This window comes from Apium graveolens, chromosome 6 (assembly GCF_009905375.1).
Source record: "Apium graveolens cultivar Ventura chromosome 6, ASM990537v1, whole genome shotgun sequence".
Classification (NCBI taxonomy): domain Eukaryota; kingdom Viridiplantae; phylum Streptophyta; class Magnoliopsida; order Apiales; family Apiaceae; genus Apium; species Apium graveolens.
In genome coordinates this window covers 44,329,826-44,401,914 of record NC_133652.1, presented here as the reverse complement: position 1 = coordinate 44,401,914, position 72,089 = coordinate 44,329,826, and the positions used below count along the sequence as shown (strand labels likewise).

The window sequence follows — 72,089 nt, the reverse complement described above, 5'->3', positions numbered from 1 at the left end:
GCAAATAAAGGAAGCATGTTTGTTGCAGACTAAAACTCAGCAAACAAGGATAGAATATGTTGCTTCTACACCAAGGCGTCCATTGAGCAAAGCAAGTTATGGAACAAGAAACTCTCTCACCTAAATTATAAAGCAATTAATACCTTGGTAAAAAAGGAATTAGTGAGAGACATGCCAAATCTGGAATTTGATCAAGATGAAGTTTGTGAGGCTTGTCAGAAAGGAAAAATGAAGAGGTCCAGTCACAAGAGCAAGACAGTAAATTCAATAAGTTCACCATTACAGCTTATTCACATGGACCTGTTTGGACCAGTTAATGTATTACCTATCTCAAGAAAGAAGTATGCATTGGTGATGGTGGATGACTACTCAAGATACACTTGGGTGGAATTTATGCATTCAAAAAATGAATCTCCACACATCATTATTGAATACATAAAGAGTTGAGAAGCAGGCTGAGGATCAAAATTGTGTCAAAAGATTGAGAAGTGATAATGACATGGAATTCAGGAATGCAGCTTTAAGTGAATTCTGCAAAGACAAGGGCATTGTTCAAGAGTTTTTAGCTGTAAGAACACCCAGCAAAATGGTGTGGTTTAAAGGACAAATAAAACTCTAGTTGAAGCTGCAAGATGCCAATTTGACCACTAGTTTTTGGTAAGAAGCTGTCAATACTGCATGCTAAACTTAAAACAGATATTTAATCAACAAAAACCTTGGCAAATCACCCTACTCAATTTTTTCAAAAAGGAAGCCTACTGTGAAACATCTGCATGTGTTTGGAAGCAAATGATTTGTGCTCAAATATAACTCTGAATATGTTGGAAAATTTGACTCTAAATTTTTTAAAGCTATTTTTCTGGGATATTTATTGGAAAGAACTTCCTACAGATTTTATGTGCTTGAGCAAAAGAAAATTTTGGAAAGCACTGATGTGGCCTTTGACGATGACAAGTGTCCAGGCTTGGAATGCCTTGATAAAAATGAAGATGAAGCCCTAAAATTTGAAAATCTAAACATTGATAGTGATTCTGAAGATGAAGCTGAGATTAACACAATCAACAGAATGGAGGAAGAAGAAAATGAACCATTGAACCATGGAAATGAGGACTCTTCTCAAACTAGGAGCTCGCCTGAATTTGATGGCACAAACTCAAGGGGAGAAAGAGATGACAGTTCTGCAAGTCATGCCAATAATGAAGAAAATGCAGGAAACTCTAGTCAACAAGATCATAACAGAAAATGGGATATGAGTCACACAAGAGATGTAATAATTGGTGATCCAAATGATGGAGTGAGGACTAGAAGTGCAACTGTTAATGAATGTTTGTATGCATGCTTTTTTTAAAAAAATGAGCCTAAGAAAACTGAGGAAACTCTACTTAATCCTGATTAGATAACTGTCATGCAGGAAGAGCTAAATCAATTTGAAAGAAATAAAGTTTGGGAATTGGTTCCTGCACCAAAGAATAGAAGTATCATTGGAACAAAGTTTGGGCATCGTGATTGGTCTTTGTTCTTGGTAAGCCTGTCACAAAATCCATGGCTATATGCTCTCATTTCCATTCCGGAATTTCTAGGGGCCGTAATAGTCCACTAGGTTGCTGATGTTTAGCCTTCACTCTCTGGAATGTCAAGCACTTGGTGACCCACTCTGCTACTTCTCTCTTCATGTTAGGCCACCAAATATTTCTTAAGGTCACGATACATTTTTGTACTTCCTGGGTGGATTGAATATCTAGAGGTGTGCCCTTCGTGCATCAGCTCATCCTTTAACTCTTGCACATTTGGAATCCAAATTTGGGACGCATACCTCAGGATCCTTTTCTCATCCTTCTCGCATCTCACTTCTTCACCGGTCAAGGTTCCTCTTTCCTCACTCATCTTCTTTTCCTGACATACTCGTATCTTTTCAGTCAGCTCCGGCACTAGCTTAATCTCAAATAATCCTTCCGTTCCCTTATCGGTCATCCTCACGTCAATTTCCATCTTATCAAATTCTTTAATTAACTCCTCTAATGTCATTATCATCTTGAGTCTTTCCTTCCTACTAAGGGCGTTAGCCACCATATTGGCTTTACCCGGGTGATACAAAATTTCACAGTCGTAGTCTTTTATCAACTCTAACCACCTCCTTTGTCTCATGTTCAGTTCCTTTTGAGTGAAAATATATCTGAGGCTTTTATGGTCAGTGTAGATCTCACATTTCCCACCGTATAGGCAATGTCTCCAAATTTTCAGGGCAAACACTATGGCTGTTAATTCTAGATCATGCGTAGGGTATCTGCTCTTATATTCCTTCAATTGCCGAGAGGCATACGCTATAACCTTGCCGTGCTGCATCAGTACACATCCTAATCCTTTAAGCGATGCGTCGCTGTATATCACAAACTCCCTCTTTCCATCGGGAAGAGCGAGCACTGGTGCTGACACCAGCCTCCCTTTCAGTTCTTGAAAACTTTCCTCACATTTCTCTGTCCATACAAACTTTTCTGTCTTCCGGGTAAGTCTAGTCAATGGACCGGCTATCTTAGCAAAATCTTGCACGAATCTTCGATAATATCCTGCTAAACCCACAAAACTCCTAACCTCTGTTTGGGTAGTTGGTCTTTCCCAATTGGATACGGCCTCTATCTTGGCAGGGTCAACTAAAACTCCTTTGCTACTCACCACATGTCCTAAAAACTGAACTTCTCTCAACCAAAACTTGCACTTCGAGAACTTGGCATACAATTTCTCATTCCTCAAGATTTCTAAGACTATCCTCAAATATTCTGCATGTTCTTGCTCTGTCTTTGAGTAGATCAGAATATCGTCTATAAAAACTATCACACATATATCCAGGTACTTTTTGAACACTCTGTTCATCAAATCCATAAAGGCTGCGGGTGCATTGGTTAACCCAAACGACATAACTAAGAACTCATAGTGTCCATACCTAGTGCGAAAAGCAGTCTTCGGTATATCTTCCGGTTTGATTTGCAACTGGTGATATCCTGTTCTCAAATCTATTTTGGAAAAATGTACAGCTCCCTTGAGTTGGTCGAATAGGTCATCAATCCTGGGGAGAGGGTACCTATGCTTAATAGTCAGCTTATTCAGCTCTCGATAGTCTATGCATAATCTCATACTGCCATCCTTTTTCTTTACGAATAGTACTAGTGCTCCCCATGGCGACACACTGGGTCTTATCATTCCATTATCTAATAATTCTTGCAGTTGAGAAGCTAGTTCCTTCATCTCAACTGGGGCTAGCCTATATGGGGCCTTGGATACTGGTGTCGTTTCTGGTGCTAATTCTATAGCAAACTCTATTTCTCGGTCAGGTGGCAATCCTGGTAAGTTCTCTGGAAATACATCCTCGAATTCATTTACTACGGGTATGTCCTGTATATTAGGGACTTCCTTCTTGGTATCTACAACATAAGCCAAATAGGTCTCGTTACCTTTCCTTAACAATCTTTTTGCTTGTAGCATGGTTAGAAATTTCTGGTTCTGTCGTTGACCTTTAAACACTACTTCTTTTTCATTATGCACTCTTATCTTTACTTTCTTCCGTTCACAATCTATTTGCGCTCCGTTACTGGATAACCAATCCATTCCTAAGATTACATCAAATTCTCCTAACGCGAATGAGATTAGGTCAACCTCGAAGATCTTCCCTTCTAATTTCAACTTGCACTTAGGGTGTACTTGATTTACAGGATATCTCTTTGTTTGTTATTTCCACTCGTATATTTCACGTAAGGGTATGGCATTAAGTTTTAACTTTTTAGCAAAATCTTGAGATATGAAAGACTTGGTTGCTCCAGAATCAAATAGGACATTTGCATGTTCGGAATTTAACAAAAGGGTACCTGCTATCACGTCGGTGTTTCGGACAGCATCCTGAACAGTCTTGTTGAAGGTCCTAACAGCTAGGGGTCGGTTGGAGGCAGCTTTGCTCATCCCTGAGGCTGGGGGCTTCAACGTTGGGCAATCCTTTTTCATGTGCCCTATCTTCCCACATTGGAAACACGTTACATTGGGTCGGGTGCAGTTGTTGGCAAGGTGTCCGATTTGGTCACACCGGTAACATCTTAGAGGGGCTCTTGTCTGGGTACACACTCCAAGGTGTCTCTTCTTACAGGTTTGACACTCTGGTATTGGGGCACGGGTTTGGCTATGAAATGTGGCCCTAGATTGTCCGCCGCCCTGGCCCACACTCTCACTCGGGGCCTTTCTGAATCCGGGGCCTCGTGCAGGTTGGGATAGCGCTCCCCTGACGAACCTGCTCGGAAGGCTCCTGTTCCCGGTTCCTATTCCTTGGCTTCCTATCTTCCTCTTCCTATTTTCCTTTTCCTTCACACTCTGCTCACTGCCAGCTTCAACAATCGAGGGTTTCCGTACTAAGGTGGCATAGTCTGTCAGCTCTAACACTGCCACTCGGTTTTGTATCCACTGTTTCAGACCAAGCTGAAACCTTCACGCTTTCTTCTCTTCGGTGTTCACAAATTCAGGCACAAATCTCGACAACTCGGTAAATTTGGCCTCATATTCTGCTACAGTCATCTTATCCTGTTTCAACTCCAGAAACTTAATCTCTATCTGGGTCTCCATAAACCTAGGGAAATACTTGTTTAAGAACAGTCGGGTAAATCTAGCCCATGGGATCACAGCATCAGTCTCTAGGTTTTGTTTGGACTCCCACCAGTAGTTAGCTTCTCCTTTCAGCATGTAAAAAGCGAAAATAGTCTTGTGTCGTTCCTCAACACCTAGTATCTCGAAGGACTTTTCTATTTCTTTGAGCCAGGCTCGTGCTTCAACGGGGTCGGCCGATCCTAGAAACTCTGAGGGTTTTAGAGATTTGAAGGCCCTAAAGGCAGTAGCTGCAGTCTGTTGGGCAGCATGTGGCTGTGGTGGAATAGTCTGTTGGTTCGGATTTGCTCTTAACAGTTCCATAAATTCATTCATGGGGTTCCCTCCCTGATGGGTATCCTCAGCCTCTTCTTCTACATATTCTTCCTCATCATATTCATTATAGTCTAGGTCTTCTTCACTTTCCTCATTTACTACAGGGTTAGGTTCACTCCGTTGTTGGTTAACAGATTCTGCGGGCTGTGCCCTGGTTCCTCTTCTACGGGGTGGTATTATTCAGATAATGAAAATTGGTCAACATAGTTGTAATTATAACAGTTGGATTATTTTATTCATATGTAAGCATGTTATTTATTACCTAGCAGGTTTTTATTAAGTGCAATAATATAGACATCAATTTCTTAATAACTGCTTAGATATATATTAATAAGATCTCCCATTTATATCTTAGGGGATGAAATAACTAGCTGAGTTCATACATGCCTGATTACAATACATCACTACTAGTCCTGAATACTGAAATGAAAATACATAAGCCGTGTACCCTGAAGGGCTAGAAACGCTATCTACTACTAGCTATCCTATCAAAATTGGTGACAAGTCACCCAGCCTTCTTCAAGGTCCATATCTAGTCACTAGTCTCTCAGTCACTATCACTGCGCGTGAGGTCACGCACCCTCCTCATCGCTCCTGCCAACATCAACTCTGCATCAACTACTGGGATGTATCCTCCAACCGCTGTCATCCTCATCTGAACCCTGGTACGGAGCTCGATCCCATCGATCTCTCTGCGGGCTATGGCTGGGGAAGCAGCTCTAAAATCCCCTGGGTATCCTAGTCGGGTGGCTCTCTCAGCTGTCAGTGCCCGGAGTAACTCCACAATGCGAGCAGATGCCACAGTGATCTCAGCGTTAAGCTGACCCACTATCCAGTCGTGTACGGCTACATGCATGGTCGCCGGTGGTGGTAGAGGTGAATCTGGGTCGCTAGAGGATATGTCATAAACCTCGTGGATTTGTGCACGTATCACCCCCTCCTCATCATCATCAGTATAGGGCAAAGGGCTCTGAATCCCTGGGGGTGGTGTAGGAGAACGAATAGTCGGGTGAGGGTACATCTCTACATGCCTCCAAACTATGCCATTAGCTATGGGGACAGGAAGGTTAGTCTCCTCCTCTAGGACATCCTCAGTAAGGTCATCATCTGAATCATCCATGGGTGGGCTCTCTGGCTCGGGAATAGGGTCATGCTCAGGGATCATGACATCATCAACAGGATCAATCTCCCTCCTAGGCTCCACTGGTACCTGACACAATAGGCAAGGTGTTACTAACTTAGAGTTGGAATTCCCTTGAGGGTAAAACTGTCAAGACCACCCGTGTAGCCTGACGACGAACTCGACTTGAACTCTAATTGATTATTTTATTATTCCTATATCTACGTATTTTATGTCCTATCGATTCCAAGATTTGATAACCTAAGGCTCTGATACCATTTCTGTGGCGCTCCAAAACCCGGGGTCAGGAATCTCGGAGGCCACGCCATCTAAACTATTACAACCACACAACTCACACTACAATATATAAATACTCACGCTTCACGACCCCACACTTATCACACACACACACACACTTACAGATTATTGTCTTGGAAACAAACCATCATATCTAGAGTACTTTCAACCATCAAGTGATAATTATTACAACCCAAAAGTAATTTAGTCTTACCAGGGAGTAACCTTTAAGTAAAGCTAGTCCTCCGGCCAAATATACGTTTCTTGTTTATTATCTCACATAGGTCATACTTATAAATAAGCCGAACTAAAAATAACTGAAAACTAATCCAGCTTATTCAGACTACCTGTGGTACAACACCAAACAATCTACGGAACAACTGGCCATTTCCTACCCGTTTTCTGGTTGTGGTTCTCATGGCAATCATTCTGATTCACTATTGTGTTGTGTCAATTTAAGAAAACAAGTGTGAGCTATAATGCCCAGCATAATAATGTACAGTATGAAAATGACTGTATGATAACATCATATATGATAATTATGTTTTATTCGAAAATAGTTTTCCTTGGTGATACACACCTTCTTATGAAAACAATCCTTTAAGGGATTTTAATATCTGTGAATACCTTAATAGTAATCCCAACACCTAGGCTTGGGTTACGGTATTGCATCTCAATTCCAATTGGAAGAATTAGGACACTCGTTGGAGCCACCGTATACGATGATCAGTCGTAATACGATAATAGTAACCTTTTCTACTAGTAGAAGGACGACACCTTCGTATCCCAGTTATCACCCTTGCCGCATTCGGGCTACGTGTCCCATTTTTGGGTATACACATACTTCACAAGTTCCTGAGTACACAGAGTACCTTCGCCTGCAGTACCTTTGGTAGTCCATCTAGCACACATAGTACTAGAGTCTACCCCTTTGTTGTCCTTTAACAGAATTCTATCATATCTTGAGAACTCGAACCACATCGAAGTTCCCCAAGCGTTTTGCTTGTTGATAGAACAGCTTATTTCACTAAGATATAAGTGTATATATGTATATACGTACTTCCGAGATTTTCGGAGGAAGTACTAAGGATGTGAGTTGACCGTTGTCAACGGATAATTAAATAAGGGGGAAAAGTTTCTCCTTTAAACTATATTCAAAATATTAAATAAGTCGGGATAATATTCACCGACGATCTGAACTTATTCGAATGATATTCTGAAATCAGGAAGTATATTTTAAATCAGGATCTATGATTTTTAAATCAATAATAAACCCTTTAAGAATAATAAATAATTAAATAATAGTTGATAAATAATTAAACCTCGAATGAGTTTACTCTCTAAAAGAATATTTAAAATAATATTCCTCAACTAGTTTGTGTCTACATAATTAATAATCTATAATGATTAATCGGGTTTGAAATAAATATTCGTTGGAGTATACTACTCCCATAATAAAGGAATAAGTATATAGTATTTATTATTCGAACCATAAAATATAGTTGAGGTAATATGATCATTGGGAAATCGTTTTAATAAAAGTTCGATGTATTTTAATGTTTCGTAAGTGGACGATGAGTCCCTTTAAAACGTACTACTATAGACTTATAATCGCCCTATAATATCACCGGAATGATTCCCGGGTTTTATCTTAAATCTCGAATGACTCTCGGTCTTATATAATATGTCACGCTTATAGCAGAATAAACATTTCACGATATATACTTATCGTACAACATCGCTACATTATGCGAAAATTCAACAACTACGTATCATGGCAAACATGGTATTTATGCAATGATAATGAAACAATCCGTTCACAACACAACAGTAAATAGAGTTGGGTTCGTAAACTTGCCTGGGTATCTCGAGGTGGAGGATGCTCTAGGTTCCGCTCAGAAATCTATAACCATAAACACAATTCACTTCGTTAGGTCCCGTTCTAATTTACGGTGACTCGCACTTATGTGGTACTTATTATGCACCCTCTCAACTTATACTAACCTTATTATTCCTTTAAGTCATTATTCACATTATGGTCACTTCATTTTTCTAAGTATCTTAGGTTCATTCTCATTATCGTCGTCGGCTCCGCTTATGGATTCTTACGGTTTCTACTCGCACGGTCTCGGCTCCGGTATTTTTATAAAATTGAGCAATCATTAGTTTCACTTGAAATTTTTATGGCAGTTAGGAAACTCAATAATTTACTCTCTTAAAACATTTAATAATTTATGAACACTTTTAATTCGATCCTTTATATTTTCAAAGTTCGTAATTCGTAGCAGTTTTTGTCGCGTAAATCACTTTTAGGAAAACGACGATAACTTTTGATCCGTAAATCGGAATCAAGCGATTCAAGCGCCTAAACGATCCTTATAACATTTATCATAATCAAGGGTTATTTTTCAAGAAACTACAGTTTACAACTTTGGGACTTTCTGCAGTATCTTAAAGTTACGATTTGTTGGTTTTAACGGAGTTACGTTTACGATCGGGGTTTCGTTTATACCCTAACTCTTAACACAACCACCAACAATCATCATTCCATCATCAACACACAAACTCCTCTCAATAACATCATGTTCTTGAAGCAACAACAATAAACCTTAAATCTACTTAACTTAAACACCAAGATTTCATCAATACCACTCATTGAACCAGGTTTACTACCACATACTAAATGGATCTTAAAATGAATCTTAAATAAAGTTGGGCCAAAGATTTTTACCTTTCTTGAAAGCTTGAGATGTGTTCTTGAGGATGGTGGAGGCTTGGAAGTGCTTTATATGATTTTTGGAACCTAAAACCACCATTGAAATCAAGAAACCAAAGAGAGGTTACTATTCATACTATTCACTAGTGACTTTCTTGATTTTATTTCACCCATCAAACCTTGATAAAAAGAGATGAAAGAATTTTTTTACCTTAGTTTAATTGCTAGGAAGCTTGAGAATTAATGGGATGATTTTACCATGGCTAGATTTTGAGTTTTGAAATTGAATTCCTCCTTTTTTTCTTCAAGGGCCGAATGGAAGCAAGGTGAAAGGGGGGTATTTATACTTGCTTCTCTTGGTTGCTTCTCTTGGTTGCTTCTCTAGGTTGCTTCTAGGAAATGGGGTGTGATATCTTCCACTTGATTTTTATTCTCCTAGGTTGAATCCTAGGTTTATTCTTGTTGCAAATCTTGGGGACAAAATCTAAGTAGCTTGCTAGGTTACAAGCTAACTACATGGGTTAGCTTCCTTAGCACACTATTTTGCTAGCTAGCTTGATCATCCTATGGTTAGCTCACTATTTGATGAAGTAACCATGGTTACTTTCTTACCATGGTTTAGTTAGTGCGTTACGTTTTATTTAATCATTTACGCGTTCGTTCGTTTGCTTAAACGTTTTCATAATACTTACTCGTAAATGGTTCGCGACGTAATTTCTTTCGTATTTATTCCTTATATTTTAAATTATCATACTTGAATATAAATCCGTAGGGTTTTATTCTTGTAATTATATTGTGATTCCCGTAATCCTCGATGAGTCGTAAATACGGTCGTTTTTCAAAGTTCGTTTTCTTCAAAAACTAATAGCGTTTACATACACTCATTTAGTACGTATAATCGTAATATCAACTCCGAAACTCATTTCCTCATGCACTACATAGTGTGGGCTCAAAAGTTTTTCCCGTCTGTCGAGGTTACTATTCATTAAACGTTTTACAAGGTCTCAAAAATTCGAGTTATTACAAAGATGCGCACGATATAATCAACAACCATTATCAAAGCAAAGCACACAACACATTCTATAATCCACATAATCAAAATTCTTAATCAATCCAGAAATCTTAATAACAAATTCTTATCTTTAGTCCCACAGTCCTAAATCATACCTTATGCCACACTTTTCTAGTGACCGGCATCTTATACTTTATGTCACACTTCCCAAGTGACCGGGTTCTAATTCTTATTCGATGGGGGGCTAGTTTACGTCCCTCGTCAAGTGAAACTGAAGCTTGACAAGATATCGATGTATTCCAGAACGTGCGCAAACTAGTTCTAAGTTCTAAGTATCACACTGTCCAGTGATCGATATCTTATTCTTATACATGACTAAGACTGGGGATTTCTTTGAATTCGTTTCTTATCAATCACATATCAATATCATACTTACGATTATCAAAATAAATATTCGAGCACATGAACCAAACAATATAAGATACGTTACACAACAAAAACGGAGCAACAAATAGTTACTTACAAAACATGTAGGAAAACAAATAATACAGAGCAATGGAAAGTTACTTGCCTCAATCACGCAAACAGATAATTCACATTAGAACACACAATCAATCCTTAGCAACCCATCAAATACAGCACATCTAATATCTCGATCTTCTCCGCGATTCCAATTCTGATCAGATCCTTATTTAGCCTATTTGACCCTCTAAACGATGTTATCTTGGACAATACGAAACACGAAAGTTGTAGAGAACGAAAAGACCTTTCTGAAAAGTCCAGAATCACTGAATTCCGACTAACGATGAATGTTTTACGAATTTTACAAGACTGCTGATTTTTGAGAGAAAAAGCCCATACAAATTTTAATAAATAAAAACGAGGAAGACGAAAGGGGTGTATTATAACGATACAAAACCCTATGTCTTAACCTACACGTTATCCATATTAGATCTGATCCAAATTTTAGGCCCATAAATCTAATTCAATTTTAAATCCTACTCCTTATCTAATTTTAATCCTTTTATTCAATTATTCAATTATTAATCTAATTCTAAAAATTACGGGATATTACATAAGACTATCAAGCTATTCTACTCTTATACAAGGAGGATGTTGAGGAGCAACATGAGAAGATTGCAGATGGTAATGTGGATGCATGGCTTTCAAAAGACTCCAAAACCACAATGGATGAGGTCTTAGCAGTTTAGAAAGGAGTATGTGACCATTTTTGGAAGCAGTGCTAAGGTCCTCATTCCTCAAGAAGTCTATGATGCTGTGATAGAGGTGTATAAAGCTCAGTTGAAGGCGTTTCATTACATTTGAAGAGCTATGAAACACACCCTAGACAAACATCAACTTGCTGTGAAGAAATTGATCAATGACAGAATTGATGAACTGATGCCCACATTCACAGATATCAAATCCAAGTTCAACAAGTTTTCTGACAAGCTTCGGGCTCTCTCTCACACTAGTGGAAGAAAATGTATCTAAGTTGAGAGATTCTTTCATAGCCTTGCATGAGGTGATCCAGAAGCAGATAACTCAAAACAATGACTCAAAGGTCAAGTTGGATTAGTTGTACAAGGCTAGGTTTGAACCTTCAGCTTTAGTTATGGAGGAGATCAAGAATGCCATGCGGAATTCTTCTGGCACTTTAGCTGCATCCAGTTCACAACCTATGTCTACATCCACAAACCTTCAAATCCAAAACCTAAAAGCTCAAGTCTCTACTCTACAATCTTTAAATGACTCTTTTTCAGCCCAAGTCTCTCAGTTGACCTCACCGGTACAAAGTCAGCAACATGATATAAGTCCCTAGTAGACTCCCACAAAGATCTACAGATGTAGAATTCAGTATCTTTGGGAGCTATTATGGGAGCTCTAAAAGTACCTCTTCCAGAATCACCACAGTCAGTTAAGACCCAAATCCTTCTACCTACAATCACTGTGCTTGCTACCAAGACTAATGGGAAGATGGGGTCACAACTAGAACTAAAATCATCAAGCCAAGCCACCACTCAAATTCAAAAGAAGAATGATGTTGGAATGGACAGATTTTTGAAAGCAGCTGAAGGACCTTGCCTTGACAAGGAATTTGATGAACTCCTTAAAGCTCTCAGAATCTCTCTTAACAACAATCAATATCTAACAATAAATGTTAAGCAAAATAAGAATATTAAATAATAAGTTTAGTTTTGTACAAATAAGTCAAACCATCAAACTTTTATTATTTCTCGTTATTTTTATTCTTCCATTTCATTCTTCACAACCAAACACGACATTAAACTTTATCATTGGACGAGATGTTTGGTGTTTTCCCTGATGCCTTTACTTTTCCTTTAGTTATCAGGACTTGTGTTGTTTTGGCCGTTGAGAATATTTCAGGAATGTATATTCTCATGTTGTTCACTTGGGGTTTTGAAATCATCTTCATATTTGTAATGAATTGTTGCATATGTATGAAAAGATTGGGGGGATTGACGTCGCCACTAAAGTTTTTGACAGAATGATTGTTGGGATACATATATCTTGGAATACTATGGTTTCTGGATTTTCACTTAACTTTGATTGTGATGCGGCTTTTAAGATTTCTAGGAGAATGAAGCTTCAAGGATTTGAACCTAATACTGTAACTTTGACTTTTTTGTTATTGAATTATAATAGGTGTAGGCGTTTTGACCAAGCATCGAAATTGTATGGTGAGATGAGAAGGGACAATATTGATTCTGCTGCTGAAGCTCTTGCTTTAATAATATAAGTATGCGCCAAATCCAATGCTCCTCGTATGGGCCACGTGCAAGGGTGTTCATCCAAGTTTAATTCTTTGAAAATGAGGATGTTGCGTTGGATTTGTGGCCGAACCATATGTTAGATAGATTGTCGATTGACTTTCTCAGAAGGCAATTACGAGTTGCATCTATTATAAAAAAAGTAAGGGATGATAGACTGCGATGGTTTGAACATGTACGGAGGAGACGTATATCGGCTCCAGTGCGGAGAATGAAATGTTCAGTGTTGTCAGGTGTGAGAAGGAAAGGAAGACCAAGAAGAACTTGAGATATCCTACTTTCACTAAATTTGCATTTTTTAAACCTTCGGGGAGATATGGTCTTAGATTGAAGGTCTGGGAGGCGTCAAATTAAAGTGTTTGATTGACTTATGGGAGTGATGGATCTTATATCTTGAGGTGTTGGTTAGTTTATTTTTTTTCATTTTTTAATTGTGCTTAATTCTGTTATTATTTTATTATGGGGTTCATATATTACCGGCACGTATCCTTTTTTGGTAGATCGGATGTTTAGTCTTTGACTTTTTCTGGCAGAAAGCCATTTAATTTACAAAACAGAAGTTTTATAAGTGTCCTTAAGAGCAACTCCAAAAAATTCTCTATTTATTATCCCAAGGTGTAATTTAAGGAATAATACTAAAAAAATATACTCCAACATAATCTTAGTGAGTTCTTATTCCACTAAGATCCTTCCTCTATTACCTATAAATAACTAACCTAGCCATTCTTGTTAGTAAGCGCTAACTTTCATTTAATAATATATTAGTATAACACTTTCTTTCTCTATCTATTTTTATCTATTATGTAGTGTATGAAAAGTACTTTTAATAATATAATATCAAATAAAAATCAATATAAAGAACATTGTTGGAACTCAAAATCCTTATCAATGTTCTAAATTACTAAAATTCAATATTTTATATCTAATATAAGGAATGATTTAGCATTTTATTGGGGTTGATCTAAGCAAGATTGAGTTCAAAATATCATAAGTGCTTTTATGTGGAATAAAAGTGATTTCAAACGGTCATTATTCGATATTGTGTATTATATCTTATTTATAATTATTTTGTATTTACACATGTTCACACACAAGTTGAGGATATTTCGGGAAATAGACTTTCATTTGAATGAGGGAAAACTGTGTGCATAATATCCGAGACCCTACTTTAATATGATATATTTGGTACATTTAATAATATTTGTTTTTTTTAAAAAGCCACTAAAATCAAAAACTCGGCCGATTTAAGGAGGTGTTTGGATGCACAATGTGAATGGGTATCGGGAATGAGAATGAAAGGTATGAGAACGAGGGTTAATTGGAATAAGAATGAAATGGAAACACAAAGGGTATGGTGAGTTTGATTTACCCACCAAGAGGGAATGAAGTTCCCATTCCACACCACTAAATTGGTAATCCAAGCACTATTACTTGGATTTAAGGTTCCGATTTTTGTTAATCGGGCACATTAACCATCAACCAAACGCCCCAGCCCGTAAGTGTTTAACCTGACGTCGTTAATAAAGTCATTTAGGGAAAACTGTGACCTCAGAAACACAAAACAAACAAACACAACTTAATACTTAACAGTTACTCAAATAGGGCAATTGTATCAGCCCCCATCAATTCCAACCCGAAACGCATACCCAATTATCCACCCCAACCCGATTAAAATGCCCAGCCCAGCCGCCGTTACTAATCAATCCGATTCCGACCATCAATCCCTAAATGACGACGAGGAGTACGAGGAAATCGAAGTTGAGGAAGAGACAGAAGTAGAGGAAGACGAAACTGAAGCTGAAGATGATAATGACGATGATTTCGGAGAAGATTTATCTCCTGTTAATCAAGATCAGACTCATGGTTAGTATTTGATTAACTTAAAACTGCCTTATTTTTTATATATCATGTGTTATATTATATTTTGATTTATGTTACTATTGTTTTAGTTTGTGATTTATCGTATTGGTTTTGTGTATTTTTCATGTGTACAATCATCGTATGAATTTAATGTTGATGCATGTTGAACTGTTGTGTTTTATGTAATTGTTTGTGTTTATGGATTTTCTGTACATTTAGAATAAAATGTCAACTATACTTAAATAGTATACACTTAATTTTGGGTGTTAATTTGTATCATATTATCAAATGAAATACATGTAAATATGTTATCAATGGACCTTGCTCTTTTTATATATCACGTGACCTTCTTTTTTATTTTTATATGGGGTTATGTGAGGTGAAATGTTTTAGTCACTAGAAGAATCCCCTCATGTCTCATACCCACACCCATGTCATGTTCCGTGGACATGGGTGCGAGGACAAAAATGGACAGTGTGGATAACTGAGCTAATAGGTACTAATGTAGTATTATAGTATTATAGTATTATAGTATTACCTATGAAATAACTTTGTCAGCGGTCTTAGACTTCCGCGTAGTTGTAGTTGTCGATCTTCACCCAAGCCTTAAGTTGACTAGTGATGGGTTGGCTTCTAGTTTGGGTAGACGATTTCTTGGATTGAAGGTGATGTAGGATTGTGGTGTGAAGGGGCCAACATACAAATAGGAGCAACATAAAAGCCTTTGGAAACCCATTAGTTAGGTTTTGTTATTTTAGAATTAGTTGATATATCATTAGTTAGGTTTGAAAACATTTTTTTTACATATGGATTGGATTGGGTATGAGGACAAGAAAACAAAGAAAACGGGATAAGCTAGCAGGTCTCAGTAGCTCAGTAGCAGGATAAAATGATTGGCAAATCCTTTTGGTCTAAAGACTAATTATACATTGGTCAAAATTGTGCCAAAAAGAGAAGTTCCATTTGGAACACTACCTCATTTCAAGTTAAGTTATATTAATTTTGAATTGAAATTAAGAGGAACAAGAGTCCTTGAATCGTTACAGGGTTGTAAGCTCGTGGAGAACCAATTGGGAGTCTAATCATTTATGATGAAGAACCAGGGAAGGGCTAGGAGTGTTGGCCTGTGCATGAATTCATCTTAAGCATCACCAAGAGGAGATACTTGGATAATTCAAACTCACTCTTTACAGTCTGTTCATTGCACAAGTGAAATAATAGAGGTAGATATGAGAAAAAGGTACTTGAAGATGGTGTCTAGCCAAATTTTGTTGATTATAAAGGTGAAGTTAAACAAGGTGTTCGGATTCAAATATTCATTATCCTTTTCCTTCACCAAAACAAGAGAATTGACTGAGGATGTCCCTTGCAGAGGTAGACCAACAGTCTCAAATTCTTCTAGTTTTAAAAAGAAGTCTAGCCATCTTGATAAGAAGATCCAAGTAGTCAAGTAAAAAGATTATTTTTAATTGCGTCAATATGATGTTCAAAGACATGATGAGGATTAACGAAGTGAAGTTACAAAAGTTGGACTAAAAAACTAGGCTTGTTGCCAACATGGACAGTCGCCCGTGAGATTAGTTTGCAGCTCTTCGCAAGGGAGAAGTTGTTGAAGGAGCATCCCGAGGTTTAAAAATTGAGTTGTAATGAGAAATGAGTCCATTCTGGACTAAGGAAAAGGGAAATTGTCGCCTTTTATGATCGAGGAAGGTATCTAAGTTGTTTATAAGAGGGCTAACTCTGCTGGAAGATTAGATGGACTAGGTGCAATCAATATCTACCTACTACGAGGACATGGTTATATTTCTAAGGGGTAAGGATTATTTGAAACTGAAATATAGTACTTTTAGTGGGTATTTGTGTATTTTTACCGAAAAGTAGTTATATATCTTCTTGTTCGTGGTATCCTGTATGAGCTTTGCGATATTACGGGAAGAGACACATAATTAAGCCTTAGCAATTCACTTTCATATTGGATCCATGCAAATTTGATTATGCAAGATTATACGAGAAGTTAAAATATTATGATGATTTAATTGCACATCTAAAATAATGAGCATGAAACACCATTGTTAGAGCCGATGTTGAAGTTTGCAAAGGACACTAGTGCTCAATTGGAAAAAATGGAGCAAACTTGTGATTGTATTGTTTATTCAAGGCATTGTGGAAAAACACCTATGTTACTCGGACTCGGCTAGAAGCGTTCGACATGGATACATGTCAAAGTATCGGACTTAAAGTATCAAACTCAGCAACATTTTGAAAATATACATGTTTTTGGCATAAGTACTCGAAGGTAAAATAAAGAGTCCGAGTAACATAGAAAAGCACGACCTTGGAGTAAAGTCATTTATTTAAGGGCATATTAAAGTTGTAAAGGATGTGAAAATGAGCCATCGAAGTAGCATGTTGAATTTTTTGGTGGAGTCGAAAAGAATACTGAAATTAATGTGAAACAAAGCATGATGAGTTTGTTCATGGAAAAGAAATTTAAGATAAAGTGGATTTGGTTAAGCGTATTGATTTTGTTACTCCAAAATGGTTTTATGAAGTTAAATGTAATTATATACCTCAATGGCTTCCTCATAGGCTTCCTCATATCTGTGTCCAATTCATATTCCGTTCGAGGCTTCCTCATATTATGTCCAATTCATATCCCGTAGATTATGCTTCTTATATTGTGGAGATTTTATTTTTTTATTCAGGAACAAAATTACTAAGGAACTTAGTTATGTTATATATTTAGGAACATTCTAGATTTTAGAGTAGAGTAGTAGAATAAAATAAGGGACGAATCTAGTTTTGAGGAAAATACTTGGCTTCCAAGTTATAGTTATCTATATATATATTTTGTAATTTGTCATTATGGAATATAATTGAAATATATTAATTGATACTGCGGATTTATTGTGTCTTTTGTCTATTCTTTGCGAAGATAGGCGTTTATCAACTTTACCATTTCCCACCATTTTTAATGATATAAAACCCATCTTGTGTAATACATTCAAATACTATTTTACTATTTTAATGCACAACTATGATATGTACAAACTCACATATATGTTGTGTGCACTTGATTGCATTTACAAGTAAACAAACTAAACATACCAAGAGTAGATTATATGCAAATCTTCCATGACGACCCTCGACTTTGGTACGATGAATGCATGATGTCTTTTTAATCTCTTGGATGTTAAATATTGTTTGTATCTTAAATATAAATAATTTTTATATTAACATATTAATTGTCGTACCTATATACCCTAAAATCTAAAATTGTTTCTCGTCCCGTTGCCCATTATATATGTTCACACGTACCCGTCTTTGTGCAATATAGGGTTTTACTATCACACCTTGTAAATTTCAAGGATCATAAGTTCTAGAATTTCGCCACTTTCATCTCTTATAACTTTGATAAAAGGTAATATTAATATTGGGTGAGATGTTAGGTTCCTTTGTGGTTTGTCTCTTTTGCTTGCTCACTTAGATGCCTTTATACTTTAATTAAGCAAGCATTCTCTACACTACCTAGTCCGTTTTTCTGGGATTCACCAATTGATGCGGTTTGTTTGTAAGCGTGGCACCACCTTGATGTAAATAGTAGTGGCTCTTAAATTTTTTTCGAAGTTTTTATTTAACATGGTAAACTGTGTCCATTTTCCCACTTCCAACTTTTGCACTCACACTTACACATTATAGTTGGATTGGACGTTACGGCCCGTCTATATTGAAACATGTGAAGCAAAAAATGTAAGTTAAAGTCCAAATACTAAGTGCAATAACAAGATATGATTATTTAAGACTTCCGATTGCCCTTTGGCTATAATTTGGCTAGTGGACTCTTTGGTATTTGGATTGAGTTACTTACGGCCCGTCCATATTGAAACGTGTGAAGCACAAAATGTAAGTTAAAGTCCGAATACTAAGTGAATTAACAAGATATGATTATTTAGGACTTCCAATTACCCTTTGGTTCTAATTAGGCTAATCGACTCTTTGGTATCTGTACTGAGTTAATCGAATTCTAATCTTTGGCTCATGATGCTACCTTTGTTATAAATGGTATCAGAGCTCAAACCTTCCACCTTTTGAAAGTGTTTCGGAGTACCATCGTGTTTGTTTGATTTTTTAGCGGGCTAAATGAGACCATTGGAGGTGTATGCGACATATTCTAGTGCCAAAGCGAAACATAACGTGAGACACTTTGTTCAACATATTAGCTCAAGTCCAACCGTGCAGTGTGGTCTTGTGGTAGGATTGTGGACTACTCGAGTTGGTTGCATTTGGACAAGTTGGACTATATAGCATTCACATTCAAGAGACAAATTTTCGATTTGCTTCCAAGATTTTACCCCGGATTTTACATGCCTTAGATTTAGTTGTTTAGTTTCGAAACGGAGATATGCATCGAGGTTTTTTTATAAAGTGGAAGTACAACGTCGAGTCGAATTTAGGGGCTATTAAACTTGTAAAGGAGTTGAAATTTAGCCTATTTTTAATACTAAGTATGAATATTATGAGGAGAAACTTCATCTGTAGGTGTAGCACGAGGAGCTTGTTTGGAATAAAGTTGCATTATTTTTCAAGAAAGAACACCAACCAGATGACATTTTGTTAGTTTTGAGGATGCCGTTTATCTTTATATATATTGAAAGAATGAAAGTTATAGCTTTGCCATTTCGGAAGCTTAACCTTATGGACGAAACATGTGTCCACAAACTTTTGCAGATAACCATGTCTTTACATGGTTGGATTTTGCTCTTAGCTTATGTTTTTTGATTCTGGGGAGTTAGGAATTAGGAAATTACGTAGTTATCAGAAATCAGTATGTCGAGAGAAGTTGATTTTAGTATTCAGTGGCTCAAAAGTGAAAAGATGATGTATACATCTTTCTTGCCTATTAGTTATTAGGAGTAGTTTTCTTTTGGTTGATATGAAGCTAGATAGAATATTTCCTGTTTATTCTTGAGTTCAAAAGCATGGAATATGAATATCGCGACCTTTCATGCTGAGGGAAGAATTGATTCAAGTGTTTATGTCCATCGGAAATTTGCTTTTTATTCTACAGAAGAATAACAGGTAGGTTGGTATAATTCTGACCAAGTATTCTCGTATTCTTAAGCCCGTCCCTGCTATGTTTAGAGAAGTTTTTTGCTGTGACTTTTTCTTGACTTAAAATGTTTCTTTCATGTAGATGCTTCCCTTGACAATATAATCACGGGGCATGAAGATCAATCCCATTCAGTTTCAGTTATAAAAGAAAATGCTGTAAAAGTAATAACAACAGAGGGTGATAAAGGTGTGCATATTTCTGATCAAATGGATGTATCAGAAGGAAAGGACAAAGACAACAACTACATGAATCTTCCGTGTTCAGAGATGGGGAAAGATGTGATTGCTACTAGGGATCACAAGTTTAAAGAATCCGAACCCCTTTCAGGAACAAGAACACCTAAAGATATTGTTGAACATAAAAACACAGTACGTCCAAACGGCCATAAAATATTAACTGTCCAGACCACTGAGTCTGCCAGTAGTGCTGAATTCGCTGCTGCTGTTTTAGTGAAAGATAATTCAAGTGGGAAAACTACTGGTCTTTATTATTCCGAGGAAGAAAGGAAGCATCACCGCTTGCAGACTGAAGAATTTAAGCTCAATGAACCAAGGTGCGGTGAACTGGTTTCATATGCATGCTTACACGTATTTTAAACTGGCATATTGGAATTTTAAGTGTAGCTCTCTTTTAGTATTTTTCGTTTATATCTCTTGATATTCATTAACTAGAATCCCTTGCTGACATCTTTTAGGTTTTCCAGATTGGATTTTCCCATGGTAAAGCCAAGTAGCTTGTCCCCTGGTGTGGGGTTTAAGGATGGGACTGATAAACCAGCTGTCATCTGTGATTTTTTTGCTAAAGGATGGTGCATTAAGGGAAAATCTTGTAGATTCCTTCATGCAAGCAATGTTACCACCCAACAGCATGCAGGAGCTGATCCTAGTAACAAGACTGAGCGGCAAAATAGTGAAGGTGAACATTGGTTTTACAGACTTATAGTAGTGAAGAAGCATCTCTACCATACTGATTAGCTTAATTACCTTTTTCCTTGTCAGGATCGGATTGCTCCTCTAAAAAGCCACGATTGGTTACTTCTCCTAATGAAGAAGCTTCTGCAGTTGGCACCTCATCTCTCTTGGACAGAGTTCTGTCGCATGAACTTGGTCAAAGTTCCAAATGGAAGAATGAACCAGAAAAAGTGAGTCCATATAAAGACAACTCCAGCAGTGCTGGAAGAGAATATTTAAGAGGAGAAATTTGGCACAGGAACAATCATGGAAAGCATGGTTCAGAAGAAATGGCTGCTAAGAGAAGCCAATTCTTGCTTGATGAGCGCATGCCCCCCTTTCGCCACTCACGGGAAAGAGAACATGGTACTTCAAGCTGGACCAGGTCATCGTTGCCATTTGGTTCTACTTGGAATTCAGATCCACTTAGGTCCCAGAACTGCTTAGACGTTGAAAGAGATTATGGTACTTCTAAATCTGCTTCCCTGCAGAAGACTTCTTCTCCATTCTCTGGATCTGAATCAAATAATCCATCTAGAATGCCCGTGTCCGGAGATTCACGGTATTTAGTTGAAAGTATAAAAGAAATGTCCTTGTACAAGTGGGAGCTATCTGCACCTTTTCAGCCATCTTATGCTCTTACACAGAGATTGCTGTCTTCAGTAATCGAATATGATCCTATCCGTGATAGCATTGAACAATCCAAGTCGGCAGATGTATATTTTAGATTTTCTGGTGCTGGTCGAGAGAGTTTTGGCCCAGGTTATAATTATCTTGAACAATATCTTGGTGGGCATCACAACATCCTTGACAAAAATTTGAACAAGAAAAATTATGAAAATGATTTGTTTTCAGCTGAAACAGAAACTCCTTTGAGTGCTACCGCTGAGATGCAAAGTAGAATTGCTGCACCACATGAAGAGAAGCTCTTGGGATCCTCACCTCTTCATGATATTAAGAAAAGAGATGCACCAAATACTGAAAATGATAATGCAACTCAGACTGATAGGCCAAGACAGAAGTTAAAATCAGGAGACAAGGCTGGACAAGTTAATGAAATGGAGGTTGATGTTAAGTTAAGTGAAGATATGAACAAGGAAATGAAAGCCCTAAAACACTTCCGCGCTGCCCTTATAGATTTTGTCAAAGAATTGGTCAAACCAACTTGGCGCGAGGGTAACCTGAGCAAGAATGCTCACAATATTATAGTCAAAAGATCTGTTGAGAGAGTCCTTAGCACAGTACCAACACATCAAATTCCTTCTACTTCAGAATCAGTTGACCTGTACCTTTCTTCATCCGAGTCGAAAATTTCAAAGCTTGTTGAGGTGAGTTGGTGATTATGATATGTTAGAAAACCGAGGTTGTTTAGATGGTAATAGGGTGATGTTCTCGTGGTCAGTAACTTTAGTAATTAGTTTTTTATGTGATTAATAACATTAACTTCATTTTGGCAGGGTTATATTGACAAATACGGAAAACCTTGACCTGCATGAAATTGGTAAGTTTTACAACTTAAAGCGGTGAAAGTACTTTCAGGCACAACTTGTGGAGAAGAAACAAATGAGTGATATATGTGTTATGCATCTAGTTTTGAGATTTCTTGTTTTAAGGATATATCACTTTCTTTAGGAACCATGTATCTCAAAATTAGCATTATGTTTAGTGTTGAATATATTCACTTTTGTGTTTGCTCGTTTTTGTCTTGTTTTGTAGAGACTATCTTCCTCAAATCACCTTAGAAGTTGAAAAATCTTGTTTAATATCTATGTAGTTCTTGACAGTTTAGCAGAATCTTTATTAGTTTTTCTTCCCTAGTCGGTCAATTATAGTATTGAGATCTTGGAGGCGAGGTGTAGCAATTTATTGTGAGGTGAATTTAACGTTACACTTTTATGGCAATAATAAATTGTTTCGGACTTGCAACTTTTTTGGAAAAAAATGGAGTCCTTTGATACTGTGTTGTCTTAAATATATTAGAACCCTCACTTAAGGCGGAGAAAAAAAATAGACAATACAAAGACAACCAGGAAGGACCACACAAAAATCACAATGCCAACACAGAATTAGAAGTACCAAGCCTGTTTGAATTATAAAGATTTTCAAGGATAACCACTGAAATTAGCAAAGTTAGAAAGGTATGGCCATCGAAACCTTTAGATATTTATACTTAGATCTCAGAAAACGTGATCCGTTGAAAGTTAAAACATTTAGGTATCTACACCCAGCCTACAGAAAACTTAATTACACTACTCACTAAAATTGAAGTATGTAAAATACTCTGCAAGAAGGCATATTAGTTTTTCTCATCCCGAATCTTATTATTCTTGATTAGTGGTTTTTTGCGGTTCATATACCGAACTTTTTTTTTTGTTTAATTTCTTTTCATAAATAGGATTTGGGATTTCTGGTGATATGCTACAATGTTGTTAAAGGTGCGATTAATGGCGTGAATAACGGTGCTTCACACTTGGGCACAAGATATGCAATTCGATTCGAAAATATGCGATTTAGCGCGATTTAGAAATCGTGTAAAAGGCAATCATGGAGCTTTTTAAGTGCAAAAAGCGCTCATAAGAATAATAAAGAGTACTACAAAGAGTAAAGGAAAAATTACCATAAAGTGTTTCACACAACACTTAGCCTCCATCTTAAATCTCTTGACGGTCTCTACATCTTAGCCTCCGTCTAAAATATTTGAGCTAGATAGCACTGAAGCTTTTGAATTAGAGAATCTTTTCGTTCAAGCCTTCATTATTCACATTATTAGCGTATTATTAGCGTGTTATTTATGCTCTCTGTTATGTTTGTTTTTTAAGATCAAGTATTAGTTTCTTGTAAAATTTGTGATTTATTTATTTTGGTAAAAAGGCGCGCGATTGAAGGGGCTTTGCGTTTTTTGCTTCAAATTTTGTTCTTGCGCCTTCTATATAATCCGTCCCTTATTCTTGCTTCAAATTTTGGTCTTGCGCTTTCTATTTTGACATTCAAAATTTAAAACTCCTTCCTAAATGAAACGACCATAACCATTTTTCTTTGAAAACTCTTGTTGTTACTCTCCAAATATTTCGATCCCCCGGGCCATTGTGAACACAAGACTCACAAATCCTTGTTTTAGAAAATATCTTTTGCATCTTGATGATCCTAACTTCCAAAGAAATCTTGCATAATCTTTTTACTCCCTCCGTCTTACCCAGTTGTTAACATTTGTGAGAGAGTGTCATACACGTATTTTAAATTGAACATGAAATATAGTTTTGTTACTTTTAAAATTTTATTTTTCTGAATAAAAATTGAATGTTTAAATTATTATTCAGATAATGATTTTTTTAAAGTTATAGCACTATACCTTATATTCATCTTAAAATGTGTGCCGGAGACTCTCACAAATGTTAACAATTGGATGGGACGGAGTGAGTAATAAATTTCAAATTACTGTAGTGGCCCGAAACAACAAATAATACACCTAAATAGAGAAGCCTTTGATTAAAACTTGCCCTTATCCAACAATTTGTCCAAGACATTGAACTCCTGGTTAAACCAAAAACGGGACAGCATTTCTTCGTAGAATTCTTCAAACCTTAAATTTTTTTTGAAATTTACAAATGCTTAGGCCTCGTTTGGTATTGCTGTCTGAAAAGCAAAAGTATCTCTTGTGAAAGTTCTAATGGCCAAGATGCCGTTAAATAAGGTTGTTTAGGTTTCACTAAACTTCCCCAAAAATATTACTTCCCCGTCCCACCCAATTTTTTACATCAGGGTTAGGCACGAAGAAAAAGTGTAAATTAGTGGTGAAAAGTAAGAAAAGCTAGGAAGCACCGACACTGATACGGCGACACGGGACATCGGAAACGGGGATTCGTCAATTATCAAAGTGTACTGGATACAGGACACAGCAAAAAAAAGTTAGAAAAATTTAAAAAATATTTTTATGTGTTATATATATAGATGTATGTATATATTTGATTGTATATATAAGGTTATAAAAGATGAAGAGGGGAGGTTATAAAAGACAGAGAGATACAAAGTTACGGTTAATATAAGATGGTTTGGGCTTTTAAAAAAAGATTTTGGGCTTTTTAAAGATGATTTTGGACTTTTTTATATGGGCCGAGTCAGTGGGCCGTGTCGGTCGCGTGTCGAACCCATGTCGGTCGTGTGTCGAACCCGTGTCAATGGCGTATCGGTTGCCTTTTTCTGTCGACACGCCACATGGCGTGTCGGACACGTACTCAGCCATGTCGGTGCCGTGTCGTCGTGTCCGACACGCATACGACATCCTTTTTGAGTGTGTGCTTTCTAGAAGAAAAGTGAGTAAACTAGTGTAGTTGAGCAATATTTAAAGAATAAAGTGAGTGTAAAGTGAGTGTAGTGGAGGAAAATAGTGGATGTAGTTGATTTTCATATTATGATACTTTACTACTTTCAGAAACTTTTGAAACATAAAAATTTGGGAGGGACATCCAAAAAAGGAAAGTGTAACGAAATGAATGGGACGAATGGAGTATCTTTTATATTATACCTCAAGAAATGCAAATATTAAAAAATATTATCAAACCACACTTTTTTTAACACCATTTTTCTTACGACACAACAATTTGTAAGGACTCGGTGCAAAAGAAGTGAAGGATAGCTCTCCATCACGCAGTCCCCGTATCCCTCCCAAGTACTTGCCCCTTATCCCTCCTAAGTGAATACTGCATAAGAAAGAATGCCTAACATGATTTTTGGAGTACCATTAATAAATCTGCAAGCTGAGAAAAATATTTTGAAAGTTTGTAATAGATTAATATCTCGATATGAACAAAAGTTGAAGCAATTGTCATACCAAATTACATGCAGTGACCAATCACAATGCTACGAAATTGTCATACCAATGGTGCGGCAATGACATGGTTGTAGTCTGAGAATCATGCACTGCTTTGATCGCAATCAAAACCATGTCCATGATTTAACTACCCTTTACAAGTAAATGAAGGGTAACTCTCCATTATATAGTCCAATACTCCCACGTACCTAAATACATGCCAGAAGAATACGACATGATCTAAATGATGGTATGGTTAAGAGCAAGGTTATAAACAGAAACAAGACAAATTTTTGGATAGATTTTAATAAAACGATAATCTCAAAATAAGTATGGCTGAAGTAACAAGGGATTAAGATAAATCTCGTATCAAGCACATATCATTGGGTGTTTAATGCATGCAACTAGGGTCGTCAATGGAGCGGAAATCCGATCCGAAGTCTAATGGAGCGGATATGGATCAGTAAAAAATAAATTTGATCCAAATAAAATTCGATCCGAGAAAAATCCGATCTGATAAGTAGTGGATATGGATTTGATACGATCCGATTTTTTAATAATCCGATCCGGATATACATAGTAAAATAATATATTTAAAAATATACTTCATATTAAATTAAAAATGAAATTACAGTTGGCGGTACTTGGTCACCGTTAATGTATAGGTTCATGCATTTTAGATTTTGGAACCCATGCACACAACTTCTTAAATTTACACAGCTAATTTTAAACAATTTTACAAACCATGGTGACAGCCCTACATGCAACCTTTGTTTGTAAAATTTGGTGATTAATCAGGATTAATCTATAGAAGGTGTCTAATCGATTCAATTATGTAAAAATCTGGTTAAAAATCGGTTTAATTCCTCAAAAACCAGATTAATTGGCCAAATTGATAAAATTAGTAAAAATATTTTTAAAAATTAAGAAGGTAGGAATTTTTGAGTAAAAAATAAGGAAAAAACACTAATCTCGTAAATTTAATAACTATTTTACACAGTTAAATCACAAAGTCTTTTAATTTTTTCTTAAATTGACACCTAATTCCGAATATTGATCTTGAAAATTTTATTATTTAAATTCAAATGGTTTATATATATATATTTATGTATATATATGATAATTATTATGTATAACTACATATATATATATATCTAACAAATATAAATATAAATAATTATCAAATTATTGTAAATTAATGGTCCGATTAATCATTTTGATTAATCTTTATTATTCGATTAATCCCTGGATTGATCTCCACTAATTAACTTCGATTCTCGCTTTTTACAATACATGCAATTGCATAATGGATATTGGGCATATGCACCATTATCGTCAGATCACAAGTAATTTCCTAATAAAACTAATTCTTAATAATATCTTACTATGATAATTAAATAAAGGAAACAAATCTTATTTAATTCTACTATTATAATCTAGAATGTTCCTAACTAGATAATGTAGTTATAATTACAAATATACTTATATTTAAATAATAATAATAAAAAAATAAACTAGTTTAATTGTTTTATGCTCCGCATCGCAAAACAATTTAAAAATTAATGTCATCTCTAAAAATTTCGTTTTAAGTAGATAATATAGTTTATTTACCGGTACATTCAATATCATCATTTACTGGTATTTTTTTTGTTGCTTTAAGACCAGAATAGCTGTTTGGCAAATCTCATAAGTCAAATTAATGACTTATAAGCCCGCAATAACTTATCGACGAGTGTTTGTCGACCCAACTTATAAGTTGAATTTACAACTTATAAGCGCATAAATTGAATTTATAACTTATAAGCTCATAAGTATTTATAACTTATAAGCTCATAAGTTGAATGTTAGTAATGACGTGCTTTTTCCCAACTTATTTTGATTTTTCGCTTTTTATTAATTTTAATTTTAAAATATATATTTTAAAATGTTAATCTAACTTAAAATATAAGAATTAAGATAATTTTATTTAAAAATTATTTATTTTGGTTCATTTATGTAAAACAAAAAAAATTTGACTTATAATTAAATTATTCAAACACTTATATAACCTTATAACCTTATAAGTATTTATTTACTTATCACTTGTAAGTCAATTGTTCGTTTTAAGTCGTAAGTTGCTTATTTTAAGATTTTCCAAATGGGTTTCTTTGAGTTTCTCGTCTTCCATGCAATATCTTAACCATTAAGGTTTGCTAGTTTTATGACTTATTTTGGTCTATATGACGTTTTAGGCATATAGACATCGTACAAGCCATAAACTGAAATTGACATATCTATAGTGCCTTGTTAACCAACCTGAATATTACGAGTTTAAAATTGCAAAAAAAGACATGAGAGCTTGTATCTCAAGCACTTGTATTGACTCCCAGAAACTTGTCTTGACACACAGCAGTCCCCTACACGGTAACCATATATACTTCTATACTATCTATACTAGAATAAGTAAACATGGGTATATTTTGTTAGGTTCACTCATGTTTCTAGTTATCTCGTTAACCACAGCCGATTTCTTCAAATCAAATTGATGACAACCGTAGATTTTATATTTAAAGTTATTTTATACAAAGGTTCCGTGTTCGACTCCTACCAAAAAATATTAATATTAACATTTACGAGATACAAATAAAGCTAAAATAAAACATTTAAAAGTAAGCTGTTTGCACAGGCAATAAGCTAGTTATTATAAACTGTCCTTTCGCCTATGGTAAATCTGCATGTGCATATGTGTGCATGCCTATTGCCTAATGCAACATTCATCATCTAGCCTATAGTGGAAATACGTTTCCAGGTTAAATGGAATCTAGATATAGACATTCTTTGGTTAGGATATTCTTGTGTGCATATCTTGTATACAAGTAGTACATGGTGTATGATTTGCACAAGATGGCTGTTGGTAGAACTCATAAAATAGTTGGCTTGAATTGTGTGGAGTCTGGAGATATATCATACAAGTCTCTTGTGGGTAGGGATGGCAATCGGATCAGATCGGGTCGGGTATTGCAGAATCCATATCCAAACCCGAAAATTTTATCCATACCCGAACCCGACCCGAACCCGAAAAATACCCGAAAATGAATACACGAACCTGATCCATCGGATTTCGGATCGGATTCGGGTATACCCGAAACCCGAAATTTTTTTGAATTGGATTTTCGTACTCGAATCCGAAACCCGAACCCGAAATCTGAAAATTTGTATAATTGTTGATATTGCAAGTGCTTGGGATCAAACACGCGATTTGTAGAAAAAGAGTTTTAACGTTCAACCACTCCACATTATTTATTGTGTTATTATAGGTATAGCTAATATTTAAAAAATCAACTTAATTGATACCCGGTTTTTTAGATTTATTATTAATAGATATTTTGTTAACCTTATAAACCTTATCACCCATTTAAATGATTGAATTATTATATTTCATTAAACTTTATAATTAGTTAATCTTTAACATAAATATAAAAATATATGTTCTAAAAATTATATAATAATGTGTATAATGTATATTATAATATAGATATATTATATGATATTATAATGTGTGATATATAAAATTCTAATATTATATATATATATTTAATATTTATATATATAGAGAGTAAAGTTCTATGGAGTCCACTTTTAATTGGAGTTCTCGGAGTCCATCTATGTTCTGCAAATAAAATATCTTCTAAAATGTGTTATCATGCAAAACATGTTTCACAAATATCATTAATTCAATAAAATCATGCGAATCTTATATATTTACAAGTACAATATGTATGTTCTTCTGCAACATGAACTTTTATATTCAGCAAACTAAGCATGTTTTGTATAATAATATATTTTGCAACGTTCTACTTGTAAAATCTATGCAATCTGCAAGATTTTCAATAAAATTTTGATATTTGTAGAATATCATTCGAAAAATAATACGTTTTGCAACAATTTAAGCTATATTTTACTTACAGAACATATATGGACTCCAATGAAATAGGGGACTCCATAGAATCTAACTCACATATATATAATAATTCGGGTTTTTTTCAGATTTCGTGTTTGGATCGGATTCGGATAGAGTTTCGGATTTCGGATCGATATACCTAATATCCAAATCTAAATCCAAAAAATTTCGGGTTTAGAAATTAAATCCATATCCAAATCCAAATCCAGAAAACCGGGTTCGGTAAATCCAAAATTTCGGGTTTTGGATCGGGTATACGGAGGATCGGATTATTTTGCCATCCCTACTTGTGGGAAAGGGATGGTTGTATGAATTAGAGATCCATGTTTGATATTCCAACCCACTGATACCAAGTACAAATAAGCCAAATGTTACAAGTCAGCTACACTTGGTCTGTGATAAGTTACATTTACATGTTTGAAATTCGTTATAAATAATGTAGAAGTTGAAAAATCTAATGATGTCGTGGTATTTGCATCAACAATTTATGTTATCCAGATAATCCAACTGCCGGCACTGAAATTACACACTCTATTACTCTGAGTCCAGTGTCAACTGTTCACTTTGGGAATAGTATCAACCTTAATTCCTTGTCTGTGTATACATATGAGTTCATACTGTGTACTTGTAGGAGTTCATATTTTATATTGGTGCTTGGTAATTGGTATGTTATTCAATTAACATGACAGTTCTTAAATCAAGTGGCAAGTGACTGAAAAAAATCTGTACAGAACTGCTGTCACAAGGAACTTCTGTTTAATTTGTTTTTACTCTGATTTTCTTACAGATAAGTTTGTATCTCCTTCACTGCCAATGAATCTTCTAGTTGCATGGTGACCTCACAAGTCCTGGGATTTGCATACCATATTGCTTCAGGCTGTCTTGTTGCAACCAGATGACAGGAGTTGCCTATAATATGAGCTGGGCGTTACAGAATGGCACATCATATATGGATTTGTTGTGTAAAGTATCATAAACGAGCAACACAATCACCAAGTTGTTCTTGAACTTCTTCCAGGGTGTTGGTATTAGATGTCGCAGTATACATCAGCTGACTAGAGCTTCTGATGCTAATCTTCAACAACTAGCATAAGAGGGAAGTAGCTTAAACAAAGTAACGAGGGTTGATTGGCCCTCGTCTGACAAGTCGAACAGCAAGTTATGTAAAGTGTTCTAAATTAGAATTTTGAGCTTCATTATTTTGCCCTTGCACATTTCCTATCATGCTGTCTGGAATATACTAATTTAAGATAAATGTTTATGATGTATCATTACTTTATATCCAGTCTAAAATAGATTTATTTGAATATGGATATAGTTTTGACCAATTTTTGATGCTAATCTTCAAGACCTGCCAGGTGAGTAAGAGTGAAGCAGTTTAAACAAAGTATATTCTGCAACCAATGGAAGCATCTCCATGACGGGTGATTAGCCCTCAGCTGACAAGTTGAAGAGCAAGTTATATACGTAGTGTTCTGAATTAGAATCTTGAGCTTATATCCTTGGCATTTCCCAGCAATCATCAGGCATACTGGAATTAATGATATACTAATATAAGATGATCATTATTTGAATGTGGATATACTTTTGACCATTGTCTAATCTTTTCGTATGTTTCTTAGTTTCTTTACACATTAAAGATATTCATTGTAGCCCAATTTCTCTGATCAAATTAATATTCCAGAATGGTGCAAGGGTGTTGTATAGAAGTTAAGATCAAGTAACTCTGTGAGTACTCAGCTACGATTAATTGATATCAGTTTATCGTTGAAAACATGAAATAAAGCTTATGAAGTCTTTATTTTGTCGCAGTTGTTTTATCAGAAACACTTTCATATCAAGACTCCCGCTTTGAAATATGTAGCACTCCTGTATAATCAAAGGTATGTCACATTTCTTTTGTTAACCAACGAAAGTCGCAATAATAAATTAAAAAGTTGAAACATTCATCAACTATGTAATCAACAATGTATCCATGACTTGCTAGCCGTATCTTTTTTCCCCAGAAGAATAGGAAAAGCTTAATCTGTTCAAGAATGGGGACACTTGTACTTATTTACACCCCCCTTTCTAATTGAAGAGTCTTAAAATGTGGATCCTCCATTTTACCCGGTTCTTCGTATCTTAAACTGTTATCATTATACCACCATGTAGTATATTTAGATTTATTGATCTGATCCCCTCACCTTGACTTGTTCTAATTAAGGGAGAGTTTGTACCACTTATCTAATTACAGCCAAGTTTCTTTCCTATATATTCATTCCTAAACTTGATTAAAAAAAAATTGTTTAGATTGAAGACAGACAAGAAAGAAAATTAAGAAAAGATGGGATTGATGGATAAGATCTGGGATGATGTTATGGCCGGGCCTCAACCTGAACGCGGACTCGGCAGATTCAGGAAGATAAAAACAAAGACCAATGGTACTGCTTCTTCCTTAACATAACATACACACGCTCGCGTAAATGCACACACGTAGATTGATCATAGAGAGCTGGGATCTATAACTTACAAAAACCATGAATGATTTATGTCAAGGAAATCATATTACTGTGAATGCATGCATATGATGCCATCTTGTGAAGGTCTGCAGACAAATTCATGAGGGGCCCTGAGCTCCAAAGCAGATGGTTTCTATATAATTTCATTTATAGATGACGATATGAACTAAACTGATGGTGTTTTTAATTTTGTAATGTGAAGGGGACGGAGAAGGTAGTAGCAGTCTGCAGAGGTCATTGTCGAATACAACAAGCCCAGAAGCACCAGCAACACCAACTACTCCTATGTCACCAAGCGGCCTGGGGCCGGTGCACAGGGACAATGTGTGGAGGATGACTGAACCCCGCAGCAACCCGGCTACCAGGGGTATTGGTTCCCAGGTTTATGACAAACCAGAGCCCAATTCTCCCACTGTTTATGACTGGTAAATATTGTTTACATTTATACAACCACATTTGCATGTGTATATTAAAACCAAGAAGATGCTAACAATTTGAGAGATATTTTAAAATGAAAAAAAGTTACAACGTAAAGACCATTCGAATACTATACACATTCTACATACAATGTCTAGGTCTTGTATCACATTTAACCCAAATATTTCAGGCTCTACAGCGGAGATACCAAGAGCAAGCATCGTTGAAACTACCTAATCAAGACCAGGAATTGCAGGTCTTACAGGCTACTGCCCTAACCTACCCTGCATGTAAATAATCTTATTTATTTGCTTTTTATTTTGAGCCAACTGTGAAAACTGTGTTTTGCAGTCGCCGGTCATTTTTTTATTGACATTTACCAGAAAAATAAGTTCTAGACGTGTGAAAGTTCTTGTTTCTAGTTTTGAGAATTTGAATGCGATTATATGGAGATTTTATTCTTTTTCTCCTGTGGCATTACAAACAAGGCGAAATGTAAATAATCTGCTGTTTCATGCGTTTATTTAAACTACTTCATATCTGCTAGACACTAACCTACATTAGCCACGGTTTAAAGTTTAAGCTGGAGCAATACAGAAAGTGTGACATAAATGGTTTGAAGGTGCATGTAAAGATACAAAACTTCAAATGAATGTGAACCTATTTGTAGCTTCTTTTACTGTTAATTGTATGAATCAATGACTTAGCTATGGGTACAATTCTTATCAAGTAGATCTGCACTTTCGCACAAGATGTGTTCCTAGTAGTGTCAATATACACTACTTAGTGCGGATCTTTATCTAAATATAGAGCTAAGTGATGACATGTCATCCAGGCCGAGCAACATTTGCACAGTCCCCTCTGAGAGAGCACAATCAACTCTAAATTACCTCCATTTCAATTTGTGTAGGCAAAACGAAGCCTACCCCTGTTCAGCTTCACTAAAGTAAAGAGATTTTAGAGTTCAAAATGCATTACTGTCAAAGTAAAATTTTTCCCACTAATCCCTAAGGAGCCTCCCTTCTTTAGTTTTCCCCACAAATCCATAACTTCAGGATACAATGCAGTTGGACTAAACCAAACCAAAACATTTTAAACATTTTAAACTCTTATAAACAGAAAACACTTTTAAAATTAAATTAAATTGTGAGAACCAAAGATACACAACTCTCTTTTCTGTCCAATCTATTCACCTTCCTTGGATGAACAACATCATAGCTGTTCATCCTGGACACCATATATCAGCTTCAAACAGAATTCATCGCAGCTGGTACCTTCAACCTGTATGCAAAACGCTGGAAAAAGGGAAAAATGTCACATGCAAAAATCACCAAGGCATGGAATTGCATGCCAAACATACCGAATTTGCACAACAGATAGCTCACCATATCACGCTGGGTAACACCATATATAGCTTGCAGTTCTGCTAGCGTTTCGTGCCCCTCCAGGATGCACAATACCTCATTTTTTTGCACCAGAAGAATTTCAATTTCCTCGGCTTTGACAACAATGTTTGAAGCAACATACTGTAGAAACAGAAAAGGCAAAAAAATTAATATCAAAGCTTCCAAAGTCATCTGGGACTATAACCAAATAGCAATTATCTTCACCACAATCTTTTAGTAAATGTAACTACCTAATTAATTTAGCCATCTATAATGGCGAAATGGGGTCTGGGAGTGTATAAAGATCTTACTTGACAAAGGTGTCCTATTGACACGTAGGGTTCACAACGCATGTGTGGACGCTCCAAGCTTGACAATATTTGTTCATCCCAGGGCACAAGCATGAGATGAATATTCAACTGAGAAAAAGGTTTTTTAAGAGAGAATTAATAGGTGCTTGCTAAAAGGAGTTGAGAATTAATTTTAAGAGGGTAATAATATCTAAAAAAAACACAATTGCCACGAAGTGAAAGAATCCTCATCTGGTTGTAACTAAAGCTATGTTTAGCACTTCACAACCAAATATAAGTATAAGAGGCACATGACAGGTGTGTGAGCAAGTGAACCCTCAGTTTTGCATTTTATTATTACCGTCTCTTCTTCTACTGTATTTTGGTAACTTTCAAGCAGCCTAGCCAAGCGCGTATTCCTCGCAATCCTTGTATTCCCAGAATTCTGATTGCTATGGCGAGTGCTGCTCCGAATGCCACCTCCACCCCAAGCAAGCATTTCGGCACTTCCGACAAGTCCAGCGGATGCGCCCAAGGAATCTCTGTTAACTTCAGGATGATTTTCATCTCCTCCATCTGCACTCCCTGCCACTAAAGAGGTCTGAGATTTTCGAGTCCCAATTTTTTTTTATCTTGTTGGTTAATATCAGTCACCAGCTCATCAGCAGATGATGAATCCTTACCTCTATCACGGCCATTAGCGTAATCCTCCTCATCAGATCCCTGCTGTTCAATAGCTCTCGGGTTTCTCCTACCTCTAGAACTTCGATATGCCTGTGATCTCCTCGCAAACGCAGCAGCTGTGGCTCTAGCATGCTTTTTTTTGTTGCCTAGTGCCTCAGATTGCCGGCGCTGAGTCTGGGCAATCGATTCTTGAATCTGCCGCAGCATAATACATATAATGTATGAGAACACACACAAAAATGTATATAGTTAAGCATATGTCAACATTAAAGTCTTCAACATGTCTCTCTGAGTAAATGTACATAGTTCACCAGATGCCAACATTAGTCCTCAATGTGCACATTCTCAAAGGGACACATTTAAGCAACAAAATGAAGGGCCTACTTCTTCAGTGCACATAAAAGAAAAGGAAACACGAAGGAGAAAAATGTTTGAAAAAACACAAGGATGTTGACTTTAAGCAGGCACCAATATAACTCACCTTTTTATAGCGGTCCCTCTCCTCTTCATGAAAAGCCAATTCCTGAACCAGACATGGAAGTAATAAGATAAAAGTAAGAATTATAATAGTACTTAAAATTGTAAATTTCAAGCATCAGCCAAGAAATACCTCCTCTTCATACTTGTCAATATCTGGATACAAAGCAGCAATGAGTGCGTCATAGTTTGGGTCGTCTCTCAGTGAACGACGACTAGCACAATGCGTACGACATGCGGGACACTCATTATTTCTAAATGAGAATTGCAGAAAAACTTAATTAGAGAGATATATCCTGTACACAAAATACTTTACACCTGCTGGATTTTCAGCTTACCCCAGCCTCATAGATTTGTCGATACATTCCCTGCAAAAGCGATGCAAACATTCCATGACCGTTCTTGTCTTCCTTATAATCCCTGACCATTAATCAAGATAAATATCAAATATCGTTGTTTGATAAAAAAAATATTGGTAGAGAAACAGCATACAATCTTCAAAATTATTAGCTCGTTAGCTCAACAGACAAATTATAATTATTATATCAACCATAAAAATGATAAAAGGAAACGAGAGTTAAAATTACAATGGCAGACAGTACCTTGATAAAAACATATATATGCGAACAATAAAAAAATTCGAATCAACCATTGAATCATGCTTAAAAACTACAATGGAAGACAATAACTTGATGAAGGAAATGAGAGTTGAGAGTAAAGCTGCACTGGCTACTCTCACACCTACTTGTTTCTACACTGACATTTAAAAGTTATACTTGGATAACTTAATAAAATATAAGTGGCTTTATATGTTTTCCATCTGTTATTTAGGTAGCTGCCATTAGGTCTTTACCAACAGAGTCAAAAGACCAGGGGTAATAGAGTAAAAATGTAATACAAATTTCATATCATCACATGTAGCTGTCTTACCCGAAGTGGTCCATTACCTAATCTGACTCAATACAACATGGCTAAATAATCGCATCTTCCTCTACCGCTCCCCAAAACACACCCACCTGCCATTTCCTTCAACAAATCCTCAACTCTCTTCCTCGGCTTTCTCAATATTTTGTTGGTAACGCAAACTTTTCCATCTCATATAATTATGTGTAATTTATAGAGTCCATTTCTAATCAATTTTATACTGACATGTCCTTCGATAAGAGTAAAGAAGGTATCGCAATGTGGGTGTACAATCACACATAAATAACCTACCATGGAATAGAGAGCAAAACCAGATAGATTTAAGGGACCAATAACATTTACAGCAATGTTCAAAGTGAAGTGAATAATCGGCAGTTCCAAGAAACACATTTTCTTTAATAACACAAGAATGGAATCATAATTGTTCTTGGTGATACTTGATAGTAGCGAGTAACTAAATGAATTACACAAGGAATAGGCTCCATGTAAAGCATTTCATCAAACAGGTCCAAGGCATCATTAAGGGTGACAAAATTGTTGTAAATTATTACACGAAGTATATAAACAGTATTAGTTATCTTGAAAAGAAGAACAGTTCTTTTTTTGCACATAAAAGTATGAACCGATGGTTCTCATTCTATCAGCAATCTCCACATTTTCATTACTAAATTCACGCGAATCAGAGATTATTATGAGAATTTTAAAAACAATTTATATCTGGGATATTTAAAACATAATCAACATAAGCATAGACCATAAAATCCATAAACAAAATACATACCCAAGTCAGAAAAGATCCATACCACGTTAAAAGTTAAGCATAAATTAAAAGAATCCGATCTAGTAACCAACATCGGATCACAATAATAAAAGCCCTAAAAACTAATTTCTTAAACAAATCAATCACAGTGGACACTGCACGACAGCTTGGTATTCTTCAACTTCTACTTGTTAAGGATGATGTTCATTAAGATCTAGATCTAAATCACGAATAGAGGAGATTAAATATAGAGACAAATACATACATAATTACAAAAAAGATAGGGATTCGAGCAGCACCCAATTACAAATTATCAGGAAGATTTAAAGAGAATGCTAAATGGTTTACCTGAGAAACAATGATTTAATGAACAAGGGAAGAACATGATGAAAAAGAACAGCAAAATGGATATTAAGAGGATAACAGTATCCACTTCAAACATACAGAGGAAGATGCAGAGGAAAAGAGATGAAGAATCCATTTTAGACAAAGGGGCAGCTAGGGTAATAGGTAGAGATGCACAAAAAGCCTGGGCCCGAAAATCTGGCCTGGCCCGATTCGGTCAAAGCCCGGTCAAGCCTGGCCCAGTCAAAGCCCGACCCGGTCCCGGCCCGGGCTTAGAGCCTCGACGGGCCCTATTACTAATAGGCCAGGACACGAAAATGTGATTATATAATAAATCATGGTTAAATTTACTCAACTGCCCTCAGTGTTACTAAAGGCGAGAAGCACACTGAGGCCAGAGATACCTCTAGAGCCTAGACGAGGCTTGCGCCTCTTTGAAGAGAGGTGCAAGGGGGTTACAAATTATAATATATTAATAATTTTTTTAAATGCATATGAATTAAAATGTAAGAGCAAAAAGTATCAAATGAAGCATATTAACCATTACTTATGAGCCAGATACAACTCATTGGAGGAAAACAATATTACAAACACAATTGAAGAATTAAGAAACTAAGTATCTTTGAGCATAATGCTTCTAAAAACAATAATACCATCTACAAAAAAAACATAAGCTTAATCTATATATACACACATCACGAACACATGCCAAAAAAGTAATACTAATGTTTTATGCTCAACCTGTTCAAAATAAATGAATAGTATGTAAGATTAAGCCCAGTTATATAAATTATCAAACAAGTTTTATCAGGATTACTGTTAACAAATATGTAAAATGCATGTTTGCAATAAGCCAATAATTAAACAAATAACATATATTATATTATTATAAGATATGTCCATGCAATATAATCTTATACATATTTGTAACACATAAAATAATAAGCAAATAGTACAGTTCAAATATGGAGAAGAATAAACAGAAAGAAAGAGAAAGTTTTTGCAATGGCTTGGAAGAGTTAAAAAATATGCCGGACCACAACTCTATTCTTGAAAATAAGTCAAAAGGGACTCGCTTTAATGAAACATGTCTCGCCTTAAGCCTCGGCAGGTGAGGCGCAAGCCACTTTCAAGTTGCCTCGGGAAAGGCGAGGCAAGTTTCCTGCACCTCTTGCTTAGGCGAGCTAATAATTAAACAGTATTTGCAGTTTCGCTTATAGGTGACAAGATCCAATTAGGCACAAAGCCATATGAACATGTGAAGAAATACGGAAGAACTGTATCAACAAACAAGGACTGGACTGAAGCACCTCTTGCTTAGGCGAGCTAAAAATTAAACACTATTTGCAGTTTCACTTATAGGTGACAAGATCCAAGCAGGCACAAAGCCTTATGAACATGTGAAAATATAAGGAATAACTGTATCAACAAACAAGGACTGGACTGAGGAGGAACTTTCCTTTCAAAATGCAGAGTGGTACTGTAAGTATGTGACTAAAAAAAGTCTAGCAAAACTGCACCACAAAGGCACAAACTCCTAAACCCCCTCCAGACATAAATGATAGGAACAAGTAATCAAGCAACTTGTTGGTTAACTAGTATCTTTTGTTATCGCTAATGATTTACTAATAATAGATAGGATTAACCGTAACTGGTACTATGAGAACATGAACTGAATAGAGTACTAGGACTACCTAAATTCTCTAGTATGGTATAGACAAATTAGTATTACATTAGTAAGAGTAATTTTCAAAAATATTTGTTATTATTATTGTTGAACTCTGACTTGGCTTCATTTAGGTCCACGTAACTGAGATGATTTAAATAAAGAGATAAACATCTTATAGTTTAGTTGTATATAGAACAAGCAGTTCTAAAAGGCATCCAGTGTAATATAGGAACATCATGAACATTTTTATTAATTAAAGACCAGAAGAGTACCTAAACAAATAGGACACTGCACTTCCTTGCGTATGTCAGCGAGTGCCACTGTAATATATCTGAAACAACAGCAAACAGAGTAAGCATAATTGGCAGTCCATGGCACCAAACTATGGTAAGTACATATATGCATGTAGATTGTAGAAAAACAAATGCCCATAACCAGATACTGATTTAAATTCGGTAAGATGAGTGCTTAACATAGAAGTTCTCAGATTGTGCAGACAATTAGTCAAAAACTAAAAAAAATACCCAATCATCAATCCTACACCACTCATGATTAGAAACTTAAAGTTACAAACTGCATCATATTCAAATATAATAGACACTTGCACAAGGACTAAAGCATTTGGACTAGAGAGCTCCATTTTATCAATTAGCAGACGGTACCATGTTACTTAATTTCTATATTTCAAAACTCAACTGCCTTGCATGTTGAGGCACTAAATTGTGTTAATGTTGACATCACACAACCACATACAGGTTATATTGCATACTGAGTTGCCTATTGCTTGAGCAAATGAATCTCAACCATCATATTAACAAAAAGAGTAAATAAATTGGAGGGATAACACAATTATGAAACCAGGTAAGAAGACAAAATTTTTACAATTTTTATCTGTAAAAAAAATCCCGTAAATAACCAAAAAAAAACAAAAGGAGAAGTAACCATCACCCGAAATATTGCAAACAGCAAACACACCGTCATGAACACTACTCCAGCCCAAAATTCAACAGGGGACACCAATAAAACAATCACATAGGTAAAAAAAAATCCATCTTTACTCCATCAAATGTACAACAACTTCATCGAAAAAGGTTCAGCATCTAATTCTGATCTTCAACTCCTCTAAACATCTGATCTTCAACTCCTCTAAACAACCATATCCGTAGCAAGACGAACACAAACAAACAACCCACACAAAATCCAAAACTCTCGAAACCACGTCCACGAACAACTCGTCTCGAACACACTCATAAAAATAAAAACACTCATAAAACTGCATCAAAGCAATAAATCAAGCACACACACCACATGCAGATCCACACACATATGAATCAAATGAACAATCACGGCAAACAAACAAACTCCAAAAATACTCAACATACACACATATATACAGCCAGAAATCATAAATCATACTCTTCTTTGTCGGCACCGCCACTCGAACCGCGGCTCCCATCCGAATCTGAACCTAAAACAACAACCACAAATTTTCAAACAACACGAAGATTAAAAAGCAAGAAGAAATGTTGACTAAAATCAAACAAATTACATCACGTGTATCGAGGTAACGAACCTGATTGGTCCGCCTGAGGCAGCTCCTCAGCGTCCTGATTGAGCTGTACGGCAGAATCGTCGCTATTGTTGTTGTTATTATTATTGGTGTGGTGGTTGTTATCTTCATCATCAGAAGCAGCAGGACTGTTAAGAGAATGCTTTTGTGCAGGCATTGTGTGTGTATAATTAAGCTGTTATGGTTGTTGAAAACACACACAGTTGATTGATTAGTGTGTGTGTGGGTTTTGAGGCGGATGAGTAGAGAGGCTCTGCTGTTGGCTTCCTTCCTCCTCGTTGCGTTTGCCCGTAATTTCTTTTCTTATTTTTCCATTATATATTGCCTTCTGCTACCCCCTCTTCTCCCTTTTTTCTCGTGCTCTATTTATTTTTCGGCAAATGCCATTAACCAAAATTTTTACATTAAAAAATTTAATAAGTCATATGAATATTTGGTAAACTTACTAATAATAATAATAATAATATAAAATTAGGTGCATTTACATGTTTTCACAAAATTAAATGTCAGTCACGTTATTTGATAAATTTTTTGGGAAGATATTTTCGGTACCCAATACTATTCTCATTTTTCTGACCTTTTATTTTTTAAAGTTACACAATTCGGTTTAAATAACATTTACTCGATTTTCAAGATTATTATAAGATGTCGTTACTTTAAACCTTAAAGACTAGTTTATATATATATATATATATATATATATATATATATATATCTAACCTAAGTTTAGGTTAAATAATATCGATCTAAATAAGATATTTTATAAACATGATTTTCTAAGATCCAAACCTAACAATTTTAATCTAATTTTTTTCATTTTTTCTTACATTTATGATTTAGATTTACAAGCAATTTATATATGAGGCTTACTATAATTAAAATGAAATTAATAAAATATAATATTGGTATTTTGCCATATATCTAAATTTAGGGAAAATGTATTGAACAAAAGAGTTCTCACATTAAAAAAATACATTTTTATTATTTAAAAAAGTTTAAACAGAGTGTATTTAATATTTGAGCACATTTTGAACAAATATCCAAAATGTTTTTAAGTTTTAAGAATTTAGCAAAAAATAGATTTTATAAAAAATAATAAAATAAATTACATAAGGTTTTGTTAGTTACCAATTTATAAAAAATGCACATATGTTGTTTTAAACATAAACAAAATTATCTATATTCTTTTCTCTACATTGATTAAATTGATAACTAATAAAATGTAATTTTATTTCACCAAATTTTATAATGTCCTCTCAATATAAACATTTAAATAACAATATTTAAATACTTAGTATACAAACTGATTTTTGAGTTGCGATTTCTACTATATAAATACATTATGCAAGTTTAAAATTTAAAATAAAGTAGGATGCATTTAACTTAAACTCTTAGTATTTATTTTTTTTCATTTAATATATATACACACATTTTAATATATGCTTTTATAATAAAACTTAAATTTATCGTGTTCATTTTTAGTATTTGATCACAGAACTCAAAATAAGAGTAGTCATATAAAAATAATTTATCTTCTTAATATGTAAAATATTTGTGACAAAAACTATAACCATTTATTTCAGACAAGTTTTTCTTATCATTTGTTTAAATTTTTTTGTTTACAAATTTACTTGGACAAGACACAAGTCAACTTCATCTGTTCACCTTGTTTTTTTGGAAGAGTTGAAATTGCTTAATTTGTAGAAGGAAAATGAAATTTCATAATTATAAATCTAATATTTAATATAAAATGATTGTAAAGATATTTATACATTTTTTAAAATTTTGTAAAACTTTAGCAGAAATATTATTTTTCAAAAATTTACATACAATCATATCACTCCTCTCAATATTTTTGTAAAAAAAATAAAGATATATGGTAATGAAAATTACTATAAAATTATATTTTAAATGTGCTTTTAAGTCCCATTTTCGTATAACTTTTCAAATGTTTGATCTTTTCAATAATTTTTTAAAATAAGTAATATTGTTACAACTATCTTGATATATTTTTCAAAGAAATCTAAAATTAAATTTTATTAAATAAACCTTTTATCTTAGTATAATTTCTGAAATCTATTATATAGGGGTTGAGTGAGACAATTTAATCAACGTAAATCAACGTATATGAATTATCAAATACTTGTTTACAAAATACACAATATAATTGTCACATATTATTTTACGGGAAATGTTGTGCAAGACATGTCTGCACTTTACAATAACAAGACTAAGTCACATTGATAACCCTATAATTAAGTTGTATGATAATCTAAATCTGTATTCTGTATTGTATTTTTTGAGTCTATAAAAATGGTTAGAAAATTAGAGGTAAGGAATAAATTTTGGAAGAAAATCAAGACATGATCATGGCTTAGAGAAAAGATGTAGAAGTTTGGAGTTGAATAAAGCTGTTCTATGAAAAATATTCTAAGTCAAGATATCGACAATTCACAGATCAAGTTATATCAAGAAGTGAAGTCCAGAATGGTTGCAAAAGGCTACTCACAAGAAAAATGACTTGATTATGATAAAATTTTTGCTCTAGTTGCGAGACTTGAAGTAATAAGGATCTTTCTTACATTTGTTGCACACTCAAATTTCAAAGTGTATCAAATGGATGTAAAGAGTGCATCCCTTAAAGGTGAGTTGGAAGAAGAGGTTTATGTACAACAGCCACCTGGCTTTGAAGATCCAGAATTTTCAGATTTTGTTTATCAACTGATTGAAGCGAACACCTTGGTATGATACACTGTCAGAATTTCTGCTCAAACATGGATTCACTAGAGGAACAATTGACAAGACTTTATTTTACAAGTAGCATGGTGATGATATGATCCTAGTTCAAATCTATGTGGATGATATCATTTTTGGTTCTACAAATGAAAAATAATGTCAAAGATTTTCAAGACTCATGCAGAGTGAATATGATATCAGCATGATTGGACAATTAAGTTACTTTCTTGAACTTCAAGTCAACCAAAGAAGTGATGAAATCTTCATCAGCCAAACCAAGTATGTTAAAGATTTATTGAAGAAATTTGGAATGGTTGATTGTTCACCTGCATCAACACATATGTCTAAATCTACAAAGTTGGATGAAGATAAGAAAGGAAAAAGTGTAGACATTTCAGGTTATAGAGGAATGATTGGATCTTTATTTTACTTGACTGCTAGTAGACCAAATATCATGTTTGCAACATGTCTATATGCTAGATTTTAAGCAAATCCTAAGGAATCACATTGATGGCTGTGAAGAAGATTTTCAGATACTTAAAGGGAACACCAAACTTGGGATTGTGGTATCCTAAGAAAACTGGATTTGAAGCTGTTGGATACACAGATGCAGATTTTGCTGGATACAGGGTTGACATGAATAGTGCTAGTGGAAGCTGTCAATTTCTTGGTCAAAGACTTGTATCTTGGTATAGTAAGAAACAACAATATGTGTCAACTTTTACAGCTGAGGATGAATATATAGCTGCATGAAGTTGTTGTGCTCAAGTGCTTTGGATTAGAAATCAACTAATGGACTATAGTCTAGTGTTACACTAAATTCCTATCATGTGTGACAATATAGTGCCATATTTATTGTTGCTAATCCAGTTAATCATTCTAGAACTAAGCACATTGATGTAAGGTACCATTTTATTAGAGAACATGCTGCAAATGGTACTATTGAGCTCATTTTTGTTCCAACAGAAAAATAATTAGCTAACATTTTCACTAAACCTTTGGATGAAGCAACTTTCACTAGAATTGTTAGTGAAATTAGAATGTTAAATTCTTCATCCTAAAGGCAAGAACTCAACTAATTTGTTATAGCAGATTAATTTCTGATAAATCAGAATTAATTTAATATAATTGGAAATTAACTGAAATATGATTTATAAATATTTCAGAATTCTTTGTATATTTATTTTTTTGATTTAAAATTTAACTTGGAATTTTTTAAATTCTAAGAAAAATTGTCTAACTGTTAATTTACATTTTCAATATGCGAAATTAAAATAAGACAGTCATGAAAAGAATAAAAGTATGTAGAAATTTGAGTTCTCGACAAGTCATTTTGAGACTTCTCGATAGAGTTCTCGATAAGTCTTTTTCCTGACTTCTCGAAGGACTTCTCGACAAGCCTCATTATGACTTCTCGATAAGTCTTGTAGAGATCTCGACATATGTTTATTCATAGAGTTCTCTACAAGTTTAAAGTTTTCGACTTCTCGATAACTTAGAACTGGAATAATTTAATTTAATAAATTATTTTAGTAAAATATTTTTGATACAAAATCATTCTAATTTTATTTTGATTTATTCAAATAAAAATTGGAAAAATTCAGTCTATTCAGGACAAACTGGGTATTTATTTGAAATCTCGATAAGTCACTATCTAGTTCTTGATAAGAGTGAGGACAATGACATCTCGATATGTATCTATTCATCACTACAAGAAAATTGTAATCACACAACACCTATGAAACAACGGTCGATCAAAAAACCGTTGCCCCAAATTAGAAGACGACGGAGAATTTTTTTTCCTCGAATAACTGTTGTTAGACAACATGTAGAACAACAATTATAACAGTTTTTAAAAGACTTGTCTCTGTGGAATCCTCTTGCCGAGGTAGACAATAGTTCTTAAATTGCACTATTGTCATAGATCTTTAACATAACAGTCCAAAACCGTTGTTAATAAGCTAACTTATAGTAATCTCGGACAATGGTTTTAGGACTAATTTTAAAAAACAGTTGTTACATAATATACATATAAATAATGGTTTATGGAGTCTGTTGTATAAAGGAGTCAACAGAGAAACATCATACAATGGTTTTACAATTTTGATAGAATAATTGTCGTCTCTTTACAAGAAATCATGGCACCACCTGATTGGTGGAAATTATTCACTTGGATCGCTGAGTTGGCGAAATGAGAGTCGTTGATTGATATTACTTGGATTGCTTAGTTGGAAGAATGAGAACCATCGATTGTGAGAATTTATCACACAACGGTATTTTACAGAAACCGTTGTGTAACATCTAAAATTTAGATTGGTTGATAATTAGCGAAATAATTTTTTCAAATGATTTTTTAAACGATAAAACCGTACGGATATTAAAATATATTGATTTTATCCATGTAAAAAAATAATAAAAAATTTCAAAATTTATCCTGCTTGACTTTATAATGAAAATGAGGTAAAAGTACAACTCCCTAAAACAAGATTCGTTGCAGATTAACGAAATAATTTTTTCAAATGATTTTTTGGATGATCCAACCGTAGGGACCTTAAAATTTATTTATTTTATCCACGTAAAAAATAATAATTTTTTTTTAAATTTATCTTGCTTGAGTTTTTAAGGAAAATGAGGTAAAAGTACAACTCCCTAAAACAAGATTCGTTGCTGATTAACGAAATAATTTTTTAAAATGATGTTTTGGACGATCCAACCATACGGATGTTAAAATATATTGATTTTAGCCATGTAAAAAAATAATAAAAAATTTCAGAATTTATCTTGCTTGACTTTATAAGGAAAATGAGGTAAAAGTACAACTCCCTAAAACATGATTCGTTGCCGATTAACGAAATAATTTTTTGAAATGATTTTCTGGATGATCCAACCATACGGATGTTAAACTATAATGATTTTAGCCATTTATAAAAATAATAAAAAAATTCAAATTTAATCTTGCTTGACTTTATAAGAAAAATGAGGGAAAAGTACAACTTCGTGAACCAAGATTCAGTGCTGATTAACGACATAATTTTTTCGAATGATTTTTTGACGATCCAACCATATGGATGTTAAAATATTTTTATTTTTCCATGTAAAAAAGTAATAAAAAATTTCAAAATTTATCTTTCTTGACTTTATAAGGAAAATGAGGTAAAAGTACAACTCCCTAAAACAAGATTTGTTGCCGATTAACGAAATAAATTTTTAAAATAATTTTTTGGATGATCCAACCGTACGGATCTTAACATATATTGAATTTAGCCACGTAAATAAATAATAAAAAATTTCAAAATTTATCTTGCTTGAGTTTTTAAGGAAAATGAGGTAAAAATACAACTCCCTAAAATAAGATTCGTTGCTGATTAATGAAATAATTTTTTGAAATGATTTTTTGGACGATCCAACCGTACGGATGTTAAAATATATTGATTTTAGCCATGTAAAAAAATAATAAAAAATTTTAAAATTTATCTTGCTTGACTTTATAAGAAAAATGAGGTAAAAGTACAATATCGTGAAACAAGATTCATTGCTGATTAACGACATATTTTTTTTCAAATAATTTTTTGGATGATCCAACCGTATGGATGTTAAAATATTATGATTTTTCCATGTAAAAAATTATAAAAAAATTCAAAATTTATCTTGCTTGACTTTATAAGGAAAATGAGGTAAAAGTACAACTCCCTAAAATAAGATTCGTTGCCGATTAACGAAATATTTTTTTGAAATGATTTTCTGGACGATCCAACAATACGATGTTAAACTATATTGATTTTAATCATGTATAAAAATAATTAAAAATTTCAAAATTAATCTTGCTTGAGTTTTTCAGGAAAATGAGGTAAAAGTAACACTCCCTAAAACGAGATTCGTTGCTGATTAACATTAAAATAGACAGTAAAAATATTTAAAATTACCATTAAAAACTAATTGACATCATTAAAATATGTTTAATATTACTATTAAAAATATTTTATAAAAATATAAAAAAATTAAAAAATTATAAGATATTTTAAAACAGCCTGTGCATAGTATTATATTACACTTAAATCAAAATTTTCTTCCCTCCTATATTTCTCCCCTTAATAAATATTCTTTTCGTTTCCCCCCTTTACAAATTTTTTTCACCGCCCCCTCTTTCAATACAACCCTCTCTTCATCTCTTTCATCTCAAATCTCTCTCACATTAACACACATCTCTCAAAGCCTCTCTCTGTCACACTCATAACATACCCCATCTATCTCATCAGTCTCTTTCTCTCCCTCACAAAATCTAGACTCTTCTGCAAATTCAAACCGTAGTTTGAGAAACCTAAGCGGAAGTAATTTTTGATTATTCAATCAAAGTTGTAATTTTTCTACAATTGGTTTGATTTTCACATGTATGAAGCAATCGGGCATGGAAAATACTTGGTATCGCTATTGATTTTGAATTTTTGCTTTGAATTTGTGTTACTGTAATTAATTTGGTATTTATTTAAGTATCTTTTTGTGTGTTTTGATTGTAGACCATGTACAAGAGAAGGTTGAAGAAGAGTATCGAGTATTCTATGTATATATAGGCCATGGGGGTAAAGAAGTCTTGGAAATGAAATCAGCTTTAGAGTCCAAAGGAGAGCTGGACCTTCTAGTTTGCACCTTATGATGGAAAGTAGCTTTGGTTTATTTTTGCTGCACATAACATTCATCAATAAAGTTTCAATTTCAAAACACACCAGGTCACATGTCCAGAACATGTGAAGGTAGATACTTTCTCATGTACCATTACTTTTGTGATGAAAAGGTTTTGCAGTTTTTAGATTATGATTTGTGAGTACTAGACTTGTAATTCTCGAACCATTAGTTTTAGAGAAAATTGATATATGACTATGGGCTTGTAGCTTGGTAGCCGATTGTTGAGAATAATGGATAAAAAGTAAAAAATAACAAAACACAAATAATGGAAGTTACCTGTAATGACATTGATATTGAAACCTTACTTATGATTGACCAATTTTCAGTTCAAGGAATAGAATAGCAAGAAACACGAGTTTAATACTTGTACTCAATGAACATTCAAAAAATAATCAGAAAGATTTGATGAGTTTGGTTGACTTCAAGATGTTTATGATACGGAGGCTTGATGCTACAACTTATCAGAGTTGCGTTCTTATTATATTTCTGCCTAGTTCTTTACTTGATGAAGTTGCTACTGATGATTCCCTGTTATAAGTTATCACACAAATGATTAATTTATCTCTGATGGCAATGCCTCTAGTCTGATGAGTTTGGTGAAGACTCCAGGTGTTTGTAGTGAGATTGGCTCAAGACTCAAGAGCATTTTGTGTCTTGTCGGAGCAACTCTGTTTCACCCTGCAATGAGGTATGCTCTATTCACTATTCAGATATACAATATTTGTTCATCTAAAAGTTTTGGTTTAGATATTGGAGTGGAGATAGTTTTAGTTTGTTTCACCAAACTATAATATTATTGTGCCTCAAATTAAGTGCAAAGATGAGTTCGTTTCAGAAATATTCCTGGTATGGTTCCAGGGAACTCATTTAGTAATTAGTAGTTATAGCAAGAAAAACCAGAGGAAGATATCAGAAACCGAAAGCACTGATATCTTACATAAATATATCTTACATAAACTAGTTATATGTTTTGGTGATCAATCACAAAGTGAATGAAACTTAATCAACAACTATATGATCTAAAATTTAGACAAGGTTAAAAAGATGAAAATAATTACCATAAGAGTAGTACATTAACTTAATTATTACTTTAATAGCACATCATTTTAATAAGTAAACTCCTTGTCCCTTTTAGTCCGAACCTTATCGCAATTATTCTAGATAATTATTAGAAAGCCATATGTCACGGTCCTTAAGCTGCGTAGACATATCATTAGACTTTACGCAATATCCTATTTTTATCGTCGATTAATTCTAGCACGGGCTTGCTACTAATTTTGCCTTCAATTCTTGAAAATCTTTTTACTCAAATTCATACATGCTTGGTTTTCCCTGAATCTATTAGCACCTCTCCCAATAATGTTTCATAGAAGTGTATCTCACTAATCACATCATATCCCTATTTTCGTTCTTCTATAACCATCTTAAAGCTACTTATAATAATAACTAAACATGGTATCCCCCCCTTTTTTTAAAACAACTTACTTATCACGATGCTCCGATTGTACCATCATAGCACTTAGCTTTCAGTCTCATATTACAACAATCAGTTCTCAACTATACCTCTCTTTGTTGGGAAGGCAATTAGCCTTGGAAAAATGATTTTCACGATATCGATGAAATTTAGACAATCTTAACAATATTTCAAAATCTGACATCTGAACAAATAATGAGCTCTGAATAAAAGAGTTGCAACACTCAGAAGATTTATAACTTGGAAGGAAGAATATAACAAGGATTATCCTTCCATTTCTTTAGAATTCTATATTGTGATATTATGGAGAATATCCATTGAAAGCAATGATTGCTGAATAATAACATCATATGAATGATACTTGTAAGATTTTTCCATTGAAGGAATACTTTTCTTCTTGAAAAAATGAAAGAAATATCGAATAACATCCTCAACCAAAGGTTAACCATTGAGGTCTCAAAGAGGTGCTATTTTGAAAGAAAGAATTTTATCCAATGATTAATAAATAAGGAAGTATATTGTTCTTCAATCACTTTGTAATTTTAATTAGATATTCGTTATACAAACGAAAGAATAAAATATTTCATGAACAAAATATTTTATAAAACTGAATGTGAATTCTCGTTTGAGTGGGCGACCTAGTTAGGTCTCAATTAAATCATTCTTTGAAAATTTCGTCAACAATTAAATCTGGCATATATAATGCACTATGGAATAATCAAAATTTTATTGGAAGTGAAACTAGCAAAATAATAACTAGTCCATATCAAGCAATATTATCAACCATCTAAGAAAATGGCCAGCATAATTGGTTTGGCCCATAGCAACTAGCTAGGACGATTAGCTAGGCTTTTGTCGTATTAATTAAAATTTTGACTAGTTAGGACAATTAACTTAGTCATTCATGAGAACATATGCAACTAGGCATATTTCAGTTTGTTTGTAAAAATCTCAACATCGTGACCACTGAAGAAATTGTGGCTACCTGGATGACGATTTTGAAATAAAGAGTTTTTAAATTTGGGCCAAGAAAGAAAATTAAAACTCTGAATCGAGTGGTCTTGGCATCGGAAAAATCGATAGCCTCTTATCCAATATTTCTTGCCAATAAAAGGGTACACTCAGAGGTGTTCTCGTTCACATACTTTATTAGATTCTCAAATAGAATTGAATTCAGAATACCAATATCAAATTGATACCCTTACTATGATTTCAAAGTTTAATATATAATTTCATCCCGATTAGAGGAAAAAGGATTCCCGAGAAATATATGGATATTTGATCATCCATGTTTTTAACAATTTTTTAAATATTTACAATCTCAACCGAGAAGAGTAAGTATGAAAGAAGAATCAAATGAAGATATTCATTATGAATATTCGTCAATGAATTGAGGAAAAAGAAATTCCTTGGATAATTGAAATAAAGTATAAATAGCTCTGAGCCGAACAAGAAGATCCTAATCTACGAATGAAAGTTCATTGATCAACTAAAAGAATTGAGCAAGTCCTGATGCGGAGAAAGACTATTCAAGATGGTCACATCAGAAGTTCAAAGTAGGGAACAAAAAGGATTGCCTGATATGACTTATCAAGGCAATACGAATGATCAACAGTTTGGAGGGAGTTACGTGATAGTGAGTAGGTGCCAAAAGATTTCACTGATTATCCTAACTCTCATCATTATCCATCTGAGGATGATCCCACCTCTTCTTCTTTGTAATTTTATGTTTCAAATAGTTTCTCTTTCAACATCATTTTAAAATTGCTTATTAATCTTGACTTTCGCACGTATATTTGTCATTCTGGTGTTTTACCTCGAAGACCTTACTCAGAAATATTCCAAAAACATCTGTTAAGCCGATAGTTGCCTGCTACACGCATCCGTTACTAACTATAAGTGGCCAGTTCCCCCTGGGAACAGATTAAAGAGACCCCTTAGGGATCTCAATGCAGTCCATAAGTTCAGTAGCATGTGTGTGTAATTGAACATACGTTACCGAATATATTAGAGGTCTACGTGTATATATACGTTGCCTCTGACATCATTTCTACCGAAGAATTTCGCTCTAGACTCACTGGTCTATCCTTTTAAAAGGTTCTAAGATCAAACCATCGCTCGTTGTAATCTTATGCCATTTAATTATAGACATGCTATCAATTCTCAATGCTATCGATTTCTGAGCTAAACCATCATAACCTTACATGTTAAGTGCACTAATAATATCACATAGTGTACTCGTCCTATGATGACATTCTTATATTACATTCAAATATTCCGTAATAGACATAAAATCCTTAAGGGTATATTGGACAACATCTCTGGTGAGTTTGTGATTAATACGGCATTCCCATCCTCCTTGGTAAAATGATAGTGTCAACTAGTTTGGGCCAATAACCTCAACTGTATGCTAATAATTAGACTTCATGATCCTCACATGTGATGCCCCTTCATGGGCAACCTATAAAGAACTACGAGTATCAAGGCCAAAACGCGGAACACTTCATAAGTATTATCAAAATAGGCAAATATTATTTATTTCTCAAACCCTTACATAATACATAGCTTAAAACCCCGTTGGGGTTACTACTCACAATACATTACAGGTTCTCTCTTGAATTAAGAAAGTGTCTTCGTTGTAAGAATACAAGATGCTCTTTCCTAAAACTTAGCTCTCCTTTTATAGAGTAAGGAAGAGATTCTATTACAAGACAAGTCATCTTCTAATAATTCATAAAGTAGATGTTATCTACTTTCTATAAAGTAGATGTTATCTGCTTTCCATAAAGTAGATGCCTTCTGCTTTTCATAAAGTAGATGCCTTCTGCTTTTCATAAAGTAAATGCCTTCTACTTTCCATAAAGTAGATGCCTTCTGCTTTTCATAAAGTAGATTCCTTACCTTTTCAAAAAGATAAGATGCTCTATTAAAAATGATGTCCTGGTTTTTCTTTGAGCAGTATTCCTGCTTTAGGCAAAAGTCCTTTGTCTTCTGCTGAAGTGGAGGGGTCCTCCATTATTCTTTTTCCAGATTCTTTGTCTGGAGTGGTGATACCACATATTTGACATTCGAGATGGATGCCAAATTTGCTTATTTCCTTTTGCTTTTTCTTGTAGAAGATTTCTTGATACGATCCAACAACATCTTTATGTAATAATTGCCTTCTGAAAGCGACAACTTTGTTGTAGTCATCTTCACTTAATCCTTTATGGGAATAAGAGGTCATTAAGGCATGCGTTGTAGCTAAATTGACTTTTAGCTTATCTTCCTTTTGAACACTAAATAACTTACTGATTAAAATCAATAACTTATTTTCAGCCAGTGCTCTTAAATCATTTTTCTCCAGTGTAGGTTCCATTGCTTGGCTTGGAGAATAGATCTTTTCCTTGGCAGGACCAACCTGATTATAATGTAAAAGTTGATTAGGTGGACAATCGTATTCTTCTTCATTTTCCCAGCATATAATGGTACTGGTGTTTGTTAGTCCCTTAACAATATGACAATAATTACAGAAGGGGGGTTGAATGGAATTCTTGAAACTTTTTCTTGAAATAAAATGTTCTAACTCAAATATAAATATAAGTGTATTGATTAACACAATGCGGAATAAAAACTTAAGTGAATCAAAACACAAGTAATTAAAAACAAGAGTATTTAAAAACTTTCTGGTGGATTTGAATGATTCCACCAGAGATATATATTATATATCGAGAGAACCCTGTGTGCAGAAATGCTCACAGTTGCTTACAACAATTGAACTTCTAAGACTACATAGAAATGCTAAGAATCCTGCTTACAAATGTTTCTCTGCTTTGTTGCTTAGATCGATAGTATCTTAGTTGCTACTACTTGGTTTATATATCATCAAGATTACAAAGTAATAAGATAAGATAATAAAACAAAAACTATCTAGTCTATTACAATGCTACTTCATTACTCTATTCCAGCATCTTTGAATATCTTCATAATAGCATGGAAATGGCAATGCTTCTTTGTTCTCGAAAACCCAGTTGAATAGGCTACCACATTCCATTTGCATCCACTCGACGCATATGACTGTGTTGTCACTGTCAACAGATATTTGAATTCTTTATCCGTCGGGTTCATGATCATCCGTTGAGTTATTGATCATCCGTCGGGTTTTCTATTTGATCATCCGTCGACTTCATTGTAGGTTATCCGTCGGGTAGCAAACTGGCACTTGACTTCATTTCATTTATGCAGAATTACAAGACATCATCTATGTACAATTAATCAACCTATTCTGCATATCTAGTTAAAGTCAACATGACTTGAATACTACTTACAGAATCTATACAATGGTGAATGCAGAAATGTGCTACAGACTTATTGTTACATAAGCTACTCACTTGATGGATAATGAATCATCATCCGTCGGGACTATAATGAGTCATCCGTCGGGACTATAAATCTTATCCGCCGAGTGCTACATTATTTCACTAAGTAAAATCTACTAAGGTGTTTTGTTCATGAAATCATCAAGTACACAACATATACACAACAATCTCCCCCAATTTATGTCTACTGGAATTGTAGCCATAAATTAAGAGATACTTGATGATAACAAAACACCCTAAAAATATGACTTTAAGAGAAAGTAGATATTACTGAAAAGTGCTTCAATTAACAAAAATGTACAAAGTTTTGCTCACAGTCATTTTTGAAGATGCTCCTCTAGCCTGAGCAGATTTGTCTAGTTTCTTGAAGGCCTGGATCTCTTTCCAAGCTTTCTGTTGTTTTCCTCAATCTGATTTTGGAGTTGCCTGTGGAATTCCAGTTCATCAGATTCTGAGAGATTTAGATTTCCTTGCATTTCCAAAAGAGTCTCATTGCTAGAGATGCTCAATTGGTCTTCTTATCTGAAGAATCTTCTCACACTTTTGTCATCTATGAACTCCATCATCCAGTAGGGCCTTAGATGCACTCTTCTCCCTATGTAAGGGATGATTAGAGTCTTTGGGAGTGCATCTTTAGCTCTAACACTCCTTAGTTCTTCAATCTTCTTCAATACCAATCTTCTTGCAGTAATGTTGAACCCAAAGTTCTTCTTGAAGGATGAATGAACTTTAATCAGTACAACTTGGCTTTCTTGAAGGATCCTGTGAAGAGGCCACTGAATCTCCTTTCCTCCTTTGTACTTGAACACTAACCTTTCAGGTAGGTTTCTGTATGCATCAATTCCTCTCACTTCATCTAGTTCATCCAGATAGAGGTTTAGATCAGAAAATTCTTTGATGTCACACAAGTACAGATAGTCTCCCTTACTGACTTTAGATTGAGATTTGACTTGAGATTTGGATTTGAGAGGTGACAACTTCACTTTCTTGACTGCTCTTGACTTTGTTCTTTTTAGCTTGCTAAGGATTGGTAGATTGAAGTTAGGAATTGGTATGTTCTCCCATTCTATTGGCTCATCCTTGGGCACAATAGGTTCACCATGAATATTCCTGTAGGGATCCACCACCCTGATATCTTCAAATACCACAGAGGGCTTTGATGCTTGAGTTATAGATGGTGTGGATTCCTTAGGAAATTGATCTTCCAATTTCTTGTCAACAATATCCAGTTTCCTTTTAGTTCTTTTATCCAATTCCTTCTTTCTTGAAGATTTCTTCAGTTGTTCAACTTGCTTCTTTGATTCAATAGCTTCAGATGGTTGAGAAGGAATTTGTTGTGATGAATTTACAACAGGTAGCTTGGCCAAGATAGCAATCTGCCCTTTCTTTTGTTTAGTCTTTTTAGCATCCAGAGCAGCTTGCTTCTTTTCCTGCTTCAATCTAGCCTTTTCTTCTCTCTTTGCTTGAGCAAATTGAGGATGTCCAGCCAACACACAAATTTCTTTCCCATTTTTGAAAATCTTGGCAATTCTTCTTTTGGAAGCTGAATCAGCTGGATCTTTGTATAAAGCAATTGATCTTGACAGAAGCTTCTTCTCATCAGGCTTATGTGTCTCATACACAGTGTCCAAAGGGTTCTTCAATGATGATTTTGAGTAGTTTACCCTTGGTTTAAGAATTAATTCAGCCTTTGGAGATTTGATGCAGGAATATTGTCCTCTTTCCAGATAGTTCATGCTCATCTCATTCACACTAATTTGCTTGACTTGAGAGTGATGGATGGTTGACTTAACTGGCTCCTTGACAAGTTCAAATTTCTTCTGTATTTCCTCATCAATCTTCTCCCAGTTGGCTAAACTCAACTTTTTCTTATCAGCTGCTCTTAAGTTGGCTGCTGCTGCATTGATCATATCTATACTATCTGTAACTGATGGCTTTGAGATAGTAACTGAAGGTACAATTACTTTACTAATTTGAATTTGAAGCCTCTCCCCCTCACTTGATCCTTTCTACCCCTTTTTGTTATCATCAATTTGAGTATAGGAGGGGGTTTGAGCAGTCACCAATTTTTGAAGTAGATCAGTCTGTTGGGCTTGATGGAGATGAATGGCAGTTAAAGATGCTTCCATGGCTGACATTCTTGTGTCCAAGGCATCTATCTTGGTTGACAGATCAGAATTTTTCCTTAATTGCCTCTTGATGTCAAGCATTGTAGCTTCTGGAAGTTTAGAATCTATCTTTTCTGAAATAGCCTTTTTCATCTCCTCAATATCATTCTTCATAGTATTCACATCTCTAGCATGCTGGAAGCCCTGGATTTGTTGAAGTTGTAGGGAGGCTAGATGTGCCTGAAGGAGCTTCTTGGTGTTGGCATTGGTAGTGGTTTGAAGAGCAGTATTTGTCTGATTGATTAACTGGATCAGGGTTGTCTTGAAGTAATGCTCATCACAGTGCTTTGAGAATGCCCATGATGGCATACCTGACCTTGAACTTGAGCCTACTTCTCCCCCTATGTCCATTGCTTCATCTTCACTATCCCCACTCCTATCTCCAAAGAAATCAGCTGAACCACCAGTCTCATAGTCCAAATCACCAGCTGTAGAAGGCAAAGCTGTGATGGCGTCCTTAGCTCTCATTATAGGCTGTGTGGTATGCACCAAATTCAGCAGCCTCTCTGCATTGTCATTGCCCTGTTCAGCTAGAAGTTGATAAGCTGGAACAGGGTGAGTAAATGCCTCAGCATCAAGGGAAGAGGAATCTATAACAGCTTTAGGATGCTGAGATAGTCCTTCCCTGTCTGCATCTTGGATATTCATTGACTCACTAGCAATGACATCCATCCTTATTGCTCCAGTACCTGCATTTCTCTCATTTTCTCTCTTTTGTTGCATCAGGGTCTCACCCTGGCTCCCCACCTTCACACCCTCACCTTCACTACTAAGGTGGGACTCCTCACACTCTCTTTTGCCAATCCGGAAGAAATGGATTGCAGATTTTCACTCATTTCCTCTCCTTTTTCTTGGGAGCAACCTAGACTCTCACTCAAAACACTCTTCTCTCTCAATCCTAAGAGTGACTGTACAACCACTAAATCTTCTGCACTTGAAATAATTGAAGTTTGAAGTTGTGCAGAGATACTCGACGGATGAGTGATATCTATCGAGTGAGTGGTTTTGCTATCTGACGGATAACTGCTGTTAGGCTTATCCGTCGGGATACAATCGCTACTCGACGAATGAGCAATATCCGTCGAGAGAGTATAAATGAATGAGCTGGGAATAGAAACTATTGTTGACTCTATGCTGATTGAAAATATTTTAGGCACAGATGACACAACAGTTCCTGAAAGAATTGGCAAGTGAGCCAACAGATCATCTAAAAGATGATGCTCACTTGCACTAGATTTTGGCTTCCCAACAGAGTTGAAGAAGAGGAATCAGGAATTGATGTGTTTATCATATCCACATCCAGAGAATTTGTTGGTGAGTTTGGTGTTAGAGGTGCTTCTATAACTAGAGATTTTGGCTGTGACTCCATATTTATTGGAGCCACATCAAACTGAATTTGTGAAGGTGCGGTGACTGTGTCTTTAGCACTAGTTTGCACAGTGTGTGTACCCTGTGCATCCCCAAAGGTTTTTGATTTCTTCTTTCTGGTATAAGTTTGGGGTGAGCTTGTGTCCCTAACCCTCTTGGCCTGTGCTCTTGGTTGAGAGCTTTGTTCAATAGCTACATCCTTTTGGGAGGATGCAGCTAGAAATGAGCTTTTGTCCTTTTTAAGCACTGCAGTTTGTTGAGAAACTGCAGTGTGGTTAGGCTGGGATTCACTCAACTCTCCAACCTTATTCTTGGGGTTTCTTTTATGTTCACCCCTTCCCTCACCCAACTTACCTTCCTTCACACTCCCCTCTTTGGCTTTAGTGGATTTTTCAACTGGCATCTTTTGGGAGATACCAGAGGGGGCTTTCTTTGATTTGGATTTTGAAATAATTATAGGTTTGGCAGCTTTGGTAGGCAACTGTTTGGTCATTGACACAGTTGCCATAGCCACACTTGAACTCAAAGAAATTGTGGAGATTGGAATAGTTGTAGAGATAGGTGAACTTACCTCACTTACCCGAGGTGCTTGCATTACAGGAAAATAGAACATTGGCACATCCTTGTGATGATTGGCCCTGTTCAAATCTGTAATGAGCCTTCTCTCTTGAACCCAACAATCTAGTTTGTTGTTACGGTTCTCAAGCACAATCTCTTCACAAAGGTGGTTAGCTAATAACATAAGAAATCTAGCATAATACACATTCTTACCTCTTTTATTTAACTCTCCTAATTTGAAACCTAACTCAAACAAGACAAGGTCACTGAAATTATAGAATTTATCTGTAACTAGCATGTAGTAGAGCATGTTAAGCATGGAAATATTCACTGAATCAAAATTACTGATCTTTCCTGAGAAAACCTTTGTAACTACATCACACAAGAAACTCCACTCTTTCCTAAGACCCATTCTCCTAATATCACTCAGTTTAGAAGTAGGAAGTAGTGCATGGAATTAAGCATATTGATTATATCAGTGTCAGTGTGTGGTGAAGTCACATTGCTATCAAGAATTTTGAAACATGCTTTTATCACATCACTATTGATACATAATTCTTTACCTTTAATGGTTAGAGTGATGGTCTTATCTGTAGAGTTGTAGGTAGTAGTGGCCCACATCTCTTCAACAACTTCACAAAAGATTGTGGGTGATTCCAGCATGGCATAGTTGAGCTTGCAACTCTTCACAAAGTCCATCATCTTGTGATAATCTCCAGATTGCTGAATACCCTTGTTCACTAGTGTGGTGAAATTGTTCTTCTCATAAATGAACCCAGTTTGAGACATAATCTTTATAACATGTGCCATTGTTAGAGAATAAGAGCTTGAAGAGAAAGAGAGTAAGTGCTTTGAGAGAGAATGAAATTAGAGCAGTTCAATTGAGAATGATAAAAGAAAAGTAATTGCAATTAAATAAGCTTTTATAATATCTCAAAAATAACTGATAAAAATAATAAAGTAAAATAAAGTAACCAATAGAAATTGCCTAAAATAGCCGTTTAAAAATAAACTGTAAAAATTCCACCTATTATCCGTCGTGTTATGCTTACAAACTGTAAGTATACTCGATGGATAATGTACAGGGAATTAACGGCTGAGATTAAGACAATTCGACGGATGAGGATAAACTGTTATCCGTCGAGACATAAAATATTCCAGAAACATAATTGATTATTGTTAGCAAATAATATATCGACGGATGATCAAACTCGATGGATAAAGATCATCCGTCGAGATGTAAATTTTGACTTAGCCAAAATTTCATCCAAGACTGAAAAATCAATTAAGTTTCTGGCTGCATTTCAACTTGCAAATTAACTCAGATAGATTTAAGAGTAATTAAGCATACCTAACTCACTTACCAACCTTGAAAAGGTGGATTCATCCAGTGGCTTGGTAAAGATATCTGCAAGCTGCTTCTCACTTGGAACAAAATGTAGTTCCACAGTACCATTCATTACATGTTCCCTTATGAAATGGTACTTGATATCTATGTGCTTTGTCCTTGAATGTTGTACTAGATTTTCAGTGATGGCAATTGCACTTGTGTTATCACAGAAAATAGGAATCCTTTCAACTTACAAACCATAGTCTAGCAATTGATTTTTCATCCATAATATCTGTGCACAGCAACTACCAGCAGCAATATATTCAGCTTCAGCTGTAGAAGTAGAAACTGAATTTTGCTTTTTACTGAACCAGGACACAAGCTTGTTTCCTAGAAATTGACAGGTTCCTGTTGTACTGTTTCTATCAATTCTACAACCTGCATAATCTGCATCTGAATAACCAGTTAGATCAAAACCAGAATCTCTAGGGTACCAAATGCCAAGATTTGGTGTTCCCTTGAGATATCTGAAAATTCTCTTAATAGCTATTAAGTGAGATTCTCCAGGATCAGCCTGAAATCTAGCACATAAACATGTAGCAAACATTATATCTGGCCTACTAGCTGTTAAGTACAGAAGTGAGCCAACCATGCCTCTATAACTTGAAATATCTACAGACTTTTCAGTAGTGTTTAATTCAAGCTTAGTTGCAGTGGCCATGGGAGTTTTCACATATGTGCAATCCATTAGATCAAACTTCTTTAAAAGATCAAAAATATATTTAGTTTGACTAATGAATATTCCATCACTAACTTGCTTAACTTGTAAGCCAAGAAAGTAAGTTAGTTCTCCCATCATACTCATTTCATACTTACTTTGCATCAATTTGGAAAACTTTTTGCAAAGTTTCTCATCTGTAGAGCCAAAAATAATATCATCCACATAAATTTGAACAAGTATACTAGAGCCATTAACATTTTTGAAAAATAAAGTTTTATCTACAGTACCTCTTGTGAAGTGATTTTCCAAAAGGAACTTTGATAAAGTGTCATACCAGGCTCTAGGTGCTTGCTTCAGTCTATAAAGTGCTTACAAAAGATAATAGACATGTTCTGGAAAATTTGGATCTTCAAAGCCAGAAGGTTGACTGACATAGATGTGGCGCCCTCCAAACCCGGGTCAGAAGTTTGGGGTCTATAACACATACACACATATAAACCTGTATATAAGATACTATTTGCAATGACCCTGCTTTACATAACCACGGATCGCAACGGGTTAAAGTATGAAAACAAGCCACAACCTTAACTTTTATTACAACGTACGAAATTCCAACTAATTTAACTTACAACTGACAATAAAATTATTCTAACAATTTTACTATCTCACTACCGTAATAAGTTCCTGCTAGCTCGATCCAACTCAATCTGGAATCCTAGCTCGTACATTGAACTGGGAAACCTCGCTATCAACCGCATCCTTTTCAACTGTAAAATATATAAAAAGATTCGCAAGAGTGAGCTAACTAGCTCAGCTAGTCATAATAACGATAACTGGGGTTAAACAATGATCAAACGAGATGATTCAGAGGAATCAAGTTTCTTTTTAACTAATCATTAGAATTGGATATTCATTTTAAATTTTAAAAACCAAGGTTAGGCTGCTGATCAGTCACACACTAACCCCGAGCGAAGCACACAGCTCTGCTCTACGAACTGGATCCAAGGCACACATTGGCCTAATTCGACCACGAATCTGGTCTGACCACGAATCTAGTCCATATAAAGAAAACTATCCAATTCTAAAACAATTTTGTGGAACAAACAATGTAATTCAATAATCAAGATCATATTCAACAGCGATAAAGCATTAGTATAAAAACGTAATGCAATTCTTGAGTATCATAAGGGTATATCAGGGTATGTATAAGAAACGGTTTCCGGTTTGTAAAGGATCAGGTATTAGACCAGTAATGATTTTTCAAGGTATAGTTCTTTGATGTCATAAAAATGGTTGGGGTATAAAAGTTTATGTGTTTTCAAACAATTTTCTTCCAGTGTTTGGTAGTTATACATTTGGGGAGTAGTATCGTATTTGTGTGATTTGGTATTTGAGGATCAACAAAGGATGGTTTACAAAGAATAAGGCTTGCGGCTCAAGATCAAGAAAAATCAGGGTTCAAGGTTAAATAGTTTAAAGCACTTGCAATATAAAATATGAGTTATTTTGAATAATAGCGACATGTTATGAAACAGTTCGAAAATATTTGCAATATATCTTGAAGGAAAGTTCAGAAGTACTTGCCTTATAGGGCTTTACAACTATTACTGATCAACTCTGAGCCGACTCTGCCGCTCAGGCTTTAACGTCCAACCACTAAACCATATTAGATTCGACTTCGACACTCCGGTTTTTCTGTTGAAACTCTACTGAGCTCGTCGACTGACTACTAGGTCATCTTTAGTCCAACGTCCACTTTCGGTTTCCCAACTAGAACCTACAGGGGAGAATACTCTATGTTAGACACTCAGTTATGCTTGACATATCCTCGATACCACTCCTACCCAATGATAGCATAATCCGACTCATAATCATTCATATTATAATAACACAAACAACAATTAGGGTTCACATTCTCGAAATCAGTTCAGTGTTTGTTTTCAGAGAATACGTATACTCGTCATTGTATGAAATTAGGGTTATTGGTTTTGGAAAAATGTTTTACTACAACATACAATCAGGTTTTTGTATAAAACATACGTACATGTATTTACTTATACTTGCTCGACGTCCCGATAACCCTCGGATACGCTCCCGTGTTTCCGTAGTTCGATTTCCCGGAAATCGGACAGCGTCTCCTTTGTTTATCGGACTACCCGTCGACACATCATCGACGTCAAATCACAAAGTTCACAACAATAACAACTATAATAATTCACCAATCACCGATATAATTCAATAATCACAACCAACTCAACCATCCCGATTCAATATTTTCTAATTAACTAATTCGATCCAGAATAAAAACACAACACGAATTTTATTTATTAAAAAATATTAGGACTCAGAATCGTGTCATCATAGTCCACCGTCAGCTCATCGAAATTCATCGCTGACGGCGGTAAAACTCGCGGGTACCCGATTAAATTCGGGTTTCCAACGCGAATTCTACCGATTAGCTTTTATAATTTCCCGTACAGAAATCATTTTTATTTCAGAAAAATCAGTCAAGTAATTCCATGCAAATAAATTAAAATAATTAAAAAAAAATTCATCACAACACACGCGTCTGTACACGCGCCAACAACCACACACGAACACAGGGCCGAAAAACATAACGAAATCGAAGAACCCAGGCGGCACAGAGTAGTATAACTAACTACACACGCACTGAGGTGAGTATATACTTATGTATGTATATATACATAATGAACAAAAACTAAATCGGAGCAAGTACCAAGCAGCTAATCGGAAAAACCAAGATGGTACCGAAAATAGGGAGGCCGAAACGCAGCAAGACCAGGGTAGCAGAGACAGAATAGAGAGATTCGGGAGAGACATAAAATCAGAAAACTGAGAGGGAATATGTAGAAAGAGTCGAAAGACTCGAGAGAGACTCAGAGATTTTTGAGAAAGAGTCGAATGAACGGGGGGGGGGGGAGTTTGCATTTGTACGTTTTTGTTTTATATTATTATTATTATTATTATTATTATTATTTCTTTTATTCACTCAGCAGCTAGCACATGTAACCTGGGTTTATAGAATTGTGACACGAATCAGTTTACTTGCCACGTAATTTCTGAATACCCCGACTTATCCCGAAATTCAAAATTAACAGACAAAGGTGTACACGAAATAATTTCAGAAAATTATGAAAATAATCTTAAAATGTCATAAATATCCCGAAGTTTATAAACATAAATTTTGAAATAATTTTTGAAACACAATTTATAACCGCTTTTAACGAATAAACGAAACAACGCGCGGCTGAAGTTAATCTCAAAAACTCCCAAAATAATTTTAAAATTCTCGGAATATTCCAAACTTAAACAAATATGAGTTTCATAATTTTTAAAGAATTCTGGAATTAAATATAGATTTTACAAATAAAAGCAATCAGAAAATCATTTAGAGATAAATAATTAATAAAATATTGATTTCTCAATTTTATAAAATCCTAAAAATAATTATTGTAATTATAAAATCATAACAACAATTTTAGAGGCATTCCAAATATTTATGCAAATAAAATTGCACTAAATCCACTTTTGAAAGTGAAAACAATTCCATACGACCCCATAAATAATCACGCGGACAACCCGGTACACCATAAATCACACATAGATAATAATCAAACAACACATAGCGGTCAAAACCAATACACATATTTTATTTATTTAATAATTTCCATTATCACATATTTGAATAATTCGAAACTACACGAGTCGTTATATCCCCCCCCCTAAAAAGATTTTGTCCTCAGAATCTGGTTTAACTAAACAAGTAAGGATATTTGTCAAGCATATCTGACTCTAGTTTTCAAGTAGACTCTTCTACTAGAGGATTTTAAACATATTTACTATAGATATACCCTTATTTCCAAGGACTCGCCTTTAACGATCAAGAATTTGGATAAATCACTATATGCAGAACAAACTTGGATAAGAGCCCATTGGCTTTTAATCAATCACTTGATTCGAATCAAATACTTATCTCCTTAACCTTGACACACAGACCACATTATGTGTACCTACTATTGTAGTGGTAACATCAACTCATAAACAACTCTATCTATATTTATCAATACCTCGAATGGTTTACTAAATTTAGGACTCAGCTTGTCCCCTTGATTCAGACCTATCCAACCTTTTTCAAGGTGAAACTTTTACTAACACTACGGGTCTTATTTCTATATTCATACTCTCCCTCGATATAATTCCGCTTCCTTCTTTCTCTACTCTGAACTACTTCAATCAATATCGTTACACCCTTGGTGTGCTGGATTAACTTAGAATTTAACAACTTTCTTTCTTCCACTTTATCTTAATAAAGTGGGGACCTATACTTGCGTCCAAATAAGGCTCGGTAAAGTGGCATTCTAAAGTTGATATCGATGATAAATGATCATTCCAGTGTTTCCTTAAAACTCAACCTCTCCACATATCTTGTATTTCCTGAATCGCTTCCTTACTTTGACCCTTTGCTTAAGGATGGTAGGCGGTACTCATTTTCAACTTGGTTTCCAAACACTTAAACATCTCCTATTTGTTTCCATTAGTGAAGGCTGAAAAGTAATCTCATATATGAACTTCAGATTCCACTCTTTCCAATTCGTTTGTTAATTCCTCGATGGTCTTAATTACATCCAATCCTTTCTTTCGGCATAAGGCATCTGTTACCATACGGATTTGTTTAGGTAGTTGTTAACGGATTAATCAGAATCTTTTATTAACCTCTGCCATAATTTCATACTTGAAGACTTAACGTATAACTGCTTTCCTTCTAATCTTTGGAGTAAAATCCTTGTGCATTCCACGAAGACTTTCTTATTCATTAAGTAGCTGAAGCTGTTATCAATAAATACAGTTTGCTTATTTAAGTACTCCTTATACACCATGATCCTTAATTCCTTATGGTCAACTGATACACTTGTTATTTCATATAATATCACCAGAGCTTGCAATGCTTACAACTCATTTTACCCGTAATTTCTGATATGTCCTCAGGTCGGATCTTAAGTTAATTCCCGAAACATAATACACTTCATGAATTGGGTCATGTAAGTAATTAATTCTTTATAGGGGTTACTTATTCTTATTTGTTGTTTTGTTAAACTCCGATAATCAGTACACAATCTCATAATTTAATCCTTTTTTTTTCAACAACATTACTGGTACACTTTATAATTCGCTCCTTGTACAACCAGTCCTTGGTCTGCTTCATTCACTAGGCCTCCGATACTTCGCCTTAATTCTTTGACATGTCTAACACTTCCCAATCTATTTTGAAATTCCCTTCTTACACCTGGTTATCACTATATTTCGTTAAATTTCCATATAACTTGGCATCTCTTCAATAGATTAAATACTGTATATTGTGAATTCCCTGTGGAATCTCATTTCTTAATTCTTTTTACTTGTAACATCCAAGTGTTGGAAGGAAACTGGAGAATATCATGACCGCTCTTCCGAGTGCATAAATTTCCCCTTGCTAATTATCGTGATCCACTATCTTCTCTTAACATCTCCTTATCTTTCCCTTAACAACTTCGACTGAAAGGTCATACTATCCATCCTTACTCCTTTTTGGATTATAAACTCTGACTTCCAATTCCAACTTTTAAAATTCCATAGATAATTCTTCTGGTGCCGTTTCTATATTTGTTTTCTCCTTTTTGCTTATCGCTTGCCTCTATATTTGCTTTTCCTCATGAATACATACTTCAAACTCTTGTGGTTCGTATAGATTTTACACCTTTCTCCATACATATCATGTTTCCCAATCTTTTAAAGCGAATATTATTACTGCTAGTCCCAAATTATGAGTAGGATATTTCTGCTCATAAGGTTTCGGTTGTCTGGATGCATATACAATAACTTTATTGTGTTGCATCAACACGCATCCTATTTCCTTATGAGAAGTATCACTGTAATTTACCTAAGTAAACTGATACTTTCAAAGTGATAAAGCAGGTGTTGTAACCATTCTTTCATTTAACTTCATAAAACTTTCTTCACACTTTCCCATTTTATCTAAGCTTCTCGCTATTCCTGGTAAGCTTCATCAAAGGTGTTGCAACTTTTAAGAAATCTTGAACAAATTTTCAATAATAACCGGTCCAGGGTAAAATTTCTTACTTTTGTTGGTGCTTTTGGCCTTTCTTTATTCATAGTAACTTTATTTCCTACTGAATCTACTTTGGTCCCCTCCTCACTGATTACTTATGCTTTCTACCATCAAAACTTTCACCTTGTAAACTTTACATACAACTCCTTTCTTCTCCGACTCCTCGAATGTCATTAAAGGCTTCGCATGGTCCTCCGTTGACTTTAAGTAACACAAATACAACTCATCCAGATATTCCTTGAAGATTCTGTCCATCAACTTTAAATCTTATTGGTATATTGGTTAATTCAAATGACATCACTAGAACTTTATAGCAACAGTACTTAGTTCTGAAAATTATTCTTGATATGTCTCTAGGTTCAATCTCCAATTGGTAACGCCCAGATCTTAAATCAATTTTAGAAAATACTTTACTTCTTCTGTTTGATCAAACAAATCAGTAGTTCGAGGTAACAGATATTCACTCTTGATAGTAAACTTGTTGAGCTTTCTTTAGTCGACGCAGAATCTCATACTTCCATTTTCTTATTCACAATTAGTACTGGTGCACCTCATGGGATACACTGGGTCTAATCGCTTCTTCTTCTAGCATTTCTTGCATCTGCTTTGCTAACTTCCTCATTTTAACTGATGCCATTTTGTGTAAGGCCTTGGTCACTGGCTTCGTCTCAGGTGCTAAGTCAATCGCGAGCTTCATTTCTCTATCGGGAGGAAATATTGATAACTCATCTGGAAACATATATTGAAACTCCTTAATTGCTATAAAATCTTCAAATTTTGTTTGCTTCTGACTTTTATTTATCTCATAATCATCATAAGGCTCACATCTTGATCACCGTAATCATTGTTAACAAATTCTTTACCCTCCTTTTTCCTTTATACCTCATCATATTCTCATTTAACGTCTTCAAGACTATCTCTTCATCACGACGGTTCGTCTGGGCATCATGCTTAAATAGTTAATCCATTCCTCAGAATAATGTCAAATCCTCTCATCTCAAATGATATCAATTCTTCACAACTTATTGCCAAAAATATCAATTCCACCATTGGTACTTACTTATTTAATAATTACACATTCTTGATTTGCTAATCCTTTAGTCATAATCTTATCAATTCAACAGGGTAATTCATCTTATCAACAAAACCTTGAGAGATACGATCAAATTGCTCCCACCTCTTTCAATAATTTAACGCATAAGGTATCCAAAATAATCATTCACGTCATTACATCTGTATTCTAAATAACATAATCCACAGGAAATTCACAAATGCTCATTCTCGGAGACGTATTCCTTATTGGAGTAGATTCACTTGGCTCTTAGTGGATCCTTCACTGGGGCTAGTGATTTGCAATCCTCGCCATATGCCCTTGTTTCCTTTCCATGCATAAGAGGTAGATGGAACTTCGTCCGCTTGATTCAGGATACGTTAATTTCTGTTTGAAAACCTCTTGCAAAGAATGACAGTACAACGAAATGACTAGAAGGATTTATAATTTAATAAACTTGAAATTGAAAAGGAAGAAGATATAATGATTTGGATATGAATGAGACAACCACATTGGTACTTAAGATGGCCAGTCTTTCATACCATATGGCATACAACACATGATTAGGTGGCGTCCCACCCGACTCTTCGTCATTCTGACAAATTGTCTCACCATAACACTGTTTGTCCCAATCAGAAAGCAAAACTTGAGGGAAACAATTAAATTTGAAAGGAATGCAATATCCTCCTTTTCGATATCATAGCAAAGAGTTTATTTAAGATAAGAAGTTCATACTTATTTAGGAATCAAAAAGAAATATACGTTATAATATTGAAGACAAGAACGATACCATTGGTCACCATCCATATTTCACTTGTATTCATTTTTCGAGCTTGTTCGATCATGTCCCAATTGTGTCATATAACAACTTTAGAAGGTACGCTGAAATGCCTTTTCAAATTAAGTATTATGGTAGATTCTTACTTGCTAAGTCTCGCGTCTGTAACATCAAGCCTACACGTATAATATTTTAATAATTCGATCATAATGACGTTCTTACCAGATAACCTCGAGTGTCCTCCTTTTTAATTTAGAAAAACCATGAATCATTGAACATAGCGATCCTTTTGTTAATAATATTCTTCTTTTAGAAAAATCTGGAAATCTTCTCAATCTCCTTCATTCATACTCAGGCTTCTGTTAGATCAATGAATTCTTTGAACTTTGATAGTCCTAGTAATTGGATGAGTAATTGCTCCGTATGCTGATTCTGTTGTTAACCTTGTCAAACAATATTTGCACCTTACCGTTAGGAATAATCAGCTTCTTCATAATCGCGGGTTACTTTGTTCTCTGAATTAACAATACTAAGTCTGAAACAAGTATCCTTCCAGGTAATACGGGTCTTTTAACAAGCAAGAACTCAAGTAGTAACTTGACAACCAATGTTTAAAACTTATTTTATTCAAAAAGGCTTTTAGAAATTTTGTAAAGATAATCTTTTTCGAAAACTTGTTAAAAATTTTGAAAATCACAAATCTGGTTGTCCTTACTATATGAGTTATTTGTTGTCCTTCCGACCTATAACAAGGTACCATATTAAAGAAACGATCATATAAAGGTCCATTCACTTCAATCTACCTTCTTTCCTTTATTGGGTCCATTTACCTTCCTTAATCGACGATCACTTCAATTGTCGTTGAGAAAGAGTCTAATGAACAGGGGGGTGGGAGTTTGCATCTGTACGTTTTTGTTTTATATTGTTATTATTATTATTTCTTTTATTCACTCAGCAGCTAACACGTGTCACCTGGGTTTATAGAATTGTGACACGAATCAGTTTACTTGCCACGTAATTTCTGAATACCCCGACTTATCCCGAAATTCGAAATTAACAGACAAACGTGTACACGAAATAATTTCAGAAAATTATGAAAATAATCTTAAAATGTCATAAATATCCCGAAGTTTATAAAAATATAAATTTTGAAATAATTTTTGAAACACAATTTATAACCGCTTTTAACGAATAACGAAACAACGCGCGGCTGAAGTTAATCTAAAAAATTCCCAAAATAATTTTAAAATTCTCGGAATATTCCAAACTTAAATAAATATGAGTTTCATAATTTTTAGAGAATTATGGAATTAAATATGGATTTTACAAATAAAAACAATCAGATAATCATTTAGAGATAAATAATTAATAAAATATTGATTTCTCAATTTTATAAAATCCTAAAAATAATTATTGTAATTATAAAATCATAACAATAATTTTAGAGGCATTCCAAATATTTATGCAAATAAAATTGCACTAAATCCACTTTTGAAAGTGAAAACAATTCCATACGACCCCATAAATAATCACGCGGACAACCCGGTACACCATAAATCACACATACATAATAATCAAATAACACATAGCAGTCAAAACCAATACACATATTTTATTTATTTAATAATTTCCATTATCACATATTTGAATAATTCAAAACTACACGAGTCGTTATAATAGACTTCTTCCTCCAAATCTCCATTCAGAAAGGCACTTTTGACATCCATTTGATAGACCTTGAAATTGGCATGGGCTGAATAGGCTAAGAAGATTCTGATGGCTTCAAGTCTTGCAACATGAGCAAATATTTCATCAAAATCTATTCCTTCTTGCTGATAATAGCCCTTAACAACCAATCTAGCTTTGTTCCTGACTACTATGCCATTTTCATCCATCTTGTTTCTGAATACCCATTTGGTATCTATTGGATTCTTTCCTTTAGGCTTGGGCACCAGCTTCCATACATTATTCCTTTCAAATTGGTTTAGCTCCTCCTGCATAGCTAAAATCCAATCAGGATCCAACAAAGCTTCTTCTACCTTCTTTGGTTCTTCCTTGGAAAGAAAGCTGCTGTATAAACATTCTTCCTGAGTTGCTCTTCTTGTTTGAACTCTAGAAGAAACATTACCAATGATAAGCTCAAAGGGGTGATCTTTTGTCCATTTATTTGTTGAGGTAGATTAGCTCTAGATGAAGAAACCTCATTGTTGTCTTGATGTGTGAGTGAGTTTTGATTGTTAGAAACTCCCCCTGAGTTTGTGGATCTTTGATTTGAGAAAGGGGAACTTTCTATAGGTGATCTATCTTGACTTTCTGCTCCTTTTGATAACCCGACAGATGGTGAATTTTGAGTACCGACGGATGAAGCTGGTTGTCTCCCGACGGATAACACAGATTGCCTCCCGACGGATGAAGCATTATGCAACTCGACAGATGTTGAGTTTTGTGCTTCATTGGTAGTAGATTTATCTGCATTATCCTTAGACACTGTTTCTTGATCACTTTCATCATCACTGTTATCACTAACCATCTCCACATTGTCGAATTTGAGGCTCTCATGGTAATCTCCATCTTTCAGTCCTTCAATCTTTTTATCATCAAACACAACATGTATTGATTCCACAACAATGTTGGTTCTTAGATTGTAGACTCTATATGCTTTACCAACAGCATACCCAACACAAATTCCTTCATCTGCTTTAGCATCAAACTTCCCATTTTGATCAGTTTGATTTCTCAAAATATAGCACTTGCAGCCAAAGACATGAAGAAAATTTAGAGTTGGCTTCTTGTTCTTGAACAATTGATAGGGAGTCATGCATCTAGCTTGATTAACCAGAGAAATATTCTGAGTGTAGCATGCAGTATTTACAGCTTCAGCCCAGAAATATGTTGGCAGTTTAGATTCTTCAAGCATTGTCCTTGCAGCTTCAATAAGTGATCTGTTCTTCCTTTCCACTACTCCATTCTGTTGTGGAGTCCTTGTTGCTGAAAACTCATGCAAAATCCCATTTTCCTCACAAAATGCTATCATGACAGAATTCTTGAACTCAGTTCCATTGTCACTCCTGATTCTTCTAACCTTGAAATCAGGATGATTATTGACTTGCCTTATATGATTGATGATGATTTTACTAGCCTCATCTTTAGACTTTAGGAAATATGTCCAAGAGAACTTTGAGCAATCATCTACAATTACTAGGCAAAATCTTTTCCTTGAGATGGACAATACATTGACTGGTCCAAACAAATCCATGTGAAGCAGTTGCGAATGCTCTTCAATTGTTGAATCAAATTTCTTCCTGAATGATGCTTTAATCTGCTTCCCTTTTTGGCAACATCACACAGTCCATCCTTAGAAAACTCCACTAGAGGAATGCCTCTAACCAGTTCTTTCTTTACTAGGTCATTCATGGTCTTGAAGTTTAAATGGGATAGCTTCTTGTGCCATAGCCAACTTTCATCCTGACTTGCTTTACTGAGAAGACAAGTTACAGATTCTGCATTAGATGAGTTAAAATCAACTAGGTACACATTTCCTTTTCTTACACCAGTGAGAACCACTTTGTTGCATCTTTTATTAGTCACAACACAGGCTTCTGAATTGAAGGTTACTGAGTTGCCTTTATCACAAAGCTGGATGATACTCAACAAGTTATGTTTGAGACCATCCACTAAGGCAACCTCCTCAATGATGACATTGTCCTTTGAAATCAAGCCATATCCCATTGTATAACCCTTGTTGTCATCTCCAAAAGTAATACTCGGGCCAGCTCTCTCCTTAAACTCTGTGAGCAGGGTAGAATCACCAGTCATGTGTCTTGAACAACCACTATCCAAGTACTAAAGATTCTTTCTGTTTCCCTGCACACATCAAAATCAAATCAAGTTGATTTTGGTACCCAAGTTTCCTTGGGTCCTGCCTTGTTAGCTTTCTTTTTCTGTTTCTTAGGCTTTATCTCATTTGACTTAGGGATATCAGATTCATCCTTGGTCATTTGAGTTTGGCCTTTGAAACCATTCATTACAACAGAATTATCATGCATATTATTATTAACAGGGAATGGAATGCTATTAGTAAACATGTTATTCCAATATGGCATGCTAAATGGCATTCGTGGCATACTAAATGCAGCATAATAAGGATTAGGTGCAAAT

General features: G+C 34.9%; 3 protein-coding genes across 6 annotated transcripts; 2 read left to right on the top strand and 1 right to left on the bottom strand.

Moving 5' to 3' along the window:
* Positions 1-14,378: 14,378 nt before the first annotated feature.
* LOC141667313 (protein FRIGIDA-ESSENTIAL 1-like) lies at positions 14,379-30,867 on the top strand. Of its 3 annotated transcripts, none has more exons than XM_074473748.1 (6): positions 14,380-14,753; positions 19,945-20,416; positions 20,567-20,778; positions 20,862-22,141; positions 22,271-22,314; positions 30,348-30,867. In XM_074473748.1, exons 1-5 carry the CDS (start codon positions 14,564-14,566, stop codon positions 22,298-22,300), a joined length of 2,184 nt encoding a protein of 727 aa, XP_074329849.1. In that variant the 5' UTR covers positions 14,380-14,563; the 3' UTR covers positions 22,301-22,314; positions 30,348-30,867. The 3 variants fall into 3 exon arrangements, with proteins under 3 accessions (XP_074329848.1, XP_074329849.1, XP_074329847.1); XM_074473746.1 differs by having other exon boundaries at positions 20,558-20,778; XM_074473747.1 differs by lacking the exon at positions 30,348-30,867 and having other exon boundaries at positions 14,379-14,753; positions 20,558-20,778; positions 22,271-22,494.
* On the top strand, positions 30,418-33,001 carry LOC141667315 (dormancy-associated protein 1-like). The gene is made up of 5 exons (XM_074473751.1): positions 30,418-31,288; positions 31,373-31,443; positions 31,853-31,983; positions 32,264-32,486; positions 32,669-33,001. The coding sequence occupies exons 3-5, from the start codon at positions 31,887-31,889 to the stop codon at positions 32,703-32,705; spliced, it is 357 nt and encodes a 118-aa protein (XP_074329852.1). The 5' UTR covers positions 30,418-31,288; positions 31,373-31,443; positions 31,853-31,886; the 3' UTR covers positions 32,706-33,001.
* A 527-nt stretch (positions 33,002-33,528) lies between these two features.
* Positions 33,529-40,919, bottom strand: LOC141667314 (putative E3 ubiquitin-protein ligase RING1a). Of its 2 annotated transcripts, none has more exons than XM_074473750.1 (11): positions 40,586-40,919; positions 40,429-40,480; positions 39,285-39,343; positions 35,653-35,734; positions 35,448-35,568; positions 35,319-35,360; positions 34,837-35,032; positions 34,515-34,738; positions 34,175-34,282; positions 33,864-34,004; positions 33,529-33,773 (listed from the first exon to the last, which is right to left on the bottom strand). In XM_074473750.1, exons 1-11 carry the CDS (start codon positions 40,737-40,739, stop codon positions 33,726-33,728), a joined length of 1,227 nt encoding a protein of 408 aa, XP_074329851.1. In that variant the 5' UTR covers positions 40,740-40,919; the 3' UTR covers positions 33,529-33,725. The 2 variants fall into 2 exon arrangements, with proteins under 2 accessions (XP_074329851.1, XP_074329850.1); XM_074473749.1 differs by having other exon boundaries at positions 34,515-34,744; positions 40,586-40,918.
* Between the last annotated feature and the right edge of the window lie 31,170 nt (positions 40,920-72,089).

Excerpts from the sequence above, each read along its gene's own strand:
- LOC141667313 (XM_074473746.1), top strand. The coding sequence starts at position 14,564 with ATGCCCAGCCCAGCCGCCGTTACTAATCAATCCGATTCCGACCATCAA. Across the intron at positions 20,417-20,557 it reads TTTAAGCTCAATGAACCAAG|GTTTTCCAGATTGGATTTTC; the intron begins GTGCGGTGAACT and ends GACATCTTTTAG. Across the intron at positions 20,779-20,861 it reads TGAGCGGCAAAATAGTGAAG|GATCGGATTGCTCCTCTAAA; the intron begins GTGAACATTGGT and ends TTTCCTTGTCAG.
- LOC141667314 (XM_074473749.1), bottom strand. The coding sequence starts at position 40,739 with ATGCCTGCACAAAAGCATTCTCTTAACAGTCCTGCTGCTTCTGATGAT. Across the intron at positions 35,569-35,652 it reads GACAAATCTATGAGGCTGGG|AAATAATGAGTGTCCCGCAT; the intron begins GTAAGCTGAAAA and ends ATTCTCATTTAG. Across the intron at positions 34,005-34,174 it reads CAATAGGACACCTTTGTCAA|TATGTTGCTTCAAACATTGT; the intron begins GTAAGATCTTTA and ends CTGTTTCTACAG.
- LOC141667315 (XM_074473751.1), top strand. The coding sequence starts at position 31,887 with ATGGGATTGATGGATAAGATCTGGGATGATGTTATGGCCGGGCCTCAA. Across the intron at positions 31,984-32,263 it reads GATAAAAACAAAGACCAATG|GGGACGGAGAAGGTAGTAGC; the intron begins GTACTGCTTCTT and ends TGTAATGTGAAG. Across the intron at positions 32,487-32,668 it reads TCTCCCACTGTTTATGACTG|GCTCTACAGCGGAGATACCA; the intron begins GTAAATATTGTT and ends CAAATATTTCAG.